This window comes from Solanum lycopersicum, chromosome 4 (assembly GCF_036512215.1).
Source record: "Solanum lycopersicum chromosome 4, SLM_r2.1".
Taxonomy (NCBI): domain Eukaryota; kingdom Viridiplantae; phylum Streptophyta; class Magnoliopsida; order Solanales; family Solanaceae; genus Solanum; species Solanum lycopersicum.
In genome coordinates this window covers 1,291,477-1,360,155 of record NC_090803.1, presented here as the reverse complement: position 1 = coordinate 1,360,155, position 68,679 = coordinate 1,291,477, and the positions used below count along the sequence as shown (strand labels likewise).

At 28.5% G+C, this 68,679-nt stretch overlaps 5 protein-coding genes across 10 annotated transcripts; 3 read left to right on the top strand and 2 right to left on the bottom strand.

Moving 5' to 3' along the window:
- Positions 1-15,359: 15,359 nt before the first annotated feature.
- Positions 15,360-20,381, top strand: NRC4C (putative late blight resistance protein homolog R1A-3). Its single transcript, XM_004236911.5, has 3 exons — positions 15,360-15,951; positions 17,816-20,037; positions 20,123-20,381. Exons 1-3 carry the CDS (start codon positions 15,532-15,534, stop codon positions 20,133-20,135), a joined length of 2,655 nt encoding a protein of 884 aa, XP_004236959.2. The 5' UTR covers positions 15,360-15,531; the 3' UTR covers positions 20,136-20,381.
- Positions 20,382-21,468: 1,087 nt separating this feature from the next.
- Positions 21,469-24,398, top strand: LOC101254080 (uncharacterized). Of its 6 annotated transcripts, none has more exons than XM_069296894.1 (7): positions 21,479-21,726; positions 22,189-22,534; positions 22,620-22,784; positions 22,988-23,249; positions 23,331-23,497; positions 23,664-23,810; positions 23,952-24,398. In XM_069296894.1, the coding sequence occupies exons 2-7, from the start codon at positions 22,502-22,504 to the stop codon at positions 24,297-24,299; spliced, it is 1,122 nt and encodes a 373-aa protein (XP_069152995.1). In that variant the 5' UTR covers positions 21,479-21,726; positions 22,189-22,501; the 3' UTR covers positions 24,300-24,398. The 6 variants fall into 6 exon arrangements, with proteins under 6 accessions (XP_004236981.1, XP_069152995.1, XP_069152993.1 ...); XM_069296892.1 differs by having other exon boundaries at positions 22,189-22,537; XM_010321130.4 differs by having other exon boundaries at positions 21,545-21,726; positions 22,189-22,403.
- A 7,803-nt stretch (positions 24,399-32,201) lies between these two features.
- Positions 32,202-34,281, bottom strand: LOC101259430 (AP2/ERF and B3 domain-containing transcription factor RAV1). The gene has a single exon (XM_004236951.5). The coding sequence runs from the start codon at positions 33,573-33,575 to the stop codon at positions 32,457-32,459; it is 1,119 nt and encodes a 372-aa protein (XP_004236999.1). The 5' UTR covers positions 33,576-34,281; the 3' UTR covers positions 32,202-32,456.
- A 19,835-nt stretch (positions 34,282-54,116) lies between these two features.
- Positions 54,117-54,626, top strand: LOC101245150 (small polypeptide DEVIL 6-like). Its single transcript, XM_004236985.5, has one exon. The coding sequence runs from the start codon at positions 54,272-54,274 to the stop codon at positions 54,431-54,433; it is 162 nt and encodes a 53-aa protein (XP_004237033.1). The 5' UTR covers positions 54,117-54,271; the 3' UTR covers positions 54,434-54,626.
- Positions 54,627-59,419: 4,793 nt separating this feature from the next.
- On the bottom strand, positions 59,420-63,408 carry LOC101261805 (transcription factor bHLH30-like). Its single transcript, XM_004236959.5, has 3 exons — positions 62,973-63,408; positions 62,069-62,364; positions 59,420-60,295 (listed from the first exon to the last, which is right to left on the bottom strand). Exons 2-3 carry the CDS (start codon positions 62,360-62,362, stop codon positions 59,798-59,800), a joined length of 792 nt encoding a protein of 263 aa, XP_004237007.1. The 5' UTR covers positions 62,363-62,364; positions 62,973-63,408; the 3' UTR covers positions 59,420-59,797.
- Between the last annotated feature and the right edge of the window lie 5,271 nt (positions 63,409-68,679).

The following is a 68,679-nucleotide window of genomic DNA, read 5'->3' as shown; positions in this document are numbered from 1 at the left end:
CTTTGAAATGTTTATACTTTAAAGAAATAAAATTACTTTTCTCTCTCTCTCTTCATAAATGTATTAGAGTACTTCCTCCGTCCAGTTTTATTTGTCATGTTGCGCTTTTCGAAAGTCAATTTGACTAATTTTTAAAGTTAAATTAGATTACATTAATTTAATATTTTAAATTAAAAAAATTTAGATATTCAAAAACTATATGAAAAGTGATACAAATTGTAATTTTTTATATATCAATATGATGAAAAAATTACATCTTAAAATGTTAGTAAAAGTTCATAAAGTTTGACTCTATAAATATAAATCATGACAAGCAATACCGGACGAAGGGAGTAATATCTTTGAAATTAAGTGGGACCAACAAGATTATAATAAGAATCGTACCTTTAGATACTTACCATATAAGAAAATGTGATATTCTTTTAGGACTGACAAAAAAGAAAATGGTGTCACGTAAAATGAGACGGAGGAAGTACATTATTCCTATTAATTGATGCATGTTTACTACTTTCTCAATTCATATTTATATATTGTCCTTTTACAAAATCAATCCATAAATGATCATATATTCTTTCTATTTTACCTTTCTAAGTTATATATTTCCTTACCAACATAAAAATAAAAAAACTAAATAAGCAATTTATATTTGTCGGTCAAAATAATAAAAACTTGATTTCAAAAATAAAAACATTAAATAAGAGTAGAATAGTAAATTTAGTTAGTTTATTAATCCACATGAAATCTAACATATAAATAAGAAAGGAGGGGGTATTAAGTCTTGAAAAATATATAATTAATGCTAACGGTAAAGGTAAAACATAAATAAAATTAAATATTTGTCTTTTCTAAAATAAAAATATTAATCCGATATAATAGACAAATAAAAATAAATAACATAAATTCAACTTTGTCTTTGTAATTTTTTAATCACCACCAACAAATTATAGATAGCAACTCTAATGGCAGTCGTACTTAATATATTACATAAGACGAAAGACTTCGTTAATAAAATGGTCGTGGTTAGATATGCTTACAAAAACTATTTTTTTCGTTCATTTTTACTTGTCAATATTTAATTTGATACATTCATTAAAAATTAATTATTAATATAGATATTCTATCACACTATACCTACTAATTATTGTTAGTATTATGTATTCAAAAATGATATTGGGAATATAGTATTTAGTGCTAAAGATAAAACATGGAAAAAAAAAAACAGTTTCTCCATTCACTTTTAGTACTTGTCACTTATTTCTAAAATAAATTTATCATTTTTACTCGTGACTTTTGACATATAAAGAAAAAACAATTACTCCTTTTTTCCCATTTTTACCTCCAGTATTTAATATTCATTCTCCAAATCATTTTCAGAATCAAATACTAAACATCATTTAATAAGAATAGTGTAGTAAAAACTTATATCAATAATTATTTTTCTAATAAATGTGTTGAAGTCAAATAATGACAAGTAAAAATAAAAATTTATTTAAGAATAAGTTACAAGTAACAGAGGGAGTATTCGAAGAAAACGTCCACTTGAGATATTATTTTTTGAGAAATATGTCAAGTTAATGATAGACAACTTGAGATATTATAGTACTATCAATCATAGATTCCATTAAATTATTTCATGAAAAAAGTCTTATAATTGAAGGAGCAAAATAGGTTGATAAAATATTTAAAGTATGTATTGTTCAACTTGTTTGGAATTGAGATATGAATATTATTTCTGTTGAGATAATAAATAAAGCAAATAATATGATTGGGTGTGTGATTAGATTTCCAAAATAAATATGTTAGGATAAATTTATAAATCCTTGACTTCTCTTAATTATTGATCCCAAGTCATTTTCTAAATTAAACACTCAAGTCATTAGTTGAAAAATAATAATGTAATATAGTTGGTGAAACTTAATATGACTTGATGAAATAATATAGTTGGTGAAAGAGAATCACTAATAAGAATAGTTGGAAAACTGTACAATTTGTTACTAAACTAATTCATTTTAACAGATAAAAGTAAGGCCAAATTCAAATAAGGATATTAAATTTTAAAGACTTCTTGCAAAAAAAAAAATTATTTAAAAAAAGAAAAAAGATGTGCTACACTTGAAACATTTGAAGTTTCCAAAGGACAAAATAACCTTTCATTTTATTTTTATTTCAATGTAGATTATATTTAATGTCTGTTAATACTCCCTCCATTCAGAATTATTTGTCATTTGTGTTTATCGAAAATCAATTTGATTAATTTTCAAAGACAAATTAAATTATATTAATTCAATATTTTAAACAAAAAATTTAAATATTTTAAGACTATATGAAAAGTACTATAAATTACAATTTTTTGCGTATTAATATGATGAAAAAATACATCTTAAAATGTTAGTCAAAGTTTTTATAGTTTAACTCTAAAAATAAAAATTATGACAAATATTACCGGCGGAGGAAGTATTTGGCAAGAATTTACACGACAACTTTTATTTTTAACATAAACTTCATATTATATTTCTTATTTATTATCCATATCGAAGAAAGTTAATCTCTCTTCTTATTTTACATTCACTAAATCAAAGATGTACATGTGATTGGTTTGAGGAAAAAGTTATGATAATTTTTTTAATTTATGATAAAGTTCACTATTGTTTTTATTGATTAAATTTTGTTTTACATGGCTGAAACATTTTGTACAAAATAATGGACCATAATAAAACTTTGAACTTACAACCATATTTTTTATAAAAACTATATAATTAGTGAAGACTATCAATATTTTTCGCATTGAATCTACACACTAAACTAATGCAATTTTAATTATTATGCGATTTGACAAAGTAAATACATGTTAATCAATTATGATCAATTAAGTATAATGAACTATAAAGTTTAACGCATAACATCACATGCATGTATTGATTTGATGTATATATCCAGTGCGGAGAAGTTTCTCCTCATATGCATATGCCTTGTATTACCTATTTATTAATACGAGGAATAAGGATTTAATTTTCGTTTAATATTACAATTATATCTTCCATTAAATTATTTCATAAAAAAATTACACTTGACTTCTCTTAATTATTGATCCAAAGTCATTTTTTAAATTAAACATTCATGTCATTAGTTGAAAAAAAGAAGTACTGTAATTTGTTGGTGACACCTATTCTTCTACTTAAACAATCAGTATAGTTGGTAACACTTAATTTTATTTTAATAAAAAATAATGGTTAAAATTAGTATTATATCTATTTAAATTAACACTACTTAGTCCAAGGAGTATATTTTAAATATGATTTTTTCTAAATTAAGTAGAATTTCTATTAGTTTCTGCTTATAAAAGATGAGTTTCAGACATAATTACATAAAGACCACAAAACTAACAGATAATTAGATTTATTGTAATTTCAGTTTGCAATAAGTTCTGATATGATTCAAATAGATAAATATTATTAGTGGAATAGGATTCATTTTGAGTATATTCTTTTCTAATTTGTTTGAAATTGAGATGATAAATAAAGCAAATAATATAATTGAATGTAGGAGTATTTGATATTCAGTTTGGGTTTTTCAAATTTCAAAATCGGTAATTGGATGATTGATATATTTAAAAGTAGATACTAAATGTCAAAATTTTAATTTTTGATTTAGTAATTCAGAAAACAGTACGGCATTCGATAATACCGTATTGAAGTTATAATCAATTTTATTACAGAGTTAATATTTCCCTATGTCCCTAATTACTTGTCCATTTTTCATTTTTTAGTTGTCCCCAATTATTTGTGAATTTTGACAAATTAAGAAAGGATAAATTCTTTTACCTATTATACCATCAATTAATTACTTTGAATTATGGTAGAATTTCTTGAAAATATTAAATCTTTTAATTCATCCATTTCATAATTAATATGGGTAAAATATAATAGAAAATGAACAAGTAAGAAGACATCAAAAAAACAAATTGATATAACCTAAAAATAATATGTATTTGGATTATTCATGTTTATTTTTTAACATTCCTTTTGGGCTTATACTAAATATGTTATATGATATTTATTAAGTAAACAATTTGGCATTTACTAAATATCAAATGTTACTAATGTCTTATATCAAATTCAAACTCAAATACCATAATTCTAAAAGTTTACTCTTAAATATTATATTAAGTACCAAATTACTAAATATCATATAACCTAAAAAATTAATTTAATTTGATAGTTCAACTTTTAATATTATTGAGTGTATGATTAGGTCCCCAAATAAACATATTGGATTAATTTATTAACATCAACCAAGGTTGGTTTAATTTATCAATCATTGACTTTGCTAATTATTAATCCAGAGTCATTTTTTAAATTAAGCATTCACATCACACATGGTCCTATTAATTGTTAGGTCACGAAAACCATCGCTCAGGACTTTATATATTTTTGGGACCCCCAATATTTTTTTTAACTTATAAATGTTGTTTTGAAAAAGAAAAAAAATTATATGTACTATAAGTTCTATGATTTTTAACAAGGAAATTGCATATGAGATAAATATAAAACTTGAATTTCGTAAGAAATAATTTGATGGAACTATTCATATTTAGTGGTATATTGAAATCACTAGATGATGAAAATTTAAAAGATATTGTCTTAATCTTGAATTTTTTTTAATATGTAATAGTTATTTTGATATTGATAATTTATTTTTTGTATTAAAAGTGCTAAGGCGAGAAACAATACCAGTAAATGATAATGATTAATAAAAATACTCAATCAAATAAAAAGACTTGATTCTTTTTCAACTACACATATATTGTTTATAGAATAATGTTAAAAGTTCTTTTATCCAGTTACTTCAATCGAAAGAAGTTTTTCAAAAATAAAATTTATCAAATCTTATTTAAGACCAATATTTGTCAAGAGAGCTAATTGAATATATTAGCTATATTATCAATTGAAAAAGAATTAGTAAAATAAATTGATTATAAACTAGTTATTCATAACTTCACATTTAAGAAAAATTAAAAAGTAAATTTTAAACGGAAAAGGGTCTAAAACATTCTTGAAGTATTTTTTTTACTAAAGAGAATTTCTAAATAGTTGCACATAATATTTTTCAAATGATTTTTTTTACATAATCTTCCAAACCATCAAATCCTACTTTATAAATATTTTAAAACTTATGTTATTTTTCAAGTCAATTTACTATTATGCCAATATATATAATATATATATATATATATATATATATAAATTAACAACACATAAAATTTAAATTATAAGAATAAAATATTCATTTACTATCCATATTGCTATTCTTTTTAGATAACATTGATCTTCTCGATGTATCTAAGACATGATCAAATCAAAAAATATATTTTTTAATTGATTCAATTAGCTTCTTAACAAAAATAGACTGAAGAATGATTCTTGTTATTTTTTGGATTAATATAAAAATATTCTTGCTCACTTAGATAATATTAGGATATATATCAAATTTAAGTCGTAGTTAAGAGATAATTTTAATCAAAATCTCTATGATTAGATCCCCAAAAAAATATATTGTATTAATTTATTGAACATCAATTTCTCTGTATGAATCAATCCACAAGGTTAGGTTTAATTTAGCAATTGACTACACTAATTATTAATCCTGAGTCATTTTTTAAATTAAGTATTCACAATCACAAGTTATAAAATAATTGACATAGTTGGTAATAGGGATGTACATGGTTGGATTATTCGAGTTTTTTAAATATCAAATCAAATTATTTATATCAGATTTTGAAATCGATAAACCAAACCAATAAAACTTGGGTATTTCAACCTCAGGTTTTTTTGGGTTTTGGATTTTTCCGCTAAAGTATTCATATACAAATATATATTTATTTGTACTTCAAATATTTCTTCAGTTCTATCAAAAATACAACTATCTAAAGTGTTTCTTAAGAATATAACACAAACAATGATATGATTAATGACACTAAAATATCCAAGAATATATTTATAATAATAATAATAATGAAATTATGTAAAACGAATATTTTAAATTAACAAGTCATAATGAAAATGATCATAATTTAAAAGTATCAAATTATGCTAAAATATGTCTAAATAAGTATTAGTTACATGACTAAATATTAAAGGAGATTAAGATTAGATTATGTATTTCAATTGTCTAAACCAATGTAAATCAAAGAACAAATGTTCAATATTATTGTCATTCATTGTGTTAAATTGATTTTCTTTTTGCATTAATATTAATTTAATTTTGATTTAAGTTTTAATATAATTACCAACATCTGTGGACTATAATCTTTATGGAACCATTCAAAATTCTAAGTTTCAAATTTGAAATAATATATTATAAAATAAAAACTATTAAAAAGTATAAGAAATATTTAACAATTATATCAAAGTAAATATTTTTATGTATAAACTAAAATTTTAAAATTATGTGTATAATGTCGGGTTGATTTGGTCTCGGGTTAATTTTTTTAAGTTAAAACCAAATCAACCCAAAATTTTCAAAAAAACTAACAAACTATGAACCCCCAATTCAAAACTCATGACCTCAACTAGTCAATTAGGGTTAATTCCACCATAGGATTCCTCAAGAAATCCTTCCCCATCAATATTGATTCATTAAAAAACGTTTACGGATTGAAAAATGATTTCGGGGAGTGAAAAGCTTGCCTTTAGCTTTAACAATTGTTGAAAACGAGTTGGAATAGCCCAGAGGTCGTCTCTTAACTCCAAAGGTTGAAAAATACAAAATAAGGTCATCTAAGGATTTTATTTACGAATTTTAAACTCATCATTTCTCTACAGCGGTACCCATCTCTTTGTAGCAGCGCTAGCCGCCGCTGCAATGGCACAAAGTGAACCAGTGAGCTTTCCTGGAAAAAAATCCCAAACCTTTTAATTTCGTCTATGGCTCGCCCAATGCAGCGGCAAGAATCCTGCTGCAGCGCCACTAAGCGAGGCAGTGAGCTCCTTAAGGGAATTCCGCTTCTCCCTTTTTACAACATACTCTTAACACATTATGCTCAGAAAGTGTCCTTAACGCCAAGATCGATTTCCGATGATCTACTTATCCCAATTTAATATCGTAAAGTCGTACAGATTCCTTAACGAGTTATTTAACCGATATAATCCTTATTCCTTCTTATCAAACAATAGAAGGAATATAGATTAATTTTAATATTACAATTATATCTTCCATTAAAATATTTCATTAAAAAACAATATTAAACTTGACATCACTTAATTATTGACCCAGTCATTTTTTTTAAAATTAAGCATTCATGTCGTTAGTTGAAAAATAATACGTGATAGAGTTGGTGACATTTAATTTTATTTAAAGAAACAATATAGTTAGTGAGACATAATTTTATTTTAATAAACAAATAATGGCTATTAACTAAAATATATTATTTTAATAAATAAATAATGTATTTTAATTCATAGAAAAATCACTCAACTTTCATTTTCAACTCAAAAGTCACTCTATTATAATTTCTTTGCACAGAAAGTCACTCAACATAAATATGTTAGAGAAAATTTCCTCATGAACTAAACTCTTAAATGTCTATATTGTGGATGTTATTGTGTTGTGCTATGAGAATATGAGTATTCAATTTATAGAGTTCCAAATTTTTCTAAAAAAAAAATCAAATATATATAAGAAAATAATGTTATACTTTCCGCAAAAGTTAAGACATTTTGTCATATTCTTTTTTTTTTAGGAAAAATAAACTTTAAATAAGGTAAGAAAATCAGGGTATAACATTAACAAACACATCATATTAAATGTTTAAGATCAAACAATACGGAAATAAAATTGTACATTCGTAACTTCTTGGAGAAGAATTATTATTAGTATTATGTCTTCAAAAATGATATTGGGAATATAGTATTTAGTGCTAAAGATAAAACATGGGGGAAAAAAAATTCTCCGTTCACTTTTAGTACCTGTCACTTATTTCTAAAATAAATTTATCATTTTTACTTGTCACTTTTGACATATAAAAAAAGTCAATTACTCCTTTTTCTCCATTTTTACCTCCAGTATTTAATATTCATTCTTCAAATCATTTTTCAAAATCTAATATTAAACATCATTTAATAAGGATTGTGTAGTAAAAATTTATATAAAAATAATTATTTTTCTAATGAATGTGTCAAGTCAAATAATGACAAGTAAAAATGAAAGGAGTGAGTAAAAGTTGTCAAAATTGACAAGTAAAAATGAAAGGAGTGAGTAAAAGTTGTCAAAATTGACAAGTAAAAATGAAAATCTATTTTAAAAATAAGTTACAAGTAACAGAGGGAGTATTCGGAGAAAACGTCAACTTGAGATATTATCTTTTTGAGAAATGTGTGGAGTTAATGATAGACAACTTGAGATATTATAGTACTATCAATCATAGATTCCATTAAATTATTTCATGAAAAAAGTCTTATAATTGAAGGAGCAAAATAGGTTGATAAAATATTTAAAGTATGTATTGTTCAACTTGTTTGGAATTGAGATATGAATATTATTTCTGTTGAGATAATAAATAAAGCAAATAATATGATTGGGTGTGTGATTAGATTTCCAAAATAAATATGTTAGGATAAATTTATAAATCCTTGACTTCTCTTAATTATTGATCCCAAGTCATTTTCTAAATTAAACACTCAAGTCATTAGTTGAAAAATAATAATGTAATATAGTTGGTGAAACTTAATATGACTTGATGAAATAATATAGTTGGTGAAAGAGAATCACTAATAAGAATAGTTGGAAAACTGTACAATTTGTTACTAAACTAATTCATTTTAACAGATAAAAGTAAGGCCAAATTCAAATAAGGATATTAAATTTTAAAGACTTCTTGCAAAAAAAAAAATTATTTAAAAAAAGAAAAAAGATGTGCTACACTTGAAACATTTGAAGTTTCCAAAGGACAAAATAACCTTTCATTTTATTTTTATTTCAATGTAGATTATATTTAATGTCTGTTAATACTCCCTCTATTCAGAATTATTTGTCATGTTGTGTTTATCAAAAATTAATTTGATTAATTTTCAAAGATAAATCAGATTATATTAATTCGATATTTTAAATAAAAAAATTGATATTCTAAAACTATATGAAAAATACTGATTCATTAAAAAACGTTTACGGATTGAAAAATGATTTCGGGGAGTGAAAAACTTGCCTCTAGCTTCAACAATGGTGGAAAACGAGTTGGAATAGCGCAGAGGTCGTCTCTTAACTCCAAAGGTTGAAAAATACAAAATAAGGTCCTCTAAGGATTTTATTTACGAATTTTAAACTCATTATCTCGCTACAGCGGTACCCATCTCTTTGTAGCAGCGCTAGCCGCCGCTGCAATGGCACAAAGTGAACCAGTGAGCTTTCCTGGAAAAAAAATCCCAAACCTTTTAATTTCGTCTATGGCTCGCCCAATGCAGCGGCAAGAATCCTGCTGCAGCGCCACTAAGCGAGGCAGTGAGCTCCTTAAGGGAATTCCACTTCTCCCTTTTTACAACATACTCTTAACACACTATGCTCAGAAAGTGTCCTTAACGCAAGATCGATTTCCGATGATATACTTATCCAAATTTAATACCGTAAAATCGTACAGATTCCTTAACGAGTTATTTAACCGATTATGTAATCAAATCCATATTTACTCCCCCCGTTTGCTAGCAGATTTTCCTACTTCTTAAAGACTCCAAATTCCTCCAAATCTGGACAAGGTTGAAAAAATTCTAGTACTACGAAAAAGTTTTACCGACCCCGATTTTTTCCTGTTGGCATTGCTATATCGACCAAACCCGATCATTACAATTTTGAAGAACATATTTGTAAAAGAAATATTTTAATAAAATATTTTTATGAGGTGATATTTTAAAAGAAAAAGATAAACAAAAAATTAATCTAACTGTACCGATCGTTATCAATGAGCAATTGATATGATTGGGATATTTCTATAAAATACCCAAAAAATTGAGATGATCTAATTTTTTAAAAATAATCAGTTGAACCGTTTCATCGACACCCATACATGCAGTCGTATATGTGGAGTAGAATGTATATATTTTGCATAGATTTTCTTTCTAACTTATTTGAAATTGAGATAATAAATAAAGTAAGTAATCTGATTAGGTGTGTGATTAGATCCCCGAAATAAATATATTGTATTAATTTATTGAACATCAATTTCACTGAATCGATCTCCAAGGTGAGGTTTAATTTATCAATCATTGACTACGCTAATTATTAATCCAATATAATGCTTTAAAATTTTCACATCAAAAAGTTAAAAAATATTACTCGTCTCTGTTTTAATTATTTGTTCATTCTTTTAGTTATCCTTAATTATTTGTTCATTTTGACAAATAAAGAAATAATAATTTTTTTTATTTTATCCTCAATTAGTTATTTTGAAAATGATAATTTTTTTAAAAAATTAAGCATTCATGTCGTTAGTTGAAAAATAATACGTAATAGAGTTGGTGACATTTAATTTTATTTAAAGAAACAATATAGTTAGTGAGACATAATTTTATTTTAATAAACAAATAATGGCTATTAACTAAAATACATTATTTTAATAAACAAATAATGTATTTTAATTCATAGAAAATCACTCAATTTTCTTTTCAAACTCAAAAGTCACTCTATCATGACTTTTTTACACAGAAAGTCACTCAACATAAATATGTTTAGGAGAAAATTTTCTCATAAACTAAACTCTTAAATATCTACATTGTGGATATTATTGTGTTGTGCTATAAGAATATGAGTATTTAATTTATAGAGTACCAAATTTTTCTAAAAAAAGAGATCAAATATATATAAGAAAATAATGTTTCTTTCCGCAAAAGTTAAGACATTTTGTCTTTTTTTTTTTTGGAAAAATAAACTTCAAATAAGGTAAGAAAATCAGGATATAACATTAACAAACACATCATATTAAATGTTTAAGATCAAACAATACGAAAATAAAATTTTACATTCTTGACATCTTGGAGAAGAATTTAAGTATTTTTTCAAGAACATAAGTGTAAAATAATATTTTAATAATAATATATTTTGAGGTGATAATTTAAAAATAAAAAATGAAAAATAACTAAATCCTATCAATATCGAGAAGAAATCGATATGATTGAAATAATTTTTAGAAAACCTATTTTTAGTTATATATACATTATAAAATATCCAAAAAAATTAATATGATATGATTTTTTAAACATATTTAACCCAACCGTTTCATTGACACCACCATCACCACATACAATCGTATATGTGGAGTAGAATTCATTTTGAGTACATTTTCTCATAACTTATTTGAATTCGAGATAATAAATAAAGTATAATATGATTAGGTATGTGATTAGATCCCCAAAATAAATATATTGTGTTAATTTATTGAACACCAATTTTATAGTATGATTCGAACCCCAAGATTGGTTTAATTTATCAATCATTGACTTCCCTAATTATTAATCCAGAGTCATTTTTTAAAATTAAGTACACATCACAAGTTGAAAAATAATACTACTATAGTTGGTGACACTTCATATTATGTGGCATAAAAAAAATTCTCAACTAATCAAGGAATAAGGATTTAATTTCTATTTAATATTACAATTATATGAAAATATTTCATTAAGAAAATAATATTAAACTTGACTTCACTTAATTATTGATCCAGAGTCATTTTTTAAATTAAGCATTCATGTCATTAGTTGAAAAAAGGGTTAAAGATTTGAAAAATATTTAAATTTTAGTCGAAATTATTGTTACAATACCAAATTTTATGTGTGACCTTTTACCCCTCCACTAATTAATAATGTATTTTAAAGGTATATACTTGTCCACGTGGACACATTACTATTTAAAATGATGCAATATTTATAATGTCCACGTAGGACATATGTACCTTTAAAATATAATATTAAACAGTACAAGTGGTAAAAAGTCGTTTCTAAAATTTAGTATCATAACCAACAATTTTGACCAAAATTAAAATATTTTTCGGACCCTTTTCCCGTTGAAAAAAAATACTTAATATAGTTGGTGACATTTAATTTTATTTAAAGAAGCAATATAGTTGGTGAATCTTCATTTATTTTAATAAACGAATACTGCTTGAAATTAGTATTAAAATCATTTAAATTAGGGAAAATTTTCCGGTTAAGCAATATTACACTACTTAAATATTCATCATAGCTATAGTTTGTTATAATTACCATTTACGATTAACATTATATATTAATTACATGGGCTGACTTTGACTTTGTATAATTAGTCACGTTTGTATATGCATAATTCGCCAGAATATACAAATACATATGTATAATATATAATTATCTTAAAATTGATATACATATACAATTCACCTCTCCCCCACTCTTTGCCCTCTCTCGCTCACCTCTCTCTCCCCCCCTCTCGTCGCCTCTCTCCTCCCTCTCACAATCTCACTCACCTCTCTCCTTCCTCTCTCAATCTCGTTTGTCATATATACAGATGCATATGTATACTATAAAATTATCTAACCGATATTCATATACAACTCACCTCTCTCCCACTCTCTATCCTCTCTCGCTCGCCTCTCTCTTGCCTCTCCCAATCTCGCTTGCCATATACACAACGAAAAAGGGCCTAAAATACCCTTGAAGTATTGAAAATGGTACAAAATTATCTTCCATCCACCTATTGGCTCCAAATACCTTTCTCACCAACCTATTGGCTCCAAAATATCCTTGTAATCCACCTTTGGGTTCAAAATTGATCACTTATTTAACGATTTTAAATTTAAACTATTCAAATATTTTTTTAAATATGTGACGCTTACTATTTGTTATAATATAACTTATTAGTATAATTTATAAATCAATTCACTACTCACCCATTACTAATTAAATTCCACCAAATTAATAAACTTTTCACATTACTAATGCAACAACAGCAAGCTACTTTCAATGAGAGTTTTTAAAAAATTGAGGCGAAAATATCTAAAGAAGAAAATTATCATACATTCAAGTGTTTAAATTAAAATTAACGATACACTTAAAAGTGTGATTGTGTTCATCTTAATTATTCTTTCGTCTCAATTATGTGATGTTACTTCATAGATACATTTTTTAAAAATAATAATTAAAGGTGTTAAAACAAACCATAAATATTTATAAAATTATTTTTTTAAAAAAGTGCATGAATTAATTCGGGATGTATTACTTGTTTACCTTTAATCATAAATTTCTAATTCAATTTTGAAAGAGAGTATCCTCCTAAATAAGCGGCTTAACCTAAATTTAATTGGGGTTTCGATTCGAACTCGAATAATTTTGGATGTCATTTTCAGGAATCTATAATTTCATCGTGTTTTAGTAGTGTTTATGACGATTTTGATATTATAATTGGATCATTAATTGAGTGAGGTTTAGTTAGTAATGAGCGGGTAGTGTGTTGGTTTATAAATTATATTAATAAATTAAAATTATAATTAATAGTTGAACGCCAAGTATTTTTAAAAAAATTAAAGAGTTTAATTTTAAAACAATTAAAAAAGTGGTCAATTTTGAACCCAAAGATGGATGACAAGGGTATTTTGGAGTCAATAGGTGGATGAAAAAAACATTTCGGAGCCAATAGGTGGATGAAGGGTAATTTTGTACCATTTTCAATACTTCAAGAATATTTTAGGCCCTTTTTGTTAAGGAAAAAAAAATTTGGTCAGAAAATTGGTCAGAATAGTTGTTTACCTGTATAAATTATATTTTACGATTTCTTGCAAAAGTTCTTTACATAATAAAAAAAGAAAAAAGAAATTAACCAAAAAATTTGATTAAAATAATATTTTACCTATATTATTTTACTTTTTTAGACATTTTTAAAATTTTGAAGGTCCACTTTCTGATCATATAGTATTACCAAAAAAAAAATGCCACACTTAAACCGTTTGAAGTTTCCAATGGACAAAGTGACCTTTCAATTTATTTTTATTTCAGTGGACAATATAATAGTCAAGCTCTAGTTAAACTTAATTATGTTATTTGTAATATTAAAAGATGAGAACGAACCTCAATCACAAGTAAATTAGGATATTTTATCTAATGTAAAAATTGGGTCAATTTAACAAAAGAACTAATTAATTAAATGAAAGACTTGAATGTAAGAAGCAATCCCATATTATTGTTAAATTGAGAAAGTAAATATAAAAACAATTATTTAAATAATTTGGTCTCGAGTTCCTAAGTATTTTTTGTCAATTAATACTTGGTCCAAGTTAAAACTCTTGTTTGGTCCCAAGTTTTCTAAAAAATATTTGACTATTTTAAAAAATATAATATGTATTTATAAGTTTTAAAATCTATTAAAAATATTTATAAGTTTGTATTATCTATTTATAATGACTACATTCCGTTAAAATTGACTTTATGACATAATTGATAGTAATCAATAATAACAAAATAACAATAGGCAAGAGCAATACATTAATGTATATTCAAACTTATCAATAATTCAGTTATAATTATAATAACCTCCGAAGGAGATAGTAACAAACTATTCATTTATATAATCTTTCCACATTCTACTAACAGTTTCTTTCCGAAAAGCTTTCATTTCTAGATCAGACAATTGAGAAGACGAAATAATATTGTTACTATAAGTCGATTTTTTGTCATCTTAATTAGTAACCATATCTCCATGTTCATTGAATATTTCATTACTCCTTTGATTTTCAAGCAACACATATAATGGTTTAAAATTATTTAGATAATACTACTTAGTCCAAGCATAACTATTCATTTTACCCCAATTAATTATTGTCAAATTTGTTACTCCATCAGTTTAAAAAAGAGTGACTTTTTTTAGTCTGTTTTAAAAAAAAATGACATCTTTCTATTTTTGGTAACATTTTAATTTTAACTTTTCACATGACATATTTAAGATCACAACATTAACGGACAATTTTATACGTATGACATAACTTTAATATAGAGTCACAAAATTCAAAAATCTTCTTTATTTTCTTGAATTCCGTGTCAAATCGAACTAGACCATTCTTTATGAAATGGATGGAGTATTAAACTAACTAAACATTGATTAATAACCACTCACTCTGTCCCTAATTACTAGTCCACATTTTTCTTTTTTGTTGTCCCTAATTACTTGTGACAAATCAAGAAAGGACAATTTATTTATTTTTTTACTTATTATAACTCAATTAATTACTTTGAAGAATGTAGAACTTGTTAAAAATCCTACGTTTTTTAATTCATCCATTTCATAATTACTATGAGTAAATTAATAAACTCACTATGTCAATTATTAAAAAGTAAACAAGTTCTTTATTCTAATAGTAACTATTGAAAATTAAACAAGTAGGTTTAATTTAAAGATATGTGGAGAGAGGTATGGTTGGCAAATATGTATGAATATAAGGGTATTTTTGGCAAATATGATAAATAATTTGAGTTGAGAAATAGTATATAAAGCGAATGAAAATATGTTTTGTGTTGATTGATTCTAGATATGGCAGATGCAGCGGTGAACTTTCTGTTGGAGAACTTGTTGCAGCTGTTAAGTGATCATATAAATCTGATTCATGGATTAGACGATGAATTCAACAGTCTGTTAGAAGAAGTTCAACGCCTCAAAGTGTTGGTTGACGATGCTTGTAAATTCCAAAACGATAACGATACTTCAATGGTGAAGGAGGTTCAAATAATTATACACAGAGTTGAGGATTTAACTGATAAATTTTTGGTTCAAGCAAAGCTACACCAACAAGGGAGTATAGCCAAAAGATTTCATAGCACAATAATTAGCGATTTTGCAATTCAAATCAGAAAAATCAATGACGATCTCAAGATATTCCATCAAAATAATAAACAAGCTTTTACCACTAACATAACTGTTCACATTCCTAAAATAACCCAACGAATAACCCAGGTATTTATTTACTCATTTATGTTTAATATTATATAAAAGTACTTCTTTTCTTTGTTTCTATTTACTTGTCCATTTTGATAAATCCTCATTTAAACTTCTTGAAAATAGAGACAGAGGAAGTATTTCTTTAATTTCTACCGTGTGTATTAGTACTCTTATATAATTTTTTAAAATTGTTTATATATTTCATTTAGATATCTTAATTAGTATTAATATTCCATTGAACACTTAAAATATTTAAAATATATATATTATTAAGCATAAAATAGTGATGTAGCAAAAAAAAAAATGTTCTTCACTTTCCATGGAAACATAAAGATGCCCCAGATAACATTTTCCTTTTTATTTTTTCTATAAAATTACATTTTTTTGCTGTATTGACCTTGATATTAATTAATAAAGAAGGCAAAAAAACAATTAACTAACAATAATTTTCTTGAACAGCCTCAACGATTTTCATCCACCATAGCAGACATACTTTCTCGTTCGATACTCTTTCATTAAAAAATTATATTATGTATTGAGTTAAATTTTAGTTTCATAAATATACATATATAAATTAACACTTTTTGAAACAAGTTGAAGTTTTAGTTTAGAAATACGTGTCAAAAAGCACAACTTAAACTATACCTTTTTTTTTTAGTTTCATATCTAAATTATTGAAAATTTGAGTTTCATATCTAGACTATTACTTTTTAGTTTGAGAAACACACATCTCTCATCATGGTATGTGTAATAAACTCTCTCTCTTTTATTTTAAATAATTTCCACATCACACTCCACATGAACAAATTACTCAACTTTGACAAAAAATAAATAAATTATTAGTATTAGTTAAAATTAAAAATTAAAAAAACTATTATAAAAAAACATTTTCTTTATAAAATAAAATGTAAAATATTTTTCTTACCCACACCATTTTTTAAAGTTTTTTATTTTCTTAAAATTTCTTTTATAAAATTATTTCATTTTTTACTTCATCTCCTCCACCTCATCAAATACTAATTTAGATATTATTTTATTTTCTTAAAAATATAATTCTACCCATCCCACTTAACTCTCCGCTTTCAATTTTTTTCCCAGTGTTTAGGTATATATATATATAGATAATATTTTTTACTTGATGCCACAAGAATTGTTTCTGTTATATTTGGTACACTAGTAGAATTTTTTTCTAAAAATATATGTACATGCATATCTAACACAAAATTAAAAAAAAACGTAAAAAAAATAAAAATTAGGAGCGAAAAATAAAATAGGATGGGGTAGATTTTTTTTAAATAAAATAATATCAATTTCTATCGGGAGGGGGAAGGGGAAGGATGAAATATAAAAATTTTAAAAATATTTTATAAATATATATATTTTTTTTAAAAAAGATGGGATTGTCACGGGGGAGGGGATACGTGGAGGAGATAGTGGAGTGAGATAAGAAAATAATTTAATTTTCACCTAGATAAAATATTTTATCTATGTGAAATGCCACGTGTCAAAGTTTTTTCATATAAAAGAGAAAATGCACTACACACACCACTAAGATATATTTCTCAAACCAAAAAGTTGATAGTTTAGATATTAAAGTCACACATTCAATAGTTTAAGTATTAAACTCAAAAAAAAAGTGAATAGTTTAGGTGTGTTTTTTACACTTCTTTAGTTTATTACCGATGTTATTCTATTTTTTCAAGTCAAACTAAATCATTCTTCGTAAAATAGAAACAGTAACTTTTTTATGATTAAAGTAGTAATCATAGGAACAACTTTATAAGTGGATAGAAATGACAACTAATATCACCATAAGAGGTGTTTATAAGCTATAATGAAATTACATATTTATTGTATTAATTTTTTTTTGATGGAAAAGGGTGAGGATGATGAAGTGGTGGGTTTTGATGAGGAAGCTCAGCAAGTGATGAAACGACTTGTTGAAGGACCGAACTGTCTGGATATTATCCCAGTGGTGGGTATGCCCGGACTTGGAAAAAGCACACTAGCAAGAAAAATCTACAATGAATTTGAGTTTTCATATGAATTTTTCAGCATTGTTTGGGTTTATGTTGGTCGCGAATACAAAATAAAGGATACTTGTGTTCGGATTCTGAAATGCTTCGAAAAAAGCATAGAAGAAGATGTCATGAATGGGGATGTGGATGCATTAGGTAAGGCAATAAGAGATGCGATACGAGACAGAGGAGGGAGATGTCTTATTGTTTTAGATGATGTGTGGGAAGCAGAAGTTGTTGATGTTGTAAAGAGAGTTTTGCCGGGAAACAATAAGGGGCATCGGATCATGATGACAACGCGTCACGCGAATCTGGCTTCCTATGCTAATCCAGGTCCTTATTATATGAAACCATTGCATGCAGAACAAAGTTTTGAATTGCTGGTAAATAGAGCTTTTGGCAATGGAAACTCATGTCCTGTTGAGTTTGTTGAACTTGGACAAAGCATTGCACATAAATGCAACGGAATACCACTTCAAATAGTGCTGATTGCAGGAATATTAAGAGGTCTTACAGACAGAAGATACTGGGAAAGGGTTGACAAGAATTTGTCACAATTATATCATCTTTATGATGAAGAGGATAAATATCGTGGTGTATTTGTAGAGATGAGTTACAATCATCTGCCTCAAGACGTGCAGACGTGCTTTTTATACTGTGGTGTCTTTCCTCAGGGATTTGATATCCCTGCCTGGAAATTGATTCGTTTGTGGATAGCGGAAGGGTTGATAAAGCCCCAACAGTCGCCATACACTCTTGAGGAGATAGCAGAGTTTTATCTGAACCATCTCGTTCAAAGGAATTTAGTGATATTGTCCCAAAAGAGGTCTGATGGTCAAATAAAAACATGTCGTCTTCACGACCTATTGCATGAGTTTTGCAGAGACGAAGCTAGTAAGAAATGGCTTTTTCAACATGTACGTCCAACACCTGATCATCATAACTATCTTCGTTCTATACAGGACTTAGATGCTTGCCGTAGATTGTCTATTCAACCATCTGATATCTCTGAATTTCTCTCCACAAAACCTTTTGCAGAACATGTAAGATCTTTCTATTGTTTTTCCTCAAAACAAAAGCCAATCAACTTGTCTACTATGGAAACCAAATTCATTCACAATGCATTTCCACTTATTAGAGTCGTGGATGTTGAATCCATCAATTTTAAATTCTCCCCATACTTCAACCAATTATTTCATTTGAGGTATATTGCTATCTCGGGTGACATTAAGGCCCTTCCTCCGCCCTTTGGTAATTTCTGGAATTTACAAACTCTTATAATCAATACAAGTACCTCAGAGCCCACTCTTGACGTAAAAGCAGACCTATGGAACTTGTTACAGTTGAGGCATCTCCACACCAACATACCTGCAAAATTGCCATCCCCGACTACCACGACAGGTAAACCTTCTTGTCTACAAACTCTTTCCATGGTTGCACCAGAAAGTTGCGAGGAACAAGTGCTAGCAAAGGCGTGTAATGTGAAAAAATTGAGCATTCGAGGGCAAATGGAGGCTTTTCTTGGTGCTTACAAGGGTGGTATCAACAATCTTGAAGAGCTTAAGCGCCTGGAACATTTAAAACTGTTGAATGATGTTCCTCATTACATGAATAAAACAGTTCAACTTCCTGCAACATTCTTCAGACTTGTACGTACTGTGAAGAAGTTAACTTTGAGAAACACAAGGTTTTCATGGAGTGAGGCAGAAAAATTAGGGCAATTGGAATCCCTTGAGGTTCTAAAGTTGAAAGAAAATGCATTCGTGGGTGATACTTGGAAGCCGGAGTTGGGAGGTTTTTGCAAACTCCGGGTATTGTGGATCGAGAGGGCAGAATTAGAAACTTGGGAGGCGTCTAATCTTAACTACCCCATCCTTAGGAACCTTGTTCTTGTCTCTTGTGATAAGCTCAACGCTGTACCAGTTGAGCTGGCTGATATACCTAATCTTCGCGAGATGAAGTTGGAGAACACAATCAAAGCGGTCAAATCTGCAAAAGATATACTGGAACGTAAGAAATCTAAAGACGAAAAATTCAAGTGCAGCATATTCCCTCGTGATGCTGATCACAGTGAAGTTGAAAGGTCAGTCGAATTCATTTGTTTATCCGCCACAATCTTCCTCTCCTTGTTCCAGTTACTAAAACTTAATTTTCCTCTTCTTCTGCAGGGGAGAACTTTGAGATTGAGCTTTCTCAAAGCAAGCCAGGGATCATCACACAAATAGCTAGCGGAGAGTATTTCAAATAAGGCTAACTCTGTTGCATTTCGAGTTCCCCCTTTGTGTGGAAGCCACAGACAAATAACTGTTTTGCATCTTATCCTATTTTGTTATGGTTGTATTTGCTTTGTTTTCATTTGTGTAAATAATCTATTGTAAGTTTCTTTTGCAATACTAGTTTGAATCGTGAAATATGCAGTGTTATTGACATGCCTCCTCTGCTACAAAGAATTCTCTACACGTATCTTCGTTAAGATTTCCAACAAGACTACTACTCAAGTGATCATGTTCATATGAAATTACACTTATACACATGATTAAAATTATATTATATATATAACAAATATTGAATATGAACATACATTAGATGAAATTAAATTTGATATATGCTTTCATATTCTACTGAATATACTCGTAAAAATTGATACACTATGAAATACATATTTGAAAAAGGAGAGGGATAAGAGAGGGAGAGATGCAAGCAAGACAAGCGCGTTAGCATATCTCAAATACATGTCAATCATTTAGAAACTACACCTTATCTTACTTGCGAGTATTTGATATACGTACATGTATCTAAACTGTCAAATACATGTATGCAGAACAATTAACTGCAGAAAAACTAATTTCAAAAATTACTGTTAGTTTCAGCAAGTAATCAACTATGCTTCATGTTGTTTAACGTAACTTCTTTTTAAACAGAGAACTTACATAACTCCCACTAGTTTAGGAGCTAACTGCGTATGTATATATACACTCCAGTTTGCATGCATCCAAATACATGTATCTCGAGATATATCTGGCCAAAATTAGGTGTAGTTTGTTATAGTATTCAAGTGAATTCACATGTATCTGTGATTCATAACAAATTTCGCGCGCCTCTCATCTCGCTCGCTCACAACTGTTCTATGTATTGGTGTCCAAATACATGCCAAACTAGATACATGGATACGTGCGAGTCATACCCGCTACAAGATAAATATATTTGTATATATAATAAGTTCCACTCACCTTCCTCCCAATTTTAGTGTATCAGGTAGCATGTATCTAAACATATCTTCCCGACTATATGATAGGAAACTCCTTTAAAATACATAATAATATTTTGAAAGTACAATCATAATATATATTGTATATGTAGTTTTTTCTTTTTTTTTCCTTCTATTTATTGGACTTAATAAGTGTATAACCGTTAGTAGCCCAAATTCATCTTTCTAAGTGGGCCGGCGGGAACCCAATAGATGAAATTCGACCCGAAAAATGAAATTCGGTATTCTTAGTAGAGAAGCAAAAGAGTAGAAGAGTGATTGAAAATGACCCTTCAATTTTGTGGACTCTCTTCTCTAATTATATTCATTTCTTGACCTACTTAACTTCACAAACATAATGTACTATTACCATAATTTTCTTCTCAATTTTTCTTAGAAGTTTTCCCATTTTTTTTCTGTGTAATTTCAACTGTATTTCATTGTTTTTGTGTGGATTTTGGGGGAGAGTGAATCTGAAAAATGATGATAAATTTTCAAGGTTTTTCAAAGCAGAAATCTCCTCAGGTATTGTTATTTGATTTTATTAGCTAATTTGCTATAATTTTGTGGTTTTGATTCATTGATCACTGTTGATTGGAAATTGAATGTTATAATGCGTAATGATGACGATGCTAGCTAATCAGTAATCACAATTAGGAAAAAATGAAGCCGTACTGGCTTCTTCGTTGAATGTGTTGATCTGGATTCTATATAAGGAGTTGATTTGAATCTGGATATGGAATAGAAAGTTTCAGATTTATTGAATTTTGATCATTTCTGGCGATAATACCAAAATATCAAGCTGTGTGCTGTTGTTTACATCTCTTTTCACCTAATAATCAGTAGAATATGTCATTCTAGTAGGTAGTATACATACACCTATATATGTCAACTGATTTTAGCCTTTCTAAGAGTAATTTGTCAGCTGATTTTAGGGTGTGTTGATAAATATATGCTCGACTTGCTAAGTGCTTTTATTTTTGATAGGTAAGGCTGGTGGAGAGTTTTGATTTTTGTACTTGTGAAGGGTAACGAAACAATTTTCACCCGAATTTGTGAAATTAGCCGTATATGCTTTCTGAATAGAGATAAAATCAGTAGGTGATTGATTACTTTCATCTGCCTAAGCCTTGGTGGTGAAGTTTTACACAGTTGCTGTGCTGGTGGGAAGTAGTACGTGTATATATGGTGAAATAGTCGAGGTGCACGCAAGTTGATTGATCTAGACGCCACTCTTAATGAAAAAAAGATAGATGTCTGACAGTGGAATTGTATCAATTCAACTCCTTGCACCTGAATAATGAAAACCAACAGGGGGAAATTTTATAAAAAAGTTGTGTGTTTTCAGACTATAGCTATATGGTTCTATTGATATCAAAATTTGATTTTCATTGGTTTTTACGTGCTAATGTTGACAGGTTCTATTTGAAAATGCATTATTAGCGTCTGATCCTGGCACCCTGGAGCAATTAAAAGAGTTGAGCTCCAGAAGGAGGGCTATCGAATGCATCAATCAGAATAGCTTTGTGACAGAGGCCATTGCTAGAGAAATGTCTGGGGGGTTGACGTCTCGATGTGAACAGGTAGTTATTTTGTTTGACTCTTTGTATATTACCTGCTTGCTAACATAGTGACATGATAATAATAATAACATTCTGCGTTACGAATTCAGCTGGACAATTGAGCTAGCTGGCCTTCTATACTGACCAACTGCTTGCTAACCTTTTAAAAGCAACAAACAGTGTAAGAAATTTACTCATTTTGATTGTTGTTTCAATCTATGCAGAATATACAGAAGGTAGAACAATATTTGCCACTTTTGGGGAACTTGATACACCATGTAGACCTAGTTGGTGACGACCCGAAGATGGCTCGATGGATTTCTGACCTAAAGATTAGGTGGAGCAGCTCTCTCGCTCCATCCTCCTTTTTCCATCTTAGCGGTCCAAAACTTTATCAAATGGATAATTTGCATTTTGAACTTGGTATGACACTTTCCGTTCTTGGTGCATTGCTTCGAGATCAAGCTTTGGAAGTTCTGTCAACAGGTATGTGTGATATATATGTTCGTTCCTTCATCTCATCTCTATCTTCTCATGGAAATATCTAATTTAACTCCCGTGTTTTAGATCTAGTGCAATCTGCCACCATTCTCAGAAGAGCTGCGGGAATTTACCAACATCTAGCTCAGGTTGTCCTTCCGTGTTTGCAGCATGAGTGGACACCAGAAAGGCCACCAGAAGCTCTGATTAGTGTTTCTGCTGCAACCACCCTTGTTTGTTTAGCTGAGGCACAGGTTAGTCTTAATTGTTATCTTGTTTTCGTTTTTCTTCTCCAACAATGATGCTATCTATATTTTCTAAATCAGAATTTGAGCATCAACGCGTAGTTCCATTCTCCAAATTATCACCTGTTTGGCTTGTAATAACGTTCTGTTTTTGCTTGCCTGATGTTGGACTTAGGCTGTGACAGTGAAGAAGGCAGAGCAAAAAGGGAATACCGGAGGACTTTTGGCAAAGCTGCACTATGGCGTTTGTGAATTTCTTAGTGAAGCTATTCATACCTTGAATTCAGCCACCAAGCAGTACAAAGACATTTCATCTTTAACGGTATGTCTTGTTTATCTATTTCTCTCGCCTTTCTTGCTCCCCTTGTTGTTTCTTTATATACCGATGTTTTTTATATGCTTTAGATCCATCAGTATCGCTGAAAGCTTTTAGCTTCAAGAACATTTTCTATTAACTACACAGGACTATATTACGACCTGTAAAATGCTGCATGAGTTACTCAGTTACAAGTATCTAGCAGAGAGTCTAAAGACGGAGGGGCAAATAGGCTTCGCTATTGGAGTTCTTTGCCATGTGATACAAAGTTCAGAAAAACATACACCAAGAGAAGAGTCATGGAGACTAGTTTATAAGCAAGTGATTGATGACTTGAATGTGTTGCTCCGGAAGTATGAACACGAGAACGAGTTTGTCTGGCATGAGAAAATTCCGATGCAGGATGAGTTGCCGGTGCCTCAAGGTGTTAAGATTGTTAGTTTCATACCTTATCAACCACAAAGATGGGAAAGAACACTTGTTTTCAAAATGTAAAAAGTAAATGTTCTTTGGTTGAGAGGGACTTCAAAGTCCATTTGAGTGTGTTTTGAATGGTGAAGTATTATTCTTAAAGCATTTTTCTCTAGTGTGAAAGATTTCCCAATTTTTCGTGTGATTATTCATACAAATACGCTTGAAACATATGAGATATTAAAATGTGAACAATACAAGTTCAGACCTGTGAGATTGAATATACTACTTTAACCTTCATGAATCTTAAAATGCTAAAAATCGAACCAATTTTTATCGTTTCATTATTCATGAATCTTAAAATGCTTAACTACTTTAGGGGTTATATTGATAGATGATGAGCATGAATCGAGTGTCCTTCACATTTTACCTCCATTGAACCAAATAACTTACCTTTGAGACCTATTATGGTCAGTTGAGAAAAGAAAATGGCAAGGCCTATTCGTTATTTTATCGTCAGATTTACATATAAACATTTCATAATTTAAGGATTACAAAATAATTTAATCGCTAACACCAAAACACGAAGACATATAAGACTGAATATACTATGAAATTATGAGTTACTCATAATTTTATTATTTAGAAGTTGGTATACATAATATGTATATTATTCAAATATATGACATTATTTAGTTCATCATACGCTAGCTAAAACTAGCCATTATTGTCAAGTAATTATTACACAAATACGAACATACACACACATACATAATGTATATAACCATTCAACCATATAGATTTTCTATTACTTGAGAAGGTGACTTTCAATATCTTTGAGTCCAGTAAGAAAAATATTCAAGAGTGTGAGAGGCTCTGGGGTATCTTCAGTTTTTTTCTCGTACATAAGTGTGACTGTCGTCCATTGATATTCACTCGATGTGATAATAGTAAAGGAATTATACGACTCTAACATATTTCCTCCAATCACTTTCCAAGTGATCGATTTCTTTTCAAGGTCGACCGATTCAATCATTTCTTTAAGAAATATTTCCTTTCCATCTGTAATTATTAAAATAAAAAAATACAAGAGATATTACTCTCTAATTTGTATATTTAAATCCTCATAAAAATATAAACATTCACAAAATAATATTCTCATCTAGTTTTGTTTTGTTTTTCCTCATTTTTATTATTTTCATTTCTTCACATTGCGGAGAATATGAGAATTAGTAGGAGTTTAAGTGTACAATTGACAATTTTACTATAGTTTAGATGTGTTTCTATACCTTATTCCAACAAAAATAAATTGATGCAAGAAACTTGAAAGAGAGAGGAAGTAAAAAATATGTGTTACCTTGATGAAATTTCCAGCTAACAACTGAACCGATTTTTATAGTTTCACCTTCATGAATCTCAAAATGATTTAACACTCTAGGAGTTATGTTGGGTAGAAAATGAGTATTGGTGTGAAGAATATCGTGAATCGGAGATCCTCCACATTTTACCTCTATTGAACCAATCAACTTGCCCTTGAGACCCATAATTTCTTCTTAAAGTAATAATAAGTTATTAAAGGAAAGTGGTGAAAAAATATTTAGAACTTGTAGCCTTTATATACATTTTTTTACTTAGTTGATAAAAGTTTGCTAGTATAAAGCATTATCAACCACATATTTACATAACATGTGATTAGTGGGGAACAAATATTAGTGTTGATTCATTTTTCTTTGTAATTAGGTGTGTGTTAGTTATAAATTGATTTTCACTATAAAAATTTATATTGTTATATCAATTATGGACCGCTACGAAAATATTATTAGATTTTAAAGTAATTACATATGATGTTATTTGAAAATTTTATTCAATAAAATCTAAATACGTCTAGAATATTTTTTTTATAGTAGTAGAATCATTTTAACGCCAAAGCATATTCGTTATTTTATCGCTAAGATTGAGATTTACAAATACACAATCATAATTTAATAATCACAAAATAATTAACATTAATTTAATTAGTAACATCAACCACGAAGACAATTGAATTATTACTACTCTTGTAAAATCATCTTTATAAACCAAGTGAATTTAACATTTTTTCCCTATTAATTATTGAAGTTAACAAATTAAAAAATTAAGTTTTTTGAGAAGTTCTACATTAATTTTTAAAAGTAATTAATTTGAAGTAATAATTACTGCAAGAACAATGAGAATGAATCATTTTTGAATTTGAAATGGGACAACTTAGCCCTTCATTTAAAGACTTCAACAAAAGTTATATGGGAAATTATGAGATTACTTGACTATTTTAAATGGTCATTTCATATAATTCTCATTTTATGTAAATTAAAATTTAACGACCAACATTAATATTTCAGTTAAATATTTATTTTACTAATTTCTTTCAAAACTATTAGAGTCTCGATTGAAACATATGATGACTTCAAGCTATCATAAATAACATAACATGTCAAGGCATGATTAAATTTGTTTTTTTTAATCATATCATTTTTAGAGATATTAAATTATTATACATTACTATTAATCAAGAAAAGTAACTCATAAACAATGTATAAACAACAATATACAAATAAGGATAAATTTTAAAAAATACTAAAAATTAATATCAAGCAATTGAATAAAATATTACATATTTTGAATCGAACGAATTACAATAATTAATGCCACGTTCATAAAAAGATATAGGGTGAACCATGAATAAGATAGCTATTTGTTGTTAATTGACTATCTCACTATCTATATGATAACTTTTGCCAATTTTAAATAAAGATTTCATTTGACTTTCTTATCCAAATTAAAGTGCTATATATGTTTCTTTGATTTTATTTCCCTAATGTGATACTTTTTTCGTTTTATTCTGGGCGATGATATTTGATTGATTATGAAGTTTAAGAAATAAAGAAAGACTTTGACATGTTTATCAAATTATTCTTAAAAAAATAGTTATATTAGTAAAATAGTCATATTAAAAAGTAAACTCGCTTTTCTCTCTCATCATAAATATATTGGAGTATATCTTTAAGATTAAGTGGGACCAACAAGGATAAAAGTTGAATTGTACCTTAAATACTTACTATATTAGAAAATGTGACAAGTCTTTTTGGGACTAATCAAAAGAAAAATGGTGCACATAAAATGAGCGGAAGGAGTAACACCTATCGGGTCCATCCTATTCTTGAGAGAGCCAAACTTTCTTTTATATCATAACTAGTAAATTACTTAAGCTTCGCGCGAAAATTTAATAGTATCATGAAATTTATAAAATAATAATTAAGACATACAAGTCATTAAAACTAAAACAATATATTATCTTACATATACGATTACATAGTAACAAACATTAATAATGTAAAGAAAAATAAAAATTATTGCATCTTATCATTTATCCTTAATAACATAAACATAAATTAATAATCGTGAAAATCATACCAGGATCTATAACATAAACAATGGTGTGAGTAAGCCACTAAATAGGTACAAAGTGCAAATATTTAATTGTGAAGAAGAAGAAGAAGAGGAGATTCAAAATTTTTGTTGTCTTAAAATGAAAGGAAATCCCTCTATTTATAGACAACAAAGGATAGTGTGAGCAAATATTTATTGTGCCTTATCGGAAATGTTACAACTATTGGAAATGTTGCAACTCTTCGAAAAGCAAACTTTCATAAAAGTTATATCTTTTCATAAAAATCGCAATTCTTCATTAAAGTCACAACTTTTCATAAAAGTCACAACTATCATAAAAGTCACAATTTTTCATAATAATTGCAACTCTTCGTTAAAGTCACGATTTTTCATAAAAGTCGCAACTCTACATTTAAGTCAAAATATTTCATAAGAGTCACAATTTTTCATAAAAGTCACAACTTTCATAAAATGTCTCATCTTTTCGTGGGGGAACGGTAATTTTGAAAATAAAAAAATTAAAAGAGAATTCTGATTTGTAATGGCGCCACGTAGGTGGCCCTAAGATTCTCTTTTATATATATATATATATATATATATATATATATATATATATATATATATATATATATATATATATATATATATATATATGATTAAAAAAAGGGTTTCGCAAAAATCAATATATATATATATATATATATATATATATATGATTAAAAAAAGGGTTTTGCAAAAATCAATATATGTGGTCAATTATGATTGGGCTATATTATTAATTAAATTATTTAAGAGGTAAGGACTCAAATAAGTAACTGAACTTTGACTAAAAACTTATATATGTCTAATGCCATCCGTAGTGGCGCAGCTACAGTCAGTCTAGGTTGGACAACCTTCATCGGAAATTACATTGTATGTATATCAAATTTTACATTTAAATGATATATATTTAAAATTGGACATGATAAAAGTTATGCCTTTGGTATAATGGTAATAACTAATAAGTGTTCATTTGAATGAAGGACCTTCGGATTTAAACTTCAAATAACACAATATTTTTTATTAAAATTTTAATAATTACACACTATTATTTTCGGACACCCTAAATTTCTGTCGATAAGCTAAACTTTTAAATATAAATGAACCTTTACTCAGAGTTTGATGACATATTTGAATTTTTTCTTTTAAAATATTATTTATCACTATTTCAAACGCTGATATATTATTACATGACTAGATTCAAATTTTTGTTTGATTTGATGTTGTTCTTTTTGCAATGACATTTTGTAGATTTATATCAATAAAATAACTGTCTCAAATTAAAAGTGTAAAATGTCTGGATAATTATTCTTTTCAAAGCAATATAAAATTAACAAAGACCCATTTTGTCAATATATTGCGACGTTTGAAAGAATATTATTTTGTGATTAAAATATGACATTTTTAATTTACAACTTTAACCTCTATACAATAGGAACTACCCAATATTGTATTAGACAGAAAAATTTTAACAAATAGATAACAATTTAAATTGGCCAAGAAAATCAAATAATTGAAATTCTTGCTTTTAAATTGGTCAAAAAAAGTCAAGCAATTAAAATCTATGCTTTTAAATTGATTAAGAAAGTCAAATAATTAAAATCTTTGCTTTAAAATTTATTAAGAAAGTCATATATTTAAAATCTTTGCTCTAAAATTTATTAAGAAAGTCATATATTTAAAATCTTTTCTTTTTAATTTGTTAAGAAAGTTAAATATTCAAATCCTTTGCTTTCTTCATCTCCTTAACACTAATGATACTCTTATTATTGTTCTATTTAATATATAATATTAATTTCAAGTTTGTTAACTTCAATTGTTGACGGCAGTTTAAATTTGTAATTCTTAATTTTTTATTTACTCTAAAATGTATTTGTATTTTTTAAGATCCGTATCACTCATTCTCGCAAATCATAAAATATATAATAACTGAATAATAGCATCACTTTGAAAAAAAAATTCTAATACTCAAAATAATCAGACATATCATTTTTTATTATAATTCATTATAAGGAAACAACATCCAAAATAATATTATTGTTTGGATATACTATTATTGAAATTTATAATTAAAGACTCAACCAATTAGGTGGTATAGTTGAAGAACTAGCTATGTCCATTTCAACTATAAATTTTGGATCTTCAAAGCATATGGCATTTTGTAAGAGATGAATTTCCTTATTCAAATGATCTTCAAGTTTCTCGATCTCCCGGTTTAATTTTTTAAGCCTTTCTGATTCTGTCAGCTTTGAATCTTCTGATATACGATATGTAATATTATTTTCAACAGATTTTCCTTTATCCTTATTTTTTTCCACCTTTTTTTTCTTCTTCGTATAAGACGAAGGTGTAGTTGGTTGGTTGAGCTCCAAATATTGGTGGACCACTGAGTCCACGTCAGGATTACCAAAAAAAAATGGTTGAGCTCCAATCAAGAAAATTAAAATGGCGATTTCTACTCCACATAAAATTGAGAGATCATTTGCTTTCTTAGTCAGAGTTCTCAACATATTCGAAATTCTAGCACTCTCAACACGTTTATCTTTGATAAATTTTATCTCAACAGATTTCCTTATAGGAGCACTTTTTCTTTCCATGCCTAAACAAGAGGAAATAGAAAGATACAATGAGTACATACTCTAGCCAAACATGTTAATTTATATAACAATTTTTTTTGTCTTTTATATTTATGAATTTATTCCTTGGTCAATTTAAATTTTCCTATTTATATAAACCATCCCTTATAATTTAATGAGATCAACTTACTTCTCCACTTTTATGAAATTGTTTAGATGTCTAAATTTGTGAATTTAATCTAAACATTTTGAAAAAATATTAGTTTAAATCAAGAAAAATTATATGAATTTACACAAATTTGTGCTTATCAATAAAAAAACGTACCTATTCATTACACATTGTATTAATTTTTTTCTTTTATTTATGTCTTTTAATTTAATTGAAAAGAATTAAAAATATGCTTGAAAATGAAAATTATTTTGATAAAAGAGTTGTTTTATGAAATCAATGAAAAAATATGATAATTAAACTAACAAAGCAATCATTATATATTATTGAGTCACAAAATAATTATAATATGCTGTAATCCAATTTATATATTGGTAAACTACGCTGAATTGTTTAAGCAATGTCCTTTTCTTTTTTTAAATTTAAAAGATTAATGTGCCATTTTACAAACAATTCTTCCAACATTGCATAACACATACATATAGGGCCTTCAATATAATTTTAACACTAGATTGGAGGTGAGAATAATTAAGTATAATTAGTATAGTTTGTCTTAATTTTAAGTAAACAATATAATTATGTATATAATTAATATAGATATCCTTGAATTTGTATTTTGAAGAAAAAGTGTAATTATTTATTACCATGGACCATGGTAGATTACTTTAATCTTCAATCTTTTGAATAGATTTCAAAAATGGGAAAAATCAATTTAATGGTGCACATCTCCTTTCAAGGATTTCTTGACCTATTTATTTTTACATTTACTTTTAGGATTGTTTTTTTAAAAGGATTGCTTCATATTTTTTTTAGGATTGCTTTTTTTTTTTTTAAAAAAAAGAAGAAGTTAAAATGGCTATTTAAAAAAATAAAATATTATTTATTATTCAAATCATCACTTAAAATTAAGTTTTAGTGCTTCAAGTCACCGTTTTAAATTTTTGTTAATACTTTTACTTTAAAATACTCATTTTATTCTTAATGGAATGATTTATAATCATACAAACATGTGTCAATTATTTCAGAGTATGATTTTTTTTTAAACCTCTTTCTTTTTTAAACACCGTATCAATTTAAAACCATTTCAAAATTCAAAAAAAGAGAAACTCTGAGGGAATATATATATATATAAAAGATGGAATGGACAAACATGGCGTACAGCATCTTTTTGATTGTTAAACGTGTAGAAGTACTACTAATTTGTCCTAGAAATAGTACCTTTACCATGTGGTATTTGATGTTACGTTAAGGTATTTAAAATTTCGATTCGATAATTTTGATAGTTGATTTTTTATATATATCATAGACTATATCATTATTAATTGAGGTGAAGCCTCTCAATTCTAATCAGAAATTTTGAGTCTGAGTTTCTTTGGATAAGAAGGAGGAGGAGTCTTTGTTAGGAAGTGTTATATCTCATCCTAATGCGAATTCAAATTTAGTCAAACTCTAATGCAGATATTTGATACAGAAAAAAAATAAAAAATACACATTAAGGCTATAATATACTTCTGTTTCAATTTGTTTGACCAATTTTCTTTTTCAGTATTTTTAAATTTATTTTTTTCTTTTTAGCAATTCTTTAATTTCAAATCTTAACATGATATGTTTAAAAATACAAAATTATTAGACATTTTAGTACATTCGACGTATATTTAATACAACATCACAAAGATTCATAAATCAAAAAGGTTAGGTTATATATAGCCTATCATAGATATACTATTGGTAAATCAAGAAGAATACTTTACAAAAATAAAGCATGACAAACTCATGAAACTTGAAAGACATAGAAAGTTCAAATTTTTAACATATAAAAGCTAGAAAAAAAACATATATAAAACCTAGAGACTCACATTAATTAATTTGTTGTCTCTATTTTCATCTATGTTTACACCATAGTTGATTAGCTCTCTTTTTGAGCCCTTTTTTTTTTCCTAATAACACTAATATACAATTGGAAGTTATATAAATTAAAACATCTAAAAAAACCAAAGTACAAAAAAAAAAAATTACAAACAAAAGAAAAATTCACAAGGCATCAATTATTACCCTTTGTTTCTTGCTACACTCAAATGCCAACAACTCCATCTCCCTCATTCTTTTGCCAACACTCATATTTTTCTCAACAACAACATTATTACTAACATCTTGAACCTTACATATATTCACTCCAAATAATCTAACCATTTTTACTTGTTCGCCTCGTATTATTCTGTTCTTCGAATCAATAAGAAGTTTATCTTCGATTTCAACTCCAGAACATCGTTTGAAACTCACTATATCTCCGGCCTTCAACTTTTTTTCCTTAACGTAACGACTCCATCCTTTAGTTAATACGTAACTTTGACTACTATTCCAATACGAATATCGAAATCGCCACATTTTCCCATTCATATCTTCGAAATTTAATAATACCCCTTTAGAAGTATTATCATTTTTATTTACTTTGGCAACCAAAGGGAAATATCTCTCTGCGTGTTGTTTTGGAATAACAAGCCTATTAAGTTTTCCAACGTCGCTCGGTGTAACTACTTTTTCAAAAAGCAGTTCACTAGCTATATTCGCGACTTTTTCATTAGTATCTAATGAAAAAGTCGCGATATTAGTATTAGTATGGCATGTGCTCCTTCCATTCATCTCGAAAGTATTGTTGTTATATACTTTCTTGGCATGTTGAAGTTCGTCATTATACGTGTGTTTACGTAACATTTCAACTATCTCAACCTTAGAACGAGAGTTCAAAAATGAGATCTCGATTTCCTCTGTTTGAAAATCAAACAGGGGTTTGAAATTTGTTACGGCATCTCTACCACGGAATCTCTGTGCCGCGATATCATAAGCTCTTGCTGCTTCTTCTTCGCCATTGAACGTACCAAGCCAAATCCTTTGATGTTTTTCGTAGATTTGTGCACCCCATCGACCATTTGGTTGAGGGACAACACCTTTGAACTTTGAAGAAGGAAGCTTATTGTTGTTATTATTAGTAATAGTAGTATTTTTCGACTCTGCTTCTACACCGTTTGTGGAGTCAGCGTCTGTTACAACGCTGACTCCACTTCCCATCTGGCGGGGAGACCCCGCCGGGGAAATGGTTGATGGGGAGTCACTAGTTGTGCTAATTTCTTGATCTATGCAACTTACCTCCATTTGCTCTGTTTTGCTCTGTTTTACTCTGTTTTGCTCTGTTTTTGAGAGGTAGTGAATTGGGGTTGTTTGATAGATGAACTTGTTGGATACTTATATATATATATATATAAGGGCTATTGGTCAAGTTTTGTCTGAATTGTTGTATAATTATAACACAACTAGTCATGCAAATTGTTTATTATATAGTTTTATTAGATTAATAGAGTAATATTGTTTTTGAAGATATTGAGATGTGGGTATTGTGGGTCAACTAGAAGCCAATAAGGTAAGGGACATGGGAAGATTCAAAGATGATGGGGCGTGGGGGGGAGGAATTAAGTATTATTGGTATGTACTAGCATGAGGTACACATTTTGTTGTGTAGTTGGGTAGGTATATAAATGTGTATAGTATGTATGGTGTATATATATGGGGTGAAGTAGTTGGTATAAGACTAAATACATCGATAATATCTTTTCATTTATCATTAAGTTTCATTTAGATATTTGAATTATGATCTGTTTCAATTAAACATCTGAACATATTATAAGTATATCTATTAGATTTATTTTTTTCAAAAAGAAGCATATTCGCAAGTCAGATATGTCTCCTTCTTTAAGTATGTACATCAACATCAACTGGAGCATACATGAAAATTCACGGCTTATTGAGATTAACATACTTATATAAAAAAAGTGATATATTTTTTATTGATTAACTTATTCACGTAACGAAGTACCTGATATGAATCAGTATCTATATATATGTGTTGTGGATTGTAGGTGGGGTTTGGATATATGATCAAGTTGTTGATGTTCACATGATAGTGGACCATGTGTAAGTTCATCCCCCCTGAGCTTTGGTGTTAGCTTAGCTTAAATGCTGATCATAAGAGTGGTATTTGGCATCCTTTCTTTGTTGATGTTTATCTGGATTGAGATGATGTTTTAAAAGACAACAACAACAAATAATAGAGAAGATTTTGATGTAGTACAAGTATCAGATAAGATATAAAAGTAAAAATTATATGTTTGTCTCAATTTATGTGATATTATCTGATTTGACACGCAAGTTAAATAAAAAAAATAAGAATATTGAAACTTCTGATCTAAACTAAATTATAAATGTTTTTTGTAACTATATATCATCATATTATAAGTAAAATTAAATTTTTCTTAAATATAGAAATATATTACTCCTCCGTTTAAAAAAGAATTATGAAATTTTATTTGACACAAATTTCAAGAAAATTTTCTAATTTCATGTAAAATTTATTAAAATACTCTCTAATCTTGTAACCTTACACATGCTATTTAGACAGATGAAATTAAAGAATTGTTGCCAAAAAAAGTATACAGTCATTCGTTTTTAAACAGATTAAAAAGTATTAAAGAAAACAGGTCATTTCTTTTAAAATAAAAGAAGTATTTTTTCTATAGACTGACTAAAACGAAAAATATATCGTATAAATCGAGACAGATGAATTATATTTTGTCATTATTTTGATATATTTTTTTTTCTTGATTTCAGCCTCCCAATAGGATGGGAGGTGTGATGGGCTAATGTTAGATGAAGGGATGGATGGGGTTGAAGACAAAACCTATCCAACAAGAATTTTTTTCCCCATAAAATCTTACCTGGCAGGAATTGATTCATTTTATCTTCAAATTTGTCTTTCTTAGCCAGATTCAACTTTACTACTGTTGAAGAGTACTCTTACATTGGTTGGTGATAGGATCAATAGTATTTTATTTCTGTTTCGTTTTATTTTACGTGATATTTTTTCTTTAAGTCATCACATAAAATGTCACTTTGTTATAATTATAACTAATTTTACTTTAAAATACTCCTTTCGCTCTTAAATATTATAGATCATAAGTTTCAAAGGTTTATAAAAAAATATCGTATTAAATTAAAGTTTGTCAAATGAAATAGAATAGAAGTATCTTTATATGGTTTTGGATTTAAAATAATCATAAAGTATATTATAAATCAAGTGCGTAAAGCAGATAGTGTAGCAAGAAAGTGATATTAATAAAATAACAATTAATATTAAAATAAAAAATAAAATAAAAGAGCGATAATAATAATACTGATAAGAGGATCGAAAATTAGCTCTAAACCTTTAATCTAATCTTGATTGTTGTCAAAATCTATTTTCTTAAACGTGATATTAATATTAAAACAAGTTTCATTTTGATTCTCTTTGTTACCATATATTTTGGACCCTAATGTCATAATATTGTTTTTGTTTCATATGTTTTATTTAATTCTAAAATAGATGGATGAAGGAATATATTATCTTTTAAGATCTTGGATGAATAAGGTTTCTAATTCCAATTTCATCAAATATTTGAAAAAACACTTCTAAAAAATATCAGACAAACATACTGTATCTCTTCAAAAGTAACCATTTTTAAAAAATAATTTTTTTATGATAATATTTTTCAAAATAAGTGTAATACTGTCTCAATTTGTACTAAGTTATATCAATCTAGTGAATTATAAATATTACTATTAATTTCTTCCCCATTAATTTTGGAGTTTTAGATTAAGTCAATATATTAAATAGCTTATTTTAGGAAGAATTGACTAAGTCAAATACTTCCAAATTATTTTTAATTTTAAAACTTGTAATTACCTCCTCAACAATTTTGCAATTTTATATTAAAGCTAGTCTAGTCAATTTAATAGCTTATTTAAGGAGACACTGACTAGGTCTAAAGTTTAGCTAAAGAGTTTTTTGCACTTTTTGTAAATGAGTTTATAAGTTTTATAAATGATGATGTTAACATGCATACACAATTAAATAATTTATTAAGTAGTATATTTATCTGTTCTAATTTATGTGACATCAGATTTCAATATTTAAATAAGTTAATTTTTTATATATTTTTTAAATATTTTAAATTATCAATTATTATGAATTATAGTATATTTTTACGTAATTTAAAAATATATAAATTTTATTTTGAAAAATTTGAAGATTCAACAAAAATTATCAGTCAGATTTAAACTGTTTGACTTTAAAAAAATAAAATGTATCACATAAATTGAGATAAAAAAATAATTTTATTTAATAACATCAATAATATCCTAAAATAAATACACAGCATGCTATAACAAGTTAAATATGTTTATTCGTAATTCTATTCCTTTGTAATCACTAAATACTAGCTTGCTTTGAAATACATTACTACATTATTATATAATTATATTTATTTTGTCCTAAATGTTACATATAACCAAATTCTATGCACCAACTAACTCGAAACAAACAAAAAGGCCACGAGAGCTAGGTCTTTCGAAAAATTTCTATCTAACAGAAAATTATATAATTTATATATGATTAATATTTTTTAAGTATATTATATTGAATTCCTTTCAATTTGTTCGTATCATTACTTCTTATATTTAAATCTCTTTAATAAAAATTCTGAATTTGTCATTATCGACTTAATTTACCACCCACTGACCCCTTCATTTTTTCTACGATTATTAATTCCCTCCACTATATATTACTTTTTAGTCTCTTCTAAACATCAAATTTTCACAAATACAATCACCTTTGCATTAAATTAGTGGTAGGGTCTAATTTTGTGATAAAATTTAGATCATTTATTTTATACGTACGTCAGAAATTTTGATTAAGTGGGACAGTTTATCTAAAACATTCTTATCTCAAGAACTTTATTTTATTTTATAGATATTCCAACTTTTTTTCACTTTAGCATAGTTTAATTTAATTGATTAAGAAGAGCCAATCCATAATTAGCTACCACGTACATATATGTTAAACGTCATCTTATAGATATTATAATTAACTTATGTTTGATCCCACTGAATTAAGGTTCAGTTAATTAGTTGTTTATGGTGACGTTTAAGAATCTAATTTGACATGTGGATAATTCTCTCTAATCCCCTAATCCTTATCTAAGTCCAAAAAAGAACAAATTAATTCATTTTAAAAATCCCTTAATGAAACACTAACACATCTATTTATTAACGTGTCTATTTTATTGTGTTTTAATTCATTCGTTTAATTGTTGTTTTTTTTGGAGGATCTTGTTTTCAGGCCTCCACTATGTTTACAAGCAAGATATTTGACTCAATAACCTTACAAATTGATGATCTTAAATTTTTGTCTCCTACTTGTTTTACAGGCAAATCTTCAAATAAAAGTTAGTGTCAATAGTCTATCGCCTTTAAAATTTCACCTCTTTTAAATAAACGAAGTCAAAAATTCAAAATCATTCTCCTAAATTACACTTATGCATAGTTAAGCTAATCCAATTAAAGGTAATAATAGTACTAAATTTGTGTAAGCAACCACCAAATTAAGTAAGTGGCCCTAGCAAGCTCCAAATGACTTGTTTTTGTCATACATGAGGAATTGAGGACGTATACCTAATGAGTTATAGTGCTCATTTATGCCTATAAAAACACATTAAATAATGAATTGTTGATTTAAATATATCTTCTTTTTATTGGTCTGTTTATTTGTGATTATCCAAATGAATGTTGGAATAATTATTTTAATAATTAGGACAACTTTCCAACTTAATTTGTCTTTTTAATTTTCAGTTGGAGATGACTTGTGGTGGATGGATATATGACTAGAAATAGACAAGTCAAATCTTCATCACGCCCACCGACTTCATAGTATATAAATACCTAATACATAAACGTGTTATTTAATTTAATTTTATTTGATTTTTTTTTTTTAAATTTTGAGCGTATATAATTAAGTAGTCATTTTAACTTATATAAAATTAGACTAATAGACACGTTCGTCCTAAGTAGTGTTTTATGTGACAATCTATGTGCAATACTCTCGAACTGATTTGTATACGTCAAATAAAATATGTATATCTACTTATTCAACTTACATATGTTTACATAATTAGTTGTGCAAATACAGTTGAGGCTAAGTTAAAAGAATATGTCTTTATCTTATTCCTATATTTTATTATTAGCGAAGCTAGAAGGAACTCATATGAATTATATATCCAAAATTGTATTTATATATTAACCTATTACTATATGGTCATATAAAATAACATTTTGCTACTTACTAGCCTACTATTCTAATTCATGTCGTTCACATTTCATATTTATTATTATATCATCGATACACTAAATCTATAAAACCAAAATCCTAATAGTTGTTACACTTAACAAAAAAACGCACGTTTTGTGTGTGTAGATAATAATAGTGTTTTTTATGCGTATGACTAGTAATTAAGATGATGAAAAACTAGATAATGTAGCTATGGTGCTCATGTTATTATTATTATAAATTATTATTGTTGTGTCGATGCTGTATCAAAATAGTTCAAATCACTAAAAATAAAGTATATTCCACGTCTTTAAAGTTGAAATTGTCATAGTGTTTATGCATAATAACTAGTAAGTTCACGATAATTTGGAGGACATAATTTTGGGTGCACTAGTTGAGTGTTGAATTATCAAAATAGTTTGAGACCTAATGCGTTTGGCCACGAAAAAATAAAACACAAAGTTGCTTCCTTTTTTTTTCAACGGATTTACAACGGATCAACAATAATATATCTAGTGACTAGTATAATCTTACAAATATATATGTTGGAGAGGGTAAGAAATACGTAGACCTAGATATATTGTTAATTTTAATAGATTTTCTTCTCAAAATAAGAAGTTATTGGAAAGCAAGATATGACAATAAATATCAAGATACATAATAGATGAAAGCAACATAGACATCAAATATTTAAAAATTCGTGTGATTTTTTATTTTTTGTGTTTTGAAGGTGACTGAAGGAATTAAATTTGTTTGTCACAGTTCACCCACGAATGATGAATAAAGGGTTTGTTTCGATCTGTGTTTCTAGAGAGGGTCTCTTTTGATCTGTAATGTTAAAAAAATATTTATTTTGAAGTCAGATTCGATAACATATAATAAATTGTTTTCAATTCGTGTTATAAAATCAGAAATTACTGGTTCTAATAAATCATTCAGAAAGACAAAGTAACTGAGATTTTTTATAACCAGTAAATAAGATGAACAGAAATTTATTTGTAAAAAATAATTTAATCTGTAAAAACGTACCAGAATCTGGAATACTCTTATTGAAAATTTAGGAAGAAAATCAAGTCCACTGAATTCACAGTGTCCCCTTAAGGAAATTATTCCCCTCTAGTATCCGAGGTTTGGTTTGGAATATAACCTCCTAGGGTAAAATGATTTTAATCAGTAGAGTATAGATACCAAAAACTCTACTGTCAGCGAATCAATCCACAGCAGGAAAGTACACGAAGAAATATATGTTTTTAAGAAGAAGGAAGATCAGAAAAAATTCTTTGGAAATATTCTGAAGACTGAATGGTATTTATAGGCAAGAAGAATATATTCTGAAAGGTTGCAACCCTTTCAGAATTAACACGACCATTAATGAAAGGTTGCAAACTTTCAAATGGTATTGACTGTTCCTGAAAGTTGCAACCTTTCAGAACAGTTATGGCGGGAAATTTTGAATATAACGGAATTTAAAACGGGTCACTCGCGCGGATCCGAGTCGGGTCGGGTTAACTAAAACGTTGAAAACATTTCGGTTAAATTCTGTTATCAACTAATTTATTGAAAATAATTTTTTAAAATTAATTAATAAATAATTAAAATAAATTTTGTCCAAAAAATTATCTCTCGATCGATCATTTGCCAAAGCCAAAGTCAAAGCCGAAGCCGAAGAGAGCGACGACGACAGCGGCGCGAGGAGGGTCCCTCTTTTGAACCCTTTTAACAATTAATAGGAGTGTTTATTTATTTAAACTCTCCTATTTTCCTTTTGATTACCGATGAGGGACTATTGCTTTTTTCAATAAAGCATTAGAGGACTTTTCAAGTTCCCAACCTTTCTAAACCTTTCAAATTCCTCTCCTTCCCTCTATTTCCCATCAATTCTTGCTACATACCCAACAATCCCCCACATTGATGGGGAATAGTTATAACATAGGAATGCACGGACAATTGTGTACTTTACAAGCAAGGATTAATTGCATCTGGATAAGTAGGTTTCCCCTTGGACTTTCCGTAGTGAACATATGTCGGATATACTCGGTCAATCGGTAGATGTGATATCTTTGAACCGTCGAACTTTGGTGTATACCTAGACAACCATATGTCACACAATTAACCCTTTACTGTTTATGATTCTTACGGTTGTGTTCGTTTCAGCCATGAACACCTCCTGGTTTCATGAGTGTCTAGAGAATAGGCTTTTGACATAAATTCTCTTTGAAGCGGCTTCCACTTCACACTCACATAGGTGATTTCTAACCGTGTCATCTCGTAGATACACTATTTGGTCAAATCTACCAAACTTAGCAAATCATTAAAAACTTTAAGCTTTATTACCTCATTAACAAGCCTTAAAGTCTTAACCTTTTCCTGAACATTGTCTTCATCATGAGAATGGATTGAGTTATTTGACAATGTCGAACCGTCAGCCACAACTTTGTTTTTCTCCTTGAATCTAGCTCTTGGGATCTCCAGTCTGCTAGATAGAGTTACCGTCATGCTGACTTGTCCTAAGCCGTAAACCCATTCCCTTAGATGATCTTTCAACTGGCTCTCTCACTAGGCCTTTCGTTAGTGGATCTGACACATTATCGCTTGACTTTACATAGTCAAGTGTGATAATTCCACTAGAGAGCAGTTGTCTTATGGTGTTATGTCTACGTCGTATATGACGAGACTTCCCGTTGTACATAACGCTCCCTGCCCTACCTATTGCTGCTTGACTATCGCAATGTATGCAAATTGGTCCAACAGGTTTGGGCCAGAATGGAATATCCTCTAGGAAATTCCAGAGCCATTCTGCTTCTTCACCAGCCTTATCCAAAGCAGTGAATTCAGATTCCATTGTGGAGCGAGCAATACATGTCTGTTTGGAAGATTTACAAGAGACAGCTCCTCCACCAAGTATGAATACATAACCACTCGTGGATTTTACATCATTTGACCCGGTGATCCAATTTGCTTCACTATATCCTTCAATCACAGCATGATATTTATTATAATGCAAAACATAATGTTGTGTCCATTTTAGATAACTCAACACACGTTTTATAGCCATCCAGTGAGTTTGATTCGGATTACTAGTGTACCGACTCAGTTTACTAATAGCACATGCTATATCTGGTCGTGTGCAATTCATAATATACATCAAACTTCCCAACACTCTGGCATATTCCAATTGAGAGTCACTTTGACCTTCATTCTTTTTAAATGTACAACTTAAATCAATTGGAGTTTTGACTACATTGAAATTCAAGTAATTGAACTTATCCAATACTTTTTCAATATAATGAGATTGAGATAATGCTAGTCCCTGGGGAGTTTTGATAATTCTGACCCCTAAGATCAAATCAGCAACTCCTAAGTCTTTCATATCGAACTTGTTGGACAACATGCGCTTAGTAGCATATATATCATCAATTTCTTTACTCATTATTAACATGTCATCAACATACAAACAAACAATGACTTCATGATTCATAACATTTTTTATGTAAACACATTTATCACATTCGTTAATCTTGAATCCATTTGCCAACATTACTTGATCAAATTTAGCATGCCATTGTTTGGGTGCTTGCTTGAGTCCATAAAGTGACTTCACAAGTCTGCATACTTTCTTTTCTTTACCAGGAACTATAAACCCTTCAGGTTGTTCCATGTAAATTTCTTCCTCTAACTCTCCATTTAAGAAGGCTGTCTTTACATCTATTTGGTGGTTTTTAAGATCATGCACTGCTGCAAGTGCTATTAACATCCTAATTGATGTTATCCTTGTTACTGGAGAATATGTTTCAAAGTAGTCCAGACCTTCCTTTTGTCTGTACCCTTTGACTACCAGTCTAGCCTTATATTTGTCAATAGTCCCATCAGGTTTCATTTTCCTTTTAAAGATCCATTTTGATCCTAAAGGTTTATTTCCTGGAGGAAGATCAGTCAATTCCCAAGTGTGATTGCTTAAAATTGATTCAATCTCACTATTGACTGCTTCTTTCCAATAAGTTGACTCTGACGAAGACATGGCTGCTTTAAATGTTTGAGGCTCATTTTCAAGCAATAGTGCTACAAAATTTGATCCGAAAGAAACAGATTTTCGTTGTCGAGTACTTCGCCTAGGTTCCTCACTAGTTAGAATATTTTCCATTGATTCTTCTCGTGGTCGTTTAGATCTTTCACTTGTTGACTCACTTTCAGTTTTATACGGATAAATGTTTTCAAAAAACTCTGCATTATCTGATTCAATTATCGTATTAACATGAATCTCAGGATTATCAGATTTGTGAACCAAAAATCGACAGGCTTTACTATTCACGGCATATCCAATAAAGACACAATCTATTGTTTTGGGTCCAATTTTAACCCTCTTCGGTAAAGGAACCTCTACCTTGGCTAAACACCCCCACACTTTAAAATATTTCAAGTTGGGTTTTCTTCCTTTCCACAACTCATATGGAATTGATTGTGTTTTTCGATGGGGTACTCTATTGAGTATTTTATTAGCTGTAAGAATGGATTTCCCCCAAAGATTTTGCGTTGAACCAGAATTGATCATTAAGGCATTCATCATTTCCTTTAATGTTCTGTTCTTCCGTTCTGTCAAACCATTTGACTGTGATGTATAAGGTGCAGTAGTTTGATGAATAATACCATATTCCAAACATATCTCTGCAAAAGGAGATTCATATTCTCCACCCCTATCACTCCGAATCATTTTTATCTTTAGATTCAATTGGTTTTCCACTTCATTTTTGTATTGCTTAAATGCATCAATTGCTTCATCCTTACTATTAAGCAAGTATACATAACAAAATCGAGTGCAGTCATCAATAAAAGTTATAAAGTACTTTTTTCCACCACGAGATGGTGTTGACGTCATATCGCATATATCTGTGTGAATTAAGTCTAAAGTTTTAGAATTTCTTTCAACAGACTTGTAAGGATGTTTAACAAACTTACTTTCCACACAAATTTCACATTTCGACTTATCGCATTTAAAATCAGGCAATACTTCTAAATTAACCAATTTTCGCAAGGCTTTGTAATTTACATGTCCCAAACGGGCATGCCATAAATCACTTAACTCCAATAAGTAAACAGAAGCAGAATTTTTATTGATACTGTCAATAACCATTACATTTAGTTTGAAAAGACCCTCATTGAGATAGCCCTTTCCTATGAACATTTCATTCTTACTTATTACAGCTTTATCACTAACTAGGACACACTTAAACCCGTTCTTAACGAGTAGTGCAGCAGAAACTAAATTCTTCCTAATAGTAGGGATATGCAGAACATTGTTTAAAGTCAACACTTTGCCGGATGTCATTTTCAACATTACTTTGCCAGATCCTGCAATCCTTGCTGTTGCTGTGTTTCCCATGAATAAATCTTCATCGTACTCAGTAGGAGTGTATGTTGCAAAGGCTTCTTTTGCAGAGCAAATATGTCTAGTGGCACCTGAGTCGAGAAACCACTCCTTGGGATTTCCAACTAAGTTACACTCCGATATCATTGCACACAAGTCATCTGCATCTTCCATTTTTTCCACGATGTTTGCTTGATTTTTGCCTTTGCCTTTGTTTTTGTCCTTTCTTGGAGCATGACAATCAGAAGATCTATGACCAGCCTTGTCACAATTATAACAGTTGCCTTTGAATTTCTTCTTGGACTGTTCTGACTTCTGCCCGTTGGACTTCTTTCTCTTTTTGTCTTTGGTAGGAGCTTCTTCAACAATATTAACTCCAATGATTGTTGAACTCTTACGCGACTTGTTTTCGGCATTTCTGTTATCTTCCTCAATCTTGAGCCGAATCACAAGATCTTCAAGCTTCATTTCTTTACGCTTGTGCTTTAGATAATTCTTGAAATCATTCCACGCAGGAGGCAACTTCTCGATCATTGCAGCCACTTGAAAAACTTTATTTACTACCATATCTTCAGCAATCAGATCATGGAGAATAAGTTGAAGTTCCTGCACTTGTGATCCAACAGTTTTACTATCTGTCATTTTATAGTCTAAAAACTTTGCGACCACAAACTTTTTCAAGCATGCATCTTCTGTCTTATATTTCTTCTCAAGTGCATTCCACAACTCTTTTGAAGTTGTTATTGCACTATAGATATTATATAAGTCATCCTCTAAAGCACTCAAAATGTAACCTTTACATAGGAAGTCTGACTGTTTTCATGCTTCAACAATCATAAATTTTTCCCTATTTGGCATATCATCAGCAGGAACTGGAGTATCTTCACTTGTAAATTTCTGCAGACCAAGAGTGGTAAGCCAGAAAAATACTCGTTGCTGCCATGTGAATTTACCTGGTTTCTCTGCTTGTATACAAGAGGTCGGGTTGGTGCAGCAACAGCCACTGTAACACCAGTGTTTTCCATTTCTGATAAACAAAATTGATACAAAAAATATAATTGCAGAATTAAAGGAGTATAAAATCACAAAGATTTTTGTCTCCACCAGAAACACAGATTTAATAATTTTCTTAAGATTGTTTCCAATTCGTGTTATAAAATCAGAAATTACTGGTTCTAATAAATCATTCAGAAACAACAAAGTAACTGAGATTTTTTATAACCAGTAAATAAGATGAACAAAAATTTATTTGTAAAAAATAATTTAATCTGTAAAAACGTACCAGAATCTGGAATACTCTTATTGAAAATTTAGGAAGAAAATCAAGTCTACTGAATTCACAGTGTCCCCTTAAGGAAATTATTCCCCTCTAGTATCCGAGGTTTGATTTGGAATATAACCTCCCAGGGTAAAATGATTTTAATCAGTAGAGTATAGATACCAAAAACTCTACTGTCAGCGAATCAATCTGCAAACTTTCAAATGGTATTGTCGGGTCGGGTTAACTAAAAAGTTGAAAACATTTCGGTTAAATTCTGTTATCAACTAATTTATTGAAAATAATTTTTGGCCATTTAAAATTAATTAATAAATAATTAAAACCATTTGCCGAAGCCGAAGCGACGACGGCGCGAGGGGGTCTCTCTTTCCAACCCTTTTAACAATTAATAAGAGTGTTTATTTATTTAAAATCTCCTATTTTCCTTTCCATTACCGATGAGGGACTATTACCTTTTTCAATAAAGCATTAGAGGACTTTTCAAGTTCCAACCTTTCAAGTTCTAAACCTTTCAAATTCCTCTCCTTCCCTCTATTTCCCACCAATTCTTGCTACATACCCAACATAAATCACATCGAAAAATAAGAAACTACATGATTACTAGCTTGATCTCGCCTCTCCCACCTAAAATGCGACAACACTCAATTATATATTATTTGAAGCGACACCAATTACACGCAATAATTTCGTGACTTTTTGTTTGTTTAATTTGTTTGTTACATATTATATATATAATTAACACAACATGATACCAACAATATTATGTGATATGTGTTGTTCTTACTTAGAATGAAACGTAAAAAAGAGAAAAATATTGTTTGTATAGGACTAATAAGTTATAACAAGTCAATATATACGTGTTATTCATTTTGATATAGAGTACTTTTACTTAGTTGTAATTGATTAATATTTTTTCTAATTATTAAATCACTTAATTATATAATAAGTTACATTAATTTGACGTAACAATCTGAGTTTATTTTTATTTTTTATTTTAAAAAAGATGTTCTCTACTTGATAAAGCCAACTAATTATAATGACCCACCTTATCGGGTCAACCCACGTGATATACTACTCAAAGCTCAATTAGACCTTGTTTGGCTCTTGCATGAGGTAAAAATAATCGAGACGTACGAAAGATATTAAAAGTTATACAAAGTGTAATTTAATGAAACGCGTAATCAAATCAAGTAAGAATAAAGTAATAATATTATTACTTTGAGAATCCGCTGATACAATTTACTTACAAATTACTTAAAAATCAAAACTCTTGTATTCAACCAATAGAAGTACGAAATAGACTAGTCGTTATTACTAAGTATATTGTTTTTGAGTTTTAATTCTTATAAATTTGAAGTTAAAAAGACAAAAGATTAGCTCCAAACAAAGTTCAGAATTTTGAATATACTCTCTCTGTACCTATTTATTTGTTCATATTTTCTCTTTTAGTTATCCTTATTTACTTGTTCATTTTGATAAATTAGGAAATAACAAAAAAAAATTCTATTATACCCTCATTTAAGCTTTTTGAAAATTTCTAAGTTTTAATTTATCATTTTTAAAATCACAATTAATAAGGGTAAAATTATAACTTTACTATGCTAATTATTACTATTTTAATATGTGTGCCATTTTTAAAGTGAATAATTAAATTGAAAGAGAAAGTATAAATTTCTAATAAATTATTTATTTATAATAACTAAATATTTTAATTAAAAAAAATATACTTTAAAGTTATTAAATTTAATCAAACTCATCAATTCCATTATTTACAGCATGTTTGTTGAAAATTCACTCAAACATGACAACAAAGATTAGACTCTTATTAATTATTAATTAATAAATACTATTTGACCAAGTCTTTAGTCAATAACAAAACTTTAATTTTTTTTTAAGTAGGATCAACTTGGATTTTTTTGAGCTGTTTGGTTGGATGACATTAATTACTAAGCATCTTGTGAATTAGTGAGACCTTAGCTAAGTACGTTCCGAATAATTATTTTTATGCAAAATTTAATTTATATACATTGACAGTAACGTAAAGAGCTTTTATATTTTCTTTGTACTTTTATCTTGATTTAGAAATGTTGAAGTCACAACTTTAAATAAAACTATTAAAAAAGTTTAAAATTTTTATATACTAATATGTGCACAAAAATACTCTTTATTTACATTTTTATCAACAGACTTTTTATACACATTTTATATTTACTATTTATATAATATATATATATATATATATATGCATATACTATAAATATTTTTATTACTAGACTTTTCATATACACTTCATATCACTCTTTTACAACATATATCTTATTCAAGCCAACTTAACGTGGACAATATAATATTATATTAAAGGTCACCTTTAAGCTAATAAATGTTGTTGGAGCCGATAATTTGGTGTTGCATCGTATCTTCATTATCTTATTGATGCAGATGATACGTAGTAAATTTTTAAATAAATTTAAGATTTTTTGTCTGATTTATTTGATAGTGAATTTGTTGAGTGTGTGAACAAAATCTCACGTTAAAAATTAATGAGAAATAACTATTACATAAAACTTAAAAGTATAATGATATCCTTTAATGCCATGTCAACGTGCTTGTCTTAGCCTAACGCTCTATCTCTACTTGTGTATTAGTGCATATAACAAAAACTTAATTATATTTATATTACTTAAATCGATTTATATATGTTTCGATTAATTGTACAAAATAATTATTATCTCCCATCAGTATAAATATAAGAAAACTCTTTCTTCTCTTTGGCTTTGTGCATAAAAGTTTTGATTCACATCACAATCATGTGTGTTCAATGCCCCTAAAAAACACAATTGAGGCATCTACACTAAAGTTTTGAATAACATCACAATCATATATATATGTGTCCAATGTCCATAATTTTAATTTGAAGGCATGTCCTTTTATTCATTTTACGGATTCATGAACAAATTTACATACATTGAATTCATCAAACAATTTGAATTTTGTGTACGAGGCCCCTATGGGACACATTGTTGGAGAAATGCCAAAAACTTATCCGATAATTTCGTATAATATTAACTGTGAAAAAATTAGTGAAAAATTCCAAAAATCGCAAAATAAAATACTATATCACAAACAAAAATAGACAAAAAAAAATTACACTTAACTATTAAAATTGACAAAGAATAACATAAACTAGAAAATAGGGGTATTTTTTTGACCAATCTATTGATGGTGAGAGCATTTCTAAACCATACTAATAACTTATGACATTTTTGTTCAATAATTTTGCATAATTTAAGATCACTATTTACTCTTTTTCATTTTTAAAAGTACTTTTAAATGTGAGTTTCAATTATGTATTTTCTTACATTTACAATTTTAATTAAATTTAACAGTCGGAGTTTGATGAATATCTTACGAGATTAAAAGTGCTTATTTTTTCTTTTTTTATGAACATGAAAGATCCGAACTGTTTAGTTGATACTTAGGATTATTTTAAACCTACTACAAATAACTAAAAATTTTTTTTTGTCATTTTACAATTTTTTTTAACACTTATTATACTTATATAAGATATCTTTTTGTGTTTACACTTAAATATCTTTAATTTTACACATAATATATCCTAAAGATTATTTTCCTTCATTTATTTTATAAGTGGCCAAAAAATCTTAATTTTTCCGCTCCAAAGATTTGCATTTGTGTTCATCATGCAAAGAATTAAAAAAAAATTGTGCAAATCAAGAGTAATCCTCTAATAATAAAATACAAGTGTTTCAAAGTAGTGCCTTAGAGGATTTAACCTTAGATATTTAATCCAAAAAATTACAGCACAATGTTTTTGTGAGTCATTTAGTTACAAAATATGTACACAATATATAGGAGTGTATATACTAAATACACATATAATATATACAATGTATACTACCATATAATATTTATAATGTATACTCGGTGATATTTGATAAATTAGATGATCGAACTATACATCTACGTAGTAAATTACACTATTTAATAATGTTGGAGGATATACCACATTTGAGGCCTTGTACATGGAAGAGAGTAAGCCCAAAATAAATATGGGCTTTGCTTCTTGATACTCTTCACCATATTTGATCTATAGGCCCAATTCATTGTAATTGCCATGAATTTAGTAGTGTATATACAAGTTATGTGTAAAAAAAGACCTAAATAATGTGGCCTAAAGTCAGAAATACTATTTAGTGCAAATAACATAAATTACATTAGTTTAGGGTCTAATTACCTATCTTCCTGTGAATTTTCGATATTACATTTTCTACCGTATTTTGATTTTCAGTATATATTAAGCAGATACATCTAATTATGTGCGATCTATCAAACCTTCTTGAATCCAAAATTTAACCCTTATGCTTTTCTCCATCTATTGTTTATCTTTTCCTGCTATGATCCTTTTAAGAGACTAAGTTGACATCCCTAAGAATGATTATGCAGACGTATAATTACAAAAGATATGCATAATATCTAAAGAAGCTTCTTTTTTTTTTACAATGACTTGTATAGATTATATTAATTAACATAAGTAGGTCTATATATGTAGAAAATCATGTTGGGAGCGCCACCCAGGGGCGTAGCAATGTTATTGTCGGGGTGTCTAATTAATTGACACCTTTCTTTTGGAATTAAGAACGTATATATAAGTAATATGACACACAAAGTGATTAAATAATATATTCTAGACACATTTGACATAACAATGTGTTGTAGTCCAGTGGTATCAAGACACCTTGAAAGAGTTAACACTTATGGTGCTGATGTGTTTGAATCTCACTAGCAACAACTTTTAGGTTCGCTTTTTGTTCGACACCTTTCGTAAAATTTTTGGGTCTTTTATTCGACATCCTTTGTGAAAATTTTGGATCTACCACTGATGTCACCCCACAATTCAAATTTAGTCAACGCTTAAACGTGAACACGGACGGAAAACAAAAAATAATTTGTTACAATCCAATATAAAACAAGTTGGTCAAACTACTCCCACAGATTTAGTATTGTTTAAGCACGTCTAAAAAGAAGCAAAATGATGTTACTATCATTTTTGTGGAAAAGAAATTTAGTGGACTCCATCCTTTTGATTTTTTTATATTTTTTTACGATTTATCTACAATTGATTATCTTTCTTGTGATATGCATAAGGTATAAGCATGATAAAATGAATGATGAGAACTTTACCCCCACCAAAAAAAAAAAAGAAGAAAAAACAAGATTTATGTTTATGATGAAATTAATTAATTAATTGACCAGAATTTCTGATGAAATAATGTAATGATCCGGAAGATCATTTTTGGAAATTTTAAATATTAGTGTAACTTGAGTTAATTAATTGATAGTTAATGGACTAAAGTATCTTTTATTTAAGATCTTATACCATTTGTTCCATATAATAAAATTAAGTTAGTAAAATTTACCACTTAAATACCTAATTACTTTAATTAAATACAAAAAGGAGATAAGAAAAAAAGGAAAAGAAATTAACCTGCATCGAGTGGCGGCCGGCAAACACATAGGAAGAGGCATAAAGTGTCCAGGTAATTGTTAAACATAAGTATTCTTATTTATTTATTGTAGGATACGAGCCTGGATCTTTGTGATACCTTCTATTCTCTTCGTTTCCGAGGCATCTTGGGAGGATTGTGAGGTAGCTGCTTGTCATCTCAGCGAACTTTCCTACTCCAGTTTATGACTTTGTTTTTACTTGAAAGACAACTTCATTTTAGACTTCTATTTTGTTTCAATTCTAATGTTTACATTAGAGGCTTGTGCACGTGACAACCTGGTTTTGGGGATTGAATTATATGACTTGGTTTCATAGTAGAAATTTTTGTTGGATTGTCATTTACTTCCGCACTTTGTTAGATATTGGGTTTTAGGCTGACTTGTCTTGGTGGGATAAGACAAGTGCCATCACATCTATTTTTAGGTCGTGACAAATAACTTCTTCTTTTTTTCCTTTTCTTTGTCTCAATTATTTTTTCGTTTTTAGCTATTACTATAACAACACGTTGAAAGAAGGAAACTTACATAAATCTCACTAGTTTGGAGCTAGTTAGTTAGACACATTCTAGATATATTCAGATACATGTATCTCAGGATATACGTGTTAAATTTGTTCAAGGTACATTATATTCAAGTGGATTCACAGTACATTTGATGTGTTTTAGATACGTTATGATACATGTATCTCAAGATAATAGGGTCAAATTTGTTCAACATACATTATTTTTTTCGGGCGGACAAAATCTTGCTCGCATTTCTCCCTATATTAATGTATTTGGTAGCAAAAATACATGTATCTAAGTATACATTTCTGAATATATGGTAGGAAACTCTTAATTAATGATAAAATATGTAATATTTTAAAAAGATAAATAATAATAATATATATGATAGTGAATTATGTCTGATTATATTATTCTCCTATATTTATTCTTCAACACTTTTTGACTCTCAAATATAATTAATTATTTGAATGTTTTTTTTTTGTTGTAATTTTTCATCCGATGTCTGAAGCCTACATTGGGGTTCCAACTAAATTCGGATCGCGCTTTGCAGGGCCTATTCAGGGGTGACGCTCCCAATAAGATTTTCTCCATACTCAATGCTTAAACCCGAAAACTCTGATTAAGAGTGAAACACTCCCATCAATACACCACAATCGATGTTGGTAATTTTTATTAAACATTGCACATCTTAAAAAGTGTGTCAAAGTATTCAATTTTGAAATGAATTAATATTGGAGTCATTTAACATCATGTGAGCATACTTTTTGGTCATCATTAACGTTAGATTTATAATGATAATCCACATCATTATTGAGAACAAAGAATGCAAGTGTGAGTGTTTGTATTAGTCAAAAAGGAGGATTACATGATAGACTATAGTCATCAAACTTTGAAAATGTGCATCCTTTAGTAGGAATCAACTAAATAATCCCTCTAATGCCTAATTAAACTTTAGGAGGATCCCACTAATATAATACTATTGTTTTCACTTTATGAATGTATTTGGCACAAAGAAAAGTATTTTTTTCTAAAAATATTTTTTTTCATAATCTCATGTTTAATTATTCAAACACCTTTATAACCTCGTTATTCATGTATAGATCTCATATTTTTGAACTTGATCGATATTTTAACCTTGAATATTAACTTAATTCAAGGTACGATTTTTTACGGGGCCTAACATTATTTACCATCCATACACTCTTTGTTGGTGTAGATTATATTTCAAGGTTTAGGAACTATATATCTTTAATGCTACGTTATTTTGCCGGTACATTTTTATTTGGATTGTGACATGCAAACAATTTTACACCTTTAAACACTAACAATGTAACAAAAAAGAGTTACAATTTGATTAATATCTTATTTCTTTTTCTGTTTGGTCATATTCGTTGCTAGACAAGAGTTTTAAATGTATGGGTCACACACACATGACTATCATGGGACAAAGACTTTATTGGAAAAAAAAAATCTATGGCTTTAATTACGTTACAACGACAATATATCTAATGAAATCTCATAAGTGTGTTACGAAAAAGGTAGAGTGTATGTGCCAGAATAGAAGTGGAGCCATTATTTTTACTAAAGGAGTTCAAAATATAAAAATCTAGAGACACAAAGAATTAAGTCGAAGAAATTTCAACATCTACTATATATACATTAAAAGATAATTTTAGTGATATTATAAATTAAACCATGTAATTTTCTATCAAATGAGGTTTGGAAGAACCCCTGAGCCTTTATGATGCTAATTCTATATTTTATCTGCAGATCATATCTTTACCTCGTGGAGGTAAAAATATTTTTTTTGAAGAACCTTCTATTTAAGCACGACATATTAAAATAAAAATGAACAAAGAGAAATGTAAATGAAGAAACAAAGCAAAGTTAGCAAACACCAAATAACAAAGTGAAAATTTTGCCTATATCAATGCATTGTTCTTATAAACAATTTTTCATATGCATAATGCATGTCTTAATTCTCTAGGGAGAATGTTTGGAATTAGCACCACTCTAAGGCATATTATTCTGATTTTGTCTTCCAAAACATTGATCAGACATGATGTTAACATACAAATTAAATAGAATAAAATACTCTTTATCATTATATATTTATACTTGTTAGGATGAAAGTGTGGGGGACAAAGAATATGGATGTTACTATTACTTTATTTCTCTTGTAATGGTGTTGGTTGTGGTGAAGGGGTGGGGTGGGGTGGGGGGCTAGGTTACAAGTGGAAAGTGGGACCCATATTTTGGTTCATGACTCAATCAATACAAGTTATGAAAGAAAATGACAAAAATGACCCCTTAGCTTTTGTTGTATGTTCAAAATAGTCCTTTTTTAGTATTACTCGAGCTATTTTAGTCCTTTAAATTTATCGAAAATGAGAACTTTTAATTTTTGTTTGATCTTTATCCAACTCTACTTGTCAAGATTGATTTGAGACATGGAAAAATGATTTGACCAGAAAATAAAAAAATTTCGTTATAATTTCAGATTTCACAACTTAATAAATGTATGAATCAAACAAAAACAAACCAACAGAAACTACACCTCAGAAAGACCAAAACTAGCATAAACTAGAAAAAATTGTACTTTTAAATTTGATCTCCTCGTTAAATATTTTCTCAACAATCACAATTTCGTAAACAAATATCTAACAAAGCCGAAAAATCTCATTTTTAACAAACTTAAAGGATACAAAACTACTCAAATAATACTTAAGGGTTTACTTTGAACCCCTACTAAAAATAATGGACCATTTTATGTCATTTTCTCTAAATTAGGACCACACTCTAAACAAGCCTATAAGAGCCTCATCTTGGACTCTCATTTCTCCCATTCAAACTTGTTTCTTCAATTTATTCACTGCACAATAACAATAGCTAGAACACATCCATCACTCTTCCATACAGAAAATCCTTTAAAAGAGCCAAAAAAAAAATTATTTCTTGATTTTCGTCGCGACGAATTAAAGTTACATGATGAAGATGAGCACCACCACCACCACCAACAACAGAATGGGAAGTTCAAAGAAGAAGTTGATTTCAAGTAGAGGACTTGGAGGAGTCCTTAGAGAACAAAGAGCTAAGCTTTACATAATTAGGAGATGTGTAGTTATGCTTCTTTGTTGGAATGATTGAAATTAATTCATTCAACAATATTGGCTTATGGTCTTATAGGGTATTTATCAATTGTCCATATATAGTAAAAAGAAATAGTATAAGTTAGATTTTTTTACAAAAAAATTGAGAATTTTGTATACTAAATTTAGGTCTTTGAGGCCTTTTGTATACATTGAATAGGTTCAATCAAAGACTACTATTTAGTTTTGAATTTTGATTTGTTGTTTTTAAGTACAAATTTACTTTCTTTCCAACACTTCAACTTTTGTTTCATTTTTTTGTTGCTTTGATATTGTTGAGACTTCAAATCCTCGCATAAACTATGTTCGTTAACCAAATTTGTTTAGTGGTATTAAGTTTTGTTAATTTAACTTAAAGTGGTAGAAGTACTCGATTTCATTTTGGTGGATTGAAAAAGTCATTTTATTATGCAAATTCTTTCTTTTCTTCTTATTCCATACTTTCCGTTGGTCAGTAACTAATTAGAGTATTTTATACTTCTTCACTATTCGTATTGAAAAAACGAAAGAAATTCCGTCATCTTTTTTGGAGGGAGCAGAGTAGTTGTACCAGACTAGCAATAAAGTTATTACTAAACTTATTACTCTTGTTTAGTATTTTTGTCTCATTTGATCGAAGCAATATTTTTCTTATTCTTTTAAGTTTTAAGGGGAATATATAATAGCAAACTATTAATTTAAATTAAATATTATGAATATAATTTGATTTAACTATATCCTATAGCAAACTGTTGTTATTTTGCTTCTCTCGTCAATGCTCTCGTTCTCGCTGACAGTGTCTCTTGCCTCTCTCACTTTGATACAATGGAAAATGTATAAAATGTGTTTCTGTTTGTATAAAATGAGAAAATTTTTTATATATACATATATTTTCGTTCTCCTCTCTCCCCCTCTCTCATATTTCGCTCGCCACTCTCCCAGATATCGCTCATCAGTCTCTCCCTCGCCTCTCTCGCTTATACAAACATAAATGTATGAATTGTGTTTCTGTTTGTATAAAGCGAGAGAAAATTATATATACACATGCAAATACATATATTTTCATCCTATACACTTATAATTATACAAATACAAATATTTCCCTGCCCAGTTCTCTTTTGTCTTTCTCTCTTTCTCGCTTTATACAAACACCAATTATACAATTGATCTTTTTTATATGTATACAAAAACATATTATAAAATGACTTTCTTTTGTATATGTATAACGAAATATACATATTTATATAAACTTGTTACGAAACACGATTATGCAAAATATACCTATAGCTTACTAATATGATTTTTGTTTTGTTCTTCTTTAAATCACACATATAAATTACATCATCTCTTTTTTTAAGGTAAAAAAATGCTACATTTCCAATCTTATGTAGACTCGTGAATTCTTTGAAGTAATTGATGTCACAATCCAATATAAATCAAGTTAATTATAGAGGTTCATTTTAATTATTGGTCCATCTTCAACAAATTCTCTTTTCTTTTGTAATTGTTGGTGTGAGTTTTTTTACAAATAAGACACAAATATTTAACTAAGAATTAAATCTTCTCGATTTTCTTGTTGAGAACTAATTATCATTGATTAGTTAGCCAAGTACTTGATTAGCTAGAAATTAGGAAGAACCTTTTTTTTCCATAACAAAGCAGAATATTATGCAAGCATTTTTTTTGTTTCTTTTTTCCTTGTCCAAATCAAGATAATATATATTTATTTTTTCAATTAGTCTAATTATATATTCCTTCAATTTTTTGGTAGTATATTACAAGAGCATGTTTTAAAATAAATAAAATACAAAAATGACAAATATAACCCCCAAAACTTCATAAAGGTTATTGATACTCTTATCATCAATTTTTTGGATTATATGTATCCTTATCGTCAATCTTTTGAGTTGTATATACGAAAAAAATGTCCCCCCCCCACCCCCCCCCCCCTTTTTTATACTTGTTATATTGGGAAAAATTTATACACACCTCAACTAATTACCACAGAATATCTATTGTCTTATACTAGTACCAAATAGGATAACTCTCGACTTTTTCTTTTTCTTAGTGTCAACTTGTACAATTATTGGAAGGGGGTATTTAATTATATTAAACTACTCTAATCATGCAATTTGGTGATAATAATTAATATAATCTCTAGGTTGATTAGAAACGTAGCAGTATGTACGATTAAAAAAGGACATTTTGGTCTCCACTACTAAATTATGATATTGGGGTAGTTAGTATTACGATTAACAATTATATAAAACCAAATAAAATAACAATTATAAAGAATTCATACAATCGTCGTTAAGTAATTTGGGTACACAAATACATGATTAGTGATTGATTAATATATACTTAGTATTGTGGAAAAGAGAGGTAGAGAAATGGCTCATCAAGGGTTCTAAAAGTTATGCCTCTACATGAGATTAAAATCACATTCTAGTATATTAACTAAATAACATAATTTTTAAACTTTTATATACCATACGATGTGATGTAAGTGCTATCTTATTATTATTTTTTCTCGTCATGTTCTTATTATTTAATAATTTCATTTTATTTGTTTTTATAAAAGTTATTCATCTTCTAAAGAGACCAGGGAAATAATATCGAGAAAGAAAAAAAGACTTGTATATGGTGTTTATTGACCTAGAAAAGACTTATGATAAAATCCCAATGGAAACGCTTGGAGGCTAAAGACGCACATGTGACATATACTAGGGTGATCAATGACATGTACTATGAAGTCAAGACTCGGATAAAGGTAATGAGAGGAGATTCAAAGCACTTTCAAGTTTTGATGAAATATCTTAAAACAGTATAAATAAAAGAACCGCCCAAAAATTAATAGAATTATTGATATTTATATATAATGTAAAATTAATTGAAATTACGCTAATTTAGAAGTTAGTTATTTAGATACAGTCCAATTTGTAATATTATATATTTTATGCCTCAACATATGTATCTCGAGATATATATTGATCAAAATTAGGCGTAATTTGTTCTAGATACGTTGTATCCAAATGGATTCTCATGTTTTTGAAATACACAAATTTTGTTCATTTCTTTCGTCTTTCTTCCATCTTGCTCGTCAGTACTCTCCTATGTATATTGTATTCAAAAACATGCATATCACACCAGATATATGCATATACATATACATATACATATACATATACATGTATTTAGTGTGATTCACACGTATCTAGTATACATGACTATCTGATTCACCTCTCTTCTTATTTTAATGTATCTGGTAGCAAAAGGACATGTATATTTTTCAATATATGATAGAACGCTCTTAATAATAATAAAACACGTAATTATTTAAAAAATAGGAGCGAAATTAGTATATTTGATATAGATATACATAACTAACCACCTAGGTATATGTATGTATCGATATTATATAAATAATATATAACTAAAAAGTTAGAATATGTTGTCGGCCATATGGACTAACACATAGTTAGCCATCTTAATCCAAGAAACAGACATTCCCTCTTCCCCCAACACAATGTTATGAGCCAAAATGACAAGACTTATCATCCCTCACGTGCACTTATGGCCTATATTCTTTATTCAATTTAACCCCACTACCCATTAATGTCTCTTACATGTCTTCTCTTATCACCAAAATGGTCCAACCCCTTTCTTTATTGTGTTGTTATGTACACACAAAATTCATGTTATACAATGATGTGGAACTACTCACATTCTTTGGAATGTTTACACCAAGCTAAGATTGACGCAGATCAGAATGGAAAAGGTTCAAAAATGTTCTTGACATTTTTTTAGGTTTAAACATGTCTTTTTCTTAATCGGACAATGACATGATAAGTTGTAAGTTCGGTGGGAAAATATCCTTTTTCTAATTCTACATGCTAAGTTCTATCATGTAGTATTGGATTTATGGTCTCGCAGATATAATTATTGCAAAGTATGTTTTAAAAGAGAACTTTTTGTTGATAGTGATCCAAGGGGTTCAAACCTACAACTCAAGCGCAGAAAGCATTTTCACTGCCCCTTCACTACATAAAAAACTCAATTCGCGAGTGTTAAAATGACAAACAACGCCACAATATTATTAGATTGTGGCAGTTTTTAAGCGATCCCTGCAATTAATTTGCAGTAGACAAATAGCACGAATTTTTAACCCCCCCCTCCCCCAAATATTTACTATTGTGCTAACAATTAGTTTTATGTTGTAAGAAAATTAATTTCTCAATTTATCTATCGATGTAAGACTTCTTAACATTATTTGAAAATTTGCTTTGAGTCAATTGAATCCACCTGTAAAACTAGTTCACTTCAATACCTAAGAAGTAAAAAGGCATTCTTACCACGATAAGTTAGCCAAATCCTCTTTAACCAATTAATAACTAATAGAAAATGTGAAATTTAATACCTCAAGCAGAAGTAAATTTTAAATAGATTCTTTTATCAAAATCAAAGTGCACAAAATGATATAATAACACCAAAAATTTGGTGACACGAGTACTAAGTTTCTAAAATTCTAATACAATGATGTGCCTTGAAATTAAAAAGATATATATATTCTATCCTTTTAACGATACAAAATAAATTTCATTCAATTACATTATCTTAGAGAATACTTTTCCAGTTTACTTAAAATTTTACATGTTCTTATGATTTACTGTTAGAGTGTTGTTTAATTTGTAGGTTTTAGAAGTCCGAATTGAAAAAAAAAAAGATAGAGAACGGTTGGAAAAAATGTGATTTACGATCATATGTTAAAAATATTCAGATTACTTATTATTAGTCCTTTTAGGTATATTTTTTTCATAGTTAAGTTTTGTCATACTTGTGATAGAGTTTAATTAAGTTTCAATTCTAAAAGAATGAAGAATACCATTATTCTTTCAAATTTTTATATTCAAAGTAAATTTATGTATATATATTAAATTATATGGACTCAAATAAAAATTTTGAGCTCTTAATTTCTCAAAAATAAAATAGAATTGAAGATGACAAATGGGTAGAAATTCAAAATGTTTATATAGTATACTTTTTTAGAGGTTAAAAACAATATCAAAAGGTCAATACACACCCAAAATAACACACTTTATTATGGAATTAAAAACTAAAAAAGAAAAGGAAATTAGACTAAAATACAAAGTGCACTATCAGAAAAGTGTGAATTATATGGGGATTAGTATAAAAATTTACAGGAATATAAGTTTCATATGAATTTTCATACTAATCCCTAGAAAAATTTCCATATAATTTACAGTTATTTTGTAGTGAAGAAACACTACTAAAATTAGCTATATCATCAAATTGCCAATTGCTATATAGAATTAGCGATGAATTTTACTATTTAGCCACGTAACGACACAATTCCTATTTATTTTTAGTAGTGTATATTATTATTATTACTAGTTCTTTGTCTCTTAATACTCCCTGAATTACCAGAATCATTTCCATTAGATTTCTCCATAACTTCTTTAAGTGCTTCTTGAATTGATCTTAGACAATATTTCATCTGATCATCATCATTATCATTATTGTTATCATTGATAGGCCACGTATCGTCGTTGTCTTGTTGTTGATCCCTTGTTATGAACAAGACATTTCTCACACGTCCACCAAGTGTTGTTATTTCAGCCTTGAGTGTTTTTAACCTTAGAGATTTTAAGGTCTTGATTAGGTCATGTAAAAGATCAGACCTATCTTCACAACATAATGAAACTTTGATCATGAAATTTCCTTCTTCATTATTGCAATAATCAACTGTTAATTCATTAATCTCAGTTGGGATTAGTGGATTTGTTTGGGCTATTTGTGATGTTTGTCTCTTTAGCTCCTTTACATGTTGTATCACCTCAGCCAATAGTGATGCTTTATCTGTCTACAATATTAACAAAAAAAAAAATAGACATTAAGTGAAACCATAAAGAATTACATTCAACATGGAAAAAAAAGTGTATATATATATATATGTATATATATATATTTACAATCAAGTGTATAGTTGCAATTAACCTACTTAATAATAGTGGCAAGGGTCTGCACGGATTCTCCAAAATTGTTGTTATATTTATGTCAGATTTCTCGAAAATATACCATTTTTCTCAAAAAAAAAAGTAATACTTTTGTAGAACTCGACACACATTTATCGATATTTTTGAAGAGTCTGATAACATAGTTTTATATGACATTGAACAATTTTTGCCTCGTGAATTAATTTTTAAGATCCAATTAAACTAAAAATTTAATTATTTACTTGATATCAAAGTAGGGTTCATTCCAACTATTATTACCAACGTTGAACCCCCATATTAAATTATTCACACTCATATCTAACTCTGAATATAAGGTAGAAGATTAAAGAGTCTCAAGAAAAGAAATAAATAATCCCTTTATTTAAATATCCTCACCTCATAAACTAACTTTTCAAACGAAATTAAACCTAAAATTCATTTCTTTTAACATAAAAGCAATTCCAAATGAACCACAAAAAATGGATTTTGAGGCTAGGCATGGGAAGGATTATTTAGAATTTTTAGTATGAGCATGACTGACAAGAGTGCTTTGTTTGTCTGCCTTTTAGCCTCTATTTTTTTTTCCTTTTGTTGATTTTATATGCTTTTATTTTGACTAATATTTACCACAACATTAAAAAAGGTGGAATATTAGATTTAAATTCCATGGAAACTTTTTAACTGCTCCATTGTTTCTCTTTATCATATCAATTTAGCGACATTAACGTTACTTTTTCCTAATTTCCTAGAAATTATCACTACAATCAGAGTAATGATCAAAAGTGCAACAATTTTTATAGTAACTAAAATACGTTGTATGATTACTTTTACTGTCTCAATTTATCTGATACTATTAGTTCGAATTATTAGAGAGATTGTTTAATAGAGTTAGAATATGAGTGTAACTTAGACTAGTAATCCAATGTGAAGAAATTCGGAGTATAAGGATCTACATATCTAATTTTCATTAATTTTTTTAATCAAAACAAAATTTATATAGTATATTTTTAAACTATATAAAAAAAAAATACTATGAATCTATATATAACTAATGAATCAAGATGTTTTTAAAAATTGTAATCAAAGAAAAGATTGCTTAACCCTCAAAAAGTACTAAAATTTTGAGTACTTGTTGTTATCACCCTATCGATCTTAGCTATCAAAAATGAAAATCTTAAAGGATCTAAATTAATGCGCTTTATCATGAGAAATTTTTATTTTTCCAAAGTTGAACTTCAAAAAACATGAATAGTCAGACAATTGCAAAATTCATATTATATTGAATTTCAAAATTTATAAGAAATTGAACAACAACGTTAAAAGTATTTTTACTTCAAATTATTCATAAAAAGTCAAAAACATCTCCAATTGTATTCATGGTCAAATAACTCCAAATTATCTTTGAAAATAAAAGTTTTTTTTTTTTCAAATTTCAGAATAAAACATAGTCAAACATCCACCAAATGTCGAAACTAGAAACAAAAAAGAACTTTATATAGGGTCTAGAACCCTAACAAGGAAATCAAAACAAATATAAGATAATCATACACACTTGGGATTTAAATTTAACCTAAAATAATTTATAAAATTGCACTAGAAATATGCATAAATTCAATTAATTATGAAATAATTTGACTTACCTTAGTAGTGTTTGGGAGAAGGCTACGTAATTTAGCAAGATGATTATTGATTCTTTCTCTACGTCTTCTTTCAGCTTCACTGTGACTTTTTGAGGCAGCAAGTGCCTTTGCATCCATTATTTCTTGAGAATTCATCATTTTTTGCACTTCATTATGATCTTGACATGGAAATTGTGGTATAATTTTGTTGAATAAATCTCCATAACATGATGATCCATGAAAAATAAATGGATCTTCAAGTGTGTTGAAGCTATTCCAAGGTAGAATTGATGATCTATTTCCACTTCCATACATAGCTGAGGAAGATTATATAATGAGATTAACTTTACTATATTGACAAAAAATAGTCTGATGTACGAAGTATTTTATGTTTTATATAGGGTTTGTAGGAAGTTTGTACCTTAAAAAAGTCTATTCTAATGCATATATTGATGAAACTTGTGATTTATATACAAGGTTTATTAGATGGAGACAATTTTATCGTTAAAGCTTACTTTTGTGAAACTTGAATTTGTTTTGAAGATAGATTTTCAAAATTTGTATCGAAATAGATATGTGAACATAACTTTTTTCAAAATTTTCGATCCAAAATTTATCATCAAAAGCTAGTTAATTATAGTATAGAAAATATTTACTCTTAGTACTATGTAAAGTTAAAATCTTTACACATAAGTTAAATCTTTAAACCTAGCTCTATGAGTGTGAAGTGTATAATTGTTTAAAATCACTACAAAACAAGTTTGAGGCTGAAGAACTTTAGACTTGTTTGATAATCATCTTTATTCTTTTTTTATACAAAAAGAGGAAAAGTAAGAATAATAAAGAGAAGGGGATCAAAAACTTGGATTCTACTTCATTTGTGATAGATTGTAAGAGATCAATGAAAGATGATGAAAAGACATACCTTTATATTTTTGATGGCTTTGTGTGCCCTTCCACTTGTTGTCCTCTTTCTTTTTTTCAAAACTCACCCTTTCTATATATGTTGTTTGTTTTCTTTTGCAACACAAAAAACTTTGTGAAATGTGAAGATTGAATAGAGTATTTGATCCTATTTATCCTAGCATCAACTTAGCCTTTTGTTTTCTATGCCTTTTTCTTTCCTATTGGGCCCTATTCAACATAGTATGTTCTCTTTCATACCTATACTCCATTCCACACCTCCATCTCCACTATCTAATTTTTTTTTCTGGTGTTTGATATCCGCATTAAAGCTCGATTATTTTAAACTCGTGTTGCATAGGGCCCTATTTGAGGAGAAGTGATCCCTACCAAAATTTTCTTCCATATCCAGACTCGAATCTGAGACGTTAAGGGAGGAATGACCTCATCCAGGCCACATTCTTTAGTGGTCCATCTCCACTATCATATATAGTGGAGATACAAGTATTGGTAGTTCCTATCCTTTAATTTAATTCCTATTTACGACATTCTTTTTTCTCTTTCAGCTATCCTTTCTATAGCTATTTGATTACGACTAGCTCTTTTGGATTAATCGGTTGTAAATAGTTATTACGTTTTAAGGGTTGGACAAGTAAAAGTGAACGAGGGGTATAATTAGTTATTCCATCTGCTTTTATCTACTTATCTTATTATATCAAGAAAATACAATTTTTTTATATTTTACCCTTAGAGTTAGTTACTTATTCCTAAATCACGTTCTAAGATATAATATTGAACATCAGTATGCTCTTTTTTCTTAAAGCCCGTAGAGACTGGAGCCAAGCCTGAAAGGGCGAACCAAGGAACTCAGGAGCAGCTACCATCTTTGTGTCTAATTGATGAGATATTTATAACTTTTTATTTACTTTGGCTTTAGGCTATGATTAATTTAGGCTTGGTGAAGCACCCATGTTCTTCTCATTATAATTTAATAATCTCTTTCTCATGGATAGCTATATTTCCACGCCCAAACTTTCTACCTCCCCAAGACCAAATGAAATCATTATGTCTTGGAACATACTCCTCCTCCACTACCTACTCTAGATCCTAGTGGGGTGGGTGAAATAAAGATTACAACTCTTATAACTACGTTCACTGTCTCTATATTGCATATTTGCATAATTATATTCTTTATGGGACCTTAGTATAATATAAGTGTGTCTATGAGATTTTGGGCATAGATTGAGAGGGTATTTGTGCATTGTCCCTTTTTTATTAAATAGAGTAAAAGAATTAAATAAATCATATAAATTGAGATAGAAAAAAATAGTAATACTTTATTTTTGTTGATTTTAGTTGCGCATATTCATATGATCATTTGTTACTAATAAAATTGTGGTGAAATGGTAAGTGTTCATTCATCTTTAGGTATGTATTCACCTTTACTAAAGAGTGCTTACCCCTGATATGAATTGACTTTTTAATGTGAATTTTGATTTAGTTAAATCATAAAACGAATATCAGACACCAAATGAAAAACTAAAAATAATAAATCATATTGTTTTCTCAAAATAAAATAACAACATTTTTTTTTATTTTCATTAGAAATTGCACCACTTGGGTGGTCATTTATATACTCTTTTTGACTCATATCACTGAATAAATAGCAGACACATCTTCATTAATGTTGAACATTAATTACATAGGCAAAAATCAAAATTGAGGGTCGAATAGTCAACTATGCTTCTTCTTTTTTTAATATCTTGTTTTTTTTTTACTCTAGTGTATTCAAGGCACTATAATGAATTGTTTGATGTAAGGTCTACAGTATAATAATTAATGATCTCAAGATAAAATATATGGTTACTTTATTCTGTGTTTGATTTGAAGTATTAAATAATTTTAAAATTATTTATCTCATTACACATGTTTTAATGATCGAATACGTTATCTCATATATATTGTAAAATAACTTATCATGATTAATCTCGAGATAATTTGCTTTCGACCAAATAACCCCAAAAAAGGGGAGATTGGATCTCTAATGTGCTCTTTAGTTATATTGATCCTTTGATTGTTATGGTAAAAATGAATAAAAGAAGTAAAAGCTTAAAAATAGAATTAGGTATTAACCAAATCTCAATATATAAAGTCCATTGATATTGATATTACATCAAATTGTGATATGAAGGGGTGATTAACAAAGGTAACGACAAGCACATATAAAACCATGAGAGTCACGAAGGCATATTCCATCAGCTTTGGGTCTTGAATTATTGTGTTTGTTATAATCCGAATAAATTAGACCTTAATTATTGATCCTTGCTCATTATTACTTGTTTGTAGACCTAGAACAAGCGGAAAGAATCCGGAAAAGGATGAATAAGTGTCTTAGGGGGATTCAAACTTAGATTCGAGTTGGGTGATACTTTGATTTCATTTTTGTGTGATGTGTGTGGGTATTTGCTTCCTTGTTATGCATGTGTGTATGTGAATGTAGCACTATTGATCAAACCTAATGTAAATGAGTATGAACGAATGATTGTATATCATGAATCAACACTTGATTGTTGATTTTTAGAATGTGCATTGTGATTGTAATTGTGGTATGATGATTGGACAGAGTGTCACGTTTCGACACACTAATTCGAATCGGATGTCACCTACTGACATACAAATTGGGGTTGCAGGTTACATACTGACATACATATTGGATCAGGTATCACATTTCGACACGCTAATTGAGATGGGATGTCACATTTAGGCACACTAACAGTTTATGTATGGGTTCCGTGAGAGGACCATTGAATTGTCATATTTACTTGTTAGTGAGAATGTGGAATTGTAAGTCGTTCTTGAAATGATAATGGGTATATGTGTATATATATTTTGTGCATGTCATGTTTACTATGTTGTAGCTGCTTATGTATGTTTAGCTTACTAAAATAGTCGTGTGATTCTACTAGTACACTTTAGTTGTAAACTGATATTGCACTTGCTCTTTCTTTGTTGAGTACAAGGCATCTTCAGGAGGCTAATGACAGACCTCAATTAGGAGATCATTAATCGAAATCGAATTCAAGGGTGAGCCAGTTCTTCCAGGCTGTTATGAGTTTTCCTTTTGTTTAGTCCATTTTCTTTAGACTTAGACTAATACTTTAGATATTCTTTTGTTTAGTTTCGGAATTGTACCCCTTTTTCTTAGACTTATTGAACTTTGACTTTCAGTAACTAGGCATTATTTCTGCAATTATTTTATTAAACTTTTGGAGTTTATTATGCAAACTCTAGTTTATTTATGCATTTAAACCTGCTTTTGTATTCTTAAATGTTCTTTAGGTGTATTGTTTCTTTGATTGTTATGGTAAAAATTATGAATAAAAGAGACAAAAGTTAGATGATAGAATTAGGTATTAACTAAATCTCAAAATATAAAGTCCATTGAGATTGATATTACATCCAATTGGATAGCTAAAATTGCATTTAGCAATAATTAAAGTTAATTAAGATATGAAGGGGTGATTAGCAAGGGTAACGACAAGCACATATAAAACCTTGAGAGTAAGCAATGCATGTTGCATTAGCTTTGGATCCAAGCTTTCTCTTGCATAATGATACACATTTTGGCGTAGCTTTATATCCATCGCACGGTATTTCAGGATGTGCCTCATAGCAATCGTATTGGTTAGCATTTGTTTCAACTACAACAATATATAACGAGTATAGAATTTTAGACAATTTCATAACGAGTATAGAATTTTAGACAAGAGGAATTGCTTAGATGATAAGCACCTCTCGCGATAAAACAGGAAAAGAGAAAAAGTATTGAATGTTAGATGAAAAATTAAGTTTACCTTCATGGGAACCAAAAAATAGAGTAACAATGACAAGGACAAAAATCAAAAGCTTTGCCATTATTCTTCTAGAGATATAATCAAAATGTAGTCTTGATAGTATTTTGTGATTTAATTTTTTCACTTTGAATAGTCAAGTTTATAACCAAGAGTATCTTTTTATAGCTTCATAAAATAAAATATGGATAGGGTTTATCTTCATTTTTCTTGCGTTTCTATTTGAATTAATGACATATGACATAAATTTAATTTAATTTTATGGCTAAGATTCAATTAAAACTACAATAAAATTTTATCCCAAAACATTTTTAAAATCCCACAATTATTATTTTATAAATTTATATTTTAAATTATTATTTGTTTGCCTTGAGTAAATTTTATAAATATATGAATGCAAGTAACTATACGTCTATTCACTTTGTTTTATTTACTTATTATTATTATGGAAAATTGTATAGCAAACACTTAAACGATACTAAATGTTATAGCTAATGTTTTAAAAAATTGTGATTCATATAGTCATAGTTTTCTTAAATATTGTTATTCGGTTAATTTATATAATTCACCCAATATTGTATAACTCGGTGTATAAATTAGAATTTTGTTTATTATTCCTAAAATTTACTCTACTTATTATAATATAATTAAATTAACTCTCCTACGATATAATTTCAACAAGTACTAATAGAATTGTTTTACGCAACTTTATGATTTTATGATAGAAATTTATTTATCTATTTTATATAAAAGTCTCTTTGCAAAAACAATCATATTTAAGTCATTTTTAGTAAGGTCTTAGGGGTCTAAATTGATTAGGTTCAATTTTATAATTATAATCTATGCTTAGGACTTTAGTTGAGAGTTTAAGAAGAGAAAAAGAGGAAAAGATATTCAAAGCATTCATCGAGATTCTTGAGTTTCGTTGCGGATTTCCTCAGGTGTTTGATCCCTATAAGATATGTAAGTTGTCATAGTATTGGGGTTAGTTCACCCACACGTCAATCATGAGTTTCTTTAACGAATTTCATTCATAAGTTGGGATATATTGAGTTCTTGAAAAATATTATTGAAGTTTAATTTTATTCTAAATCTTATTTTGTTGGGGTTTTGATGAATTCTTGAGATGTGTGAGTGTTTTGAAGATCGTATTGAGTAGAATAATTAGTGTGTATTTATGTAGATTAATCAAATCCTTATATTTAATGCTCTCTAATTAAATTAATTCATTTAACCATAGCCAACATTGCATTTAGCAATAATTAATGTTTATTAAGATATAAAGGGGTGATTAGCAAGGGTAATAACAAGCACATATAAGACCAGGAGAGCCAGTAATGCATCTTCCATCAGCTCTTGCTCCAAACATCTTCCTACAAAATGTTAAACATTTTGGCTCAACTTTTTCTCCATCGCACGATATTTCAGGATGTATCTGATAGCAATCGTATTCGTTAGAACTTGCTCCAACTACATTAAACAAACAAGAAGAGTCAAAAATGTGTATTGATATGATTAGGTGAGTATTATAACAATATATAACAAAGTTCCTCAGATAGTAAATACTCCTCGCGATTAAAAAAAAAGAATTGAAAGGTTGGATGTAAAACAAAGTTAAGCTTCTTAAGTACCAAAAAATAGAGTAACAATGAGAAGGACACCAATCAAAAGCTTTGTCATTATTCTTCTAGAGATATACTCAAAATGTAGTCTTAGATAGTATTTTGTGCTTTAATTATTTTACTTTGAATAACCAAGTTGACCAAGAGTATCCTTTTATAGTTTGTAAATATTAAATATAGATCTGGCTTCTCTCCATTTTTCTTTCTTTACTATTTGAATTGATGACATATGGACAAAAAAGATTTAATTTAATGG

Coding starts and splice junctions, on each gene's coding strand:
- NRC4C (XM_004236911.5), top strand. CDS start 15,532: ATGGCAGATGCAGCGGTGAACTTTCTGTTGGAGAACTTGTTGCAGCTG. Junction 15,952..17,815: donor TAACCCAACGAATAACCCAG/GTATTTATTTAC, acceptor TTGATGGAAAAG/GGTGAGGATGATGAAGTGGT.
- LOC101254080 (XM_004236933.4), top strand. CDS start 21,682: ATGATGATAAATTTTCAAGGTTTTTCAAAGCAGAAATCTCCTCAG. Junction 21,727..22,619: donor CAAAGCAGAAATCTCCTCAG/GTATTGTTATTT, acceptor TAATGTTGACAG/GTTCTATTTGAAAATGCATT. Junction 23,250..23,330: donor TTTGGAAGTTCTGTCAACAG/GTATGTGTGATA, acceptor CCCGTGTTTTAG/ATCTAGTGCAATCTGCCACC.
- LOC101259430 (XM_004236951.5), bottom strand. CDS start 33,575: ATGGAGGTAAGTTGCATAGATCAAGAAATTAGCACAACTAGTGACTCC.
- LOC101245150 (XM_004236985.5), top strand. CDS start 54,272: ATGATGAAGATGAGCACCACCACCACCACCAACAACAGAATGGGAAGT.
- LOC101261805 (XM_004236959.5), bottom strand. CDS start 62,362: ATGTATGGAAGTGGAAATAGATCATCAATTCTACCTTGGAATAGCTTC. Junction 60,296..62,068: donor TTCTCCCAAACACTACTAAG/GTAAGTCAAATT, acceptor TTAATATTGTAG/ACAGATAAAGCATCACTATT.